This window comes from Myotis yumanensis, unplaced genomic scaffold, assembly GCF_028538775.1.
Source record: "Myotis yumanensis isolate MYYU_CA2020_CCGP unplaced genomic scaffold, mMyoYum1.0.hap1 SCAF_3, whole genome shotgun sequence".
NCBI classification, from domain to species: domain Eukaryota; kingdom Metazoa; phylum Chordata; class Mammalia; order Chiroptera; family Vespertilionidae; genus Myotis; species Myotis yumanensis.
In genome coordinates, this window is record NW_027223754.1 from 31,620,256 (window position 1) to 31,681,377 (window position 61,122).

General features: G+C 42.6%; 1 protein-coding gene across 2 annotated transcripts; it reads left to right on the top strand.

The window, feature by feature from the left end:
* The first annotated feature begins 31,307 nt into the window (after positions 1-31,307).
* On the top strand, positions 31,308-60,613 carry IRS2 (insulin receptor substrate 2). 2 transcript variants are annotated; one of them, XM_070408601.1, is made up of 3 exons: positions 31,308-35,810; positions 46,474-46,697; positions 58,151-60,613. In XM_070408601.1, the coding sequence occupies exons 1-2, from the start codon at positions 31,799-31,801 to the stop codon at positions 46,680-46,682; spliced, it is 4,221 nt and encodes a 1,406-aa protein (XP_070264702.1). In that variant the 5' UTR covers positions 31,308-31,798; the 3' UTR covers positions 46,683-46,697; positions 58,151-60,613. The 2 variants fall into 2 exon arrangements, with proteins under 2 accessions (XP_070264702.1, XP_070264703.1); XM_070408602.1 differs by lacking the exon at positions 46,474-46,697 and having other exon boundaries at positions 31,309-35,810.
* Positions 60,614-61,122: the final 509 nt, after the last annotated feature.

Consider the following 61,122-nt stretch of genomic DNA (forward strand, 5'->3'; position numbering starts at 1 on the left):
AGCCCTGGGAAACTTATACATCAGTGAGAGTCAGGATAAGACAGGAGGTGATGGAGGTTTCAGGAGAGAGGAGGGCAGGGGGAGTGGAAGGGACATTGGGTCATAGAGATGCTGATGACTGTCTAGCCATCCTGGGATCACTCTATGTTTGTGTTTGTGAATTTCACAGAAGACCAGCGTGGTCTTCTGGTACAGCTGCCCAGTGACAGAGAATTGCACTTAAGTTCAAGTGGGTGCATTACAGATGGGCAAGGTAGGGGCAGCTGAGGGTATTTCCAAGGGAGTGATAATAAATGGATCTTGGCAGAGAAAGAGATCTTTCTCATTCTTTTTAATTGTTGCACATGATACCCCCTAGCATGAATATGTTATAGTTGATTTAGTCACTTCTTTATTGATGGACATTTAGGTACTTTACAGGTTTCTGCTATTGTGATCTTACTTATGTTTTTAAAAATCTGAGAGTGGTTGCCTATTTTTTGTTATCTAAAATGTTTCAACATGTGTTTATATTTGACTTACTGAAATTTTTAAGTGAAATAAAAGTGTTTGCATGACAATAAAAAATGTAAGTTGATCTTGGAATTAAAGTTGGGTACAGAGGGAAGTAATGGCTTGAGAGAGGGGTGAGAAACCATGAAAAAGTAGGAGAAACAATGAATTCTGGATCCCACTGAAGTTAATTTTTATTTTGCATTTCCTGGCATAGTACCTCACATATAATTCTATCCAATACATTGGCTAATTGAAATAGTAAAGCTCAATAGCTGTGTTACTTACAAAATTAGATTTCTGGATTTAAACACTATAGAAAAAATGTAATATTTTAGAACAGGAAGGAGCCTTAGCAAGCATCTAGACAGATACCCACATGTTATTAGATGAGGAAATATTTAGGGTAAGTGCACAATTACATAGCTATTAAATCATAGAAGCAGAAGCAGAATTCAAGTTGTTGGTGGCTGTCTAGTGTTGCTGCCACTTCTATAAATTACTTGACTTAAAAGTCCCTCAAGTCACCCGTGCTGGAAACAACTTTGAAACGTAGTTCTTTTAATGTGTCTGTTAATGGCCATTTAGGACAGTTTTACAAAACACATTTTAAAAATCAAGTAATATTAGAATAGAGAGTAACCAATTATTTATCTATGTTCTATGTTAACCTATTTGCTTTTGCTACTGAGTTAGAGCATAAAAGAGAAAGTGTTACAGTTACCTTTTCTTTTAGTTATGTAAGCAAATGCAGAGTTACTAGGCGATTGCTGGAGGAGGGGAGGGGGTTATGGTGAAAAGGAATTGTATTCCCATGTAGTCATTTGCATTAAAATGTATACCAGATGCTTGATGATAATTTATGGACAATGCCTTCCCTTGCATTCCCTTGGCTGTCACACACTGAAAGAAAAATATTAGTCATATGTGGGGAAATCTGTGCCAGTGGCCATACCTAATTTTGTGTTTCAATATCTACTTTGGAGTGCTCTGGAATTTCCAGCATTGCTGAGCATGTTGGTTATTGCCTTCAATACACTGTTCCTTTGAGCAATTTACCTATTTTGAAAATGTTAACATAGCCTCAGTACTTTCATTTCCCTCCACTCAGCATCTCACAGCTATACACACCAAGGAACAAACACTAGAGAGGAGATGGGACCTCAATTCCGTTCCATTGAAGATGGCAGCAAAGTGTACTTTTACTTCCAGTCTTTTCTGAAGTTGAATCAAAGAGCCTTTTGTGGTTCTTCCACAGACTGATCCTACAGTACGTCGGCTGGTGCCTGACTCTCCAGTTCATTGTGCTTGCAGTGGACACATGTTATTTCATTGACCCCACACTTCTCTTTCCACCTGAGAACATTCCTTCACTCATCCCATGTGACTCTGGCTAGATGATTAAGTCTGGGACCAACTGTCCCCACCCACAGAAAGGGGATGAGACGGAGTCTGGTGAATCCTGGTACCTCACTTACCCTCTGCAGGGATGGGTTCAAGGGGTAGTGACAAACCCCAAGCAGGACCAGAGTTCTTCTGTGGCCACTGGGAGAAAAAGATTCCTTCTCCCCTCAGATCACAAGCCATGAAGTCGAAGGGGGAGGTGGCCAACAGCCATCTTCCCTACCACGTGAAGGTAATAGGGCCAGCAAGAAAAAGGAAACAGAAATAAGTTGAGAAGGTGAAGGAGAGAAACACACACACACACACACACACACACACACACACACACAAGAGAGAGAGAGAGAGAGAGAGAGAGAGAGAGAGAGAGAGAGATTATAGTACACCATTTAAACTCCAGATCCAAACGTGCAGTCCATTCAACTGCTGAACTTGGTGCTGTAGGCCAGTAAGTCTTTTCTAGTTAAGCTAGTGCAACCAGTAGGCACCATTAACTTCAAACACTTTCTACATGTCCCCCCTCTCTGCCTCCTAAATATACCTTAAACCAATCCATAACTTTTCTGGTCACCCTTGGTTATTGGAACGTTCCCATTCTCAGACAGTAAAAATCCCACTCTGATCGACACAAAACCTTCCCCTCTCTTCCTGTTCAGACATCCCCGCCTGAAAGCTCAGGGATTCCCTGAAACCCTGGAACCGGCGATGAAGAGAGGGCTGGCATCTGTCCTCCCACGCCTGGTGTTCCGGCTCTCGGCTCACTACTCTGGCTTCTCCAGAGGGACGGGAGAGTGTTCCTTAAACATATTTCATAATCTAGCTGTTTATTCCTGCTGTTTGCAAATGTCGACACGCCGGGTGTTTCTATATTCTGGATTCAGGAGCCCCACCCTCAGCTGAGGACTGTTCCCGGGCACTTGGCTTTCCCTGCAGCCCTTTGGGGAGAAGTCCTTGAGCTGGGCTCCAGCTCAGTGACCTTTCCTGGTATCCATCTGGTCAACGGGAAATCTTGGCAGCCTTGGCCCCCCCCCCCCCCCCACACACACACACACACCACCCCACCCAGTTTGGAAAGAGCGTGTTTCTCCCACTGCAGCGCTCTCTGCCCTTCGGTCCTGTCACTGTGGGCGGCCACAGCTTTCCTGCCTGACTGCTTCCCCAGGTAACAGTCAGCAGTCTCTTTGTTCAAATGTGCCCACCATTTCCAGGGGGTGCCTCTCAGTGCCCCTCTCCCCCACCCAGAGCTCCTGTCCTGACTGCACACTTCTTGACCCAATGCAGGACTGGTGAGACTTTACATGTCAGGAAGTCTCTTCTTCTTGAAAGCATGTCCTTGTTGCTCAAAGATTCTCATGAGCATCCATTAGTTGACTTGGGAATGCAAGTGACAGGAAATCCAAACTAGACCTTTGAGGAAAGCCAGCTCAATAATTAGTCTCCTTGAACTCGCCTCTTCTTTTACATTGGCCAGTGGTGAGTAATTGGCGAAGGATTTCAGAAAGAACTTTCTGCAACACCTATGGTTTTTCCCACGGATGCAGGCAATCCTGCTCCATTGTCCCGAATCTCTAAGGCACTGAGAGGTTCAATTGAATATTCCACTACAATGATTTTCAGCTTAAGTTGTGTCAGTTACACACGAAGGAGTCCTGACATGTATACCTCCTTTTCTCATTCATTTCAGAGGCCTTGGGGTACTGTTTACTATCTTCTCCCCTGAAAGGCCCCTGTAAATGCCAGGTTTATTACCGCTGTGTTTCAATTCCCTACCTCTACTTGGCATCCCCTAGGAATTGCCCTCTGCTTACATAGAGGTCCTGAATAGTCTCTTTCCCACTCCTTGGCAACAAGTGCTTGATGAATGCATAAATAGACAAGTCAGCACAGGAACCCATGCACTGCTATCATCCTGATGTACTCTGGCCAGTAATTTTCCATGTGCGAGTTCATGACCAATTTTCACTACTACCAATAGTCAGACCATTTTCCCAATCCACACAGAAAAGTGTGCATCTGTCTCGATAAAGACACATTCAACATAGAAGTAAACTTTATCAAATAATCAAAAAGACGATGAAGACTCTTAAAGAAAGGGCAATGAGTTGCTACCAGCTTGAAAACAATAAGAAAATAGGAGCATTCTTTGGGACAAGCTCATAAAACACAGATACCGTAGTATATTGCAAATGTGGAGGTTAATGAATTGTTACAAAGCCATTGTGTTTGTAACAGCTACTAGGTCAACAAATTGAACTAAGTCAGTCTTCTCAGAAGCCCCGCATGAGTCCTTACCCCAGTTACAAGCTCTTGCCCCCTTCAAAGTCACGGCTATTGGCACTTTTATACTAATCATTTCTTTGCATTTTTTATTGCTGTACTTAAACTTGATATGATCTTAAATTTATACATCCCCCAATCCCATTCATTTTCTTAAGAATGTGGGCTATTTCTTTTCCTTACAGTTCATTTGTTGAATAATCTAGGTCAATTATCCTGTTGTGTTTCCAGAACTTGCTGATTGCCAGTTGCATACAGCAATAATTCTGTGTCACTGTAAGCAGCTGAATTCAGAGGTGTGATCTGATTCGGGTCTGATTCCTTTGGCAAGACTAGTGGTGGCATTGTGCTCCATCATCAGGAGAAACTTCATGTTTGGTTTTCATTCCCTTTCAATGGTAGCAGCTACTAGTACTCAGTGCTTCAATCCATAGATTCAGTGGAGATTGGAAAATAGTTATTTTTTAATTTTACCATTTTGTTTTCATTTATTAGCTAGCATAAATCTATGAGACCTTTAACCTCATCTAATATTTAGTTAGGAGTATATAGTTGCTATAGGATAAACAAAATAAGGGCTTGATTCTTTCCACTTATTCACTGAGGTTTCCAGATAATGGACTCATTACATACTCTCCTCAAAAAAGTGACCAATTTGGTTTTTAAAAATATTATAATCACAAGGATTTAATCCTATATGATATATGTCAATCTTTGCCATTTCTACCCTTATTGAAATTCAAATTGCACCATTTTGGTCAGTGGGAATTTGTCAAGCTGGCTCTTTAGTTCTTTTAAAATAAGCCCAGTAGTCTTTTTTATTTTTTAAATATATTTTTATTGATTTCAGAGAGGAAGGGAAAGGAAGAGAGAGATAGAAACATCAATGAGAGAGAATCACTGATCAGCTACCTCCTACACGCCCCCTACTGGGGATTAAGCCTGTGCAGCCCGGGCATGACCAGGAATTGAACCATGCCTTCCTGGTTCATAAGTTGCTACTCAACCACTGAGCAACACCAGTCGGGTAAGCCCAGTAGTTTTTTTATTGCTTCTTCTTTTTATTTTTTTAAAAATATATTTTATTGATTTTTTTACAGAGAGGAAGGGAGAGGGATAGAGAGTTAGAAACATCGATGAGAGAGAAACATCGATCAGCTGCCTCCTGCACACTCCCTACTGAGTATGTGCCCACAACCAAGGTACATGCCCTTGACCGGAATCGAACCTGGGACCCTGAGTCCGCAGGCTGATGCTCTATCCACTGAGCCAAACCAGTTAGGGCTTATTGCTTCTTAATTATCTGACATTTCAAAAATGGTTTAGGCTAATTGTAATAGTTTCCTAGGGATTCTATAGCAAATGACCACAAACTGATAGTTTAATGCAACAGAAATTTATTCTCCAAGTCTGGAGACCAGGAGTCTGAAATCAAGGTATTGGTAGGACCATGCTCTGTTCCATATCTTTCACTTCACTTCTGTTGCTAACAATCCTTGGTTTCTTGGCTTGTAGACACATCACTCCAATCCTGGTCTCTAACGTCATGTGGTTTTCCCTTGTGTGTCTTCACATTGTCTTCCCTCTGCATGTGCCTGTCTCTGTGTCACAAGTCATGTTGGATGAGCCCACATAATATACCATCTCCTAGGTCAGTGATGGCGAACCTTTTGAGCTCGGCATGTCAGCATTTTGAAAAACCCTAACTTAACTCTGGTGCCGTGTCACATATAGAAATTTTTGATATTTGCAACCATAGTAAAACAAAGACTTATATTTTTGAAATTTATTTTATATATTTAAATGCCATTTAACAAAGAAAAATCAACCAAAAAAATGAGTTCGCGTGTCACCTCTGACACGCGTGTCATAGGTTCACCATCACTGTTAGGTTGTGGTATGAAAGAGAGACACACGTGTCCATCTGCTCCCCCCTCCATTGTTTGAGAGTTCTGTATGGTATGCTAAGTCCCCTGCACTTCCAGGAAGCGTATGCATGAGTGCTGAGAAGACATTGCCTTGCATCTTCAGTACCAGGAAAGCTCAGGGAAGATCAAGAGAGGGGTGCCTTGCGTTTGAGTTGAGGGGCTGTCAGCATGAGATAAGATGTAGCTTCATTGAACTGCCAGCCATCACTGTGGCCAGAATCCGAGATGAGGTTGAGAGAATTGGAGGTTTCATACAAACATCTTCAAAACAGGAGCCTTAGATGTGCTCCATATCAACCCAGATGTAGCTGGTGCAGAACTGGCAGGGCATTTCTTCCATTCTCAATGCAAATCTTTTACCCCCGAGTCCAAATGGTTCCAAAAGGTATAAAACAAGGGGGCTCATGTCCATTCCCTAGAAAGACCTGTCCTAAAAGTGTCACCCATCATATCCCATCATCTGGAACTCAATGACTGACATACATTGAGCTCCAAACAAGATTGGAGAGTCCTTAGCACATGCAGCCAAGTGGTTTTATGCTTCCTCAAAATTACCATAAAACGGAGAAGAATGGGAGAATGGATATCAGTAGATATGGATGCCAGGACCTACGGTGGAAGGAATGATGGCAGCAAACAAGAGTGACCCAGCACTCAGCAGAGGAGTGCTCCTGGAGTCCTGAGAAGGAGCAGTGACATTCAGGCTAAGACCAGGAGGGCCCCAAGGGACTGCCAAGGATTCAACATAGATGGAAACCCTTCCTTTCCATTAGTTAAATGTGGTTCCAATGCAAAGGAGTCGGTATCCTTTCTTTTCAATACTCAGCCCAACCTTTTGCTGGTTGATGCCCCTCCTTCCCTCTTGGCCGATACTCCTTTTGGGCTTTACTGGGATCTCACAATAACTTTTTCCCATTCCACCATATGTTCTGAGGCAAAATATATAACAGCTGTTCCAAAGATTTACAGACAAAGAACAATAGCTTAAAAACATTTCTATCTAGGCCAATTTTTCAAATAAATTTGCAGCCAGGTACTTCCAGGAACCCTCTTAGCCCGTCACACTGGCAGGCACCACACTGAGCCTAGTGCTTGGTGCCAGGGCACATTCAGTGATATATTGAGGTGGTTCAAGTCCACATTTGCAATCAGACTCAGGATACAGGAAAGGCTTCCCTGGAGCGCCTCTAACCAGGGGCTGACTGGAAGACAACAACCATCTGTGGATGAAGGTTCTGAGAAGTGGGCTAAGTTCCAGGTCTTCTGAGGATTCTGATTGTCACTCTGCCTGTTCAAGAATCTATTGGTCATTCCCCCAAAATCAGGGCACCCTGCAAATTCAGCTCCTTCAAGAATTTTAGAGGTACAGCTGGCCTCAGGTTGGCCAGTCACTGATCATTTCTGTCCCATCTCCTCCCCTCCTGATCTTCTCTGTCCAGAGCTGCTCTACTGGGAAGAGAGGGGGAAGCACAAACACAGGATGCTAATCTGGGTTCCTGGTTTATAATAAAAGTTTAATCAATGTAGTTATTACTATTTCATCTGTTTCCTATCCAATTTTATTAAAGGATCCCTGGATCCGAATTCATGTGGCATGCTTCATTGTCCCTCCCCTCCCCAACATTAGCACAGTACATTGCACACAGTAGGCCCAATAAGGTACTCTTTGCTTAGCTAATAATGAGAAAGTAGAAAAGCATGTTACTGGCAATATTCATTGACTACTGGATCCAAATCTGCCCCAGCGGCTGTGCGGATCACAAAACTTCGGGAGGGTGTCTCAGCATGGCCTTCAGAGCTCAACCTCCCAGCCCTGAATCTTCCCTCTGCTACTTACTGGCCATTTGATTTTAGGGTAAGTACCTCTCTGATCCTCAGTTTCATTGTCTATAAAATAAGAATAATGATATAGGCAACGTACTGAGACCAATCCCTGGTATATCTCCCATTTTCCTCACTCAATGTTGTGTCTTTGAGAGAAGGAGCCCTGTCCTCATTTCCCTTTGGGTCCTCAGGGGCCAGGGTTCCTGCATGTAGGATGAGTTTAACAGATGCTCAGTGAGCCAAACAAACCTGCACTTCCGATGTCAAGCGCCAGTGATGAACTTCCCAGCATCTGCGGAATCTGCAGCACCTTAGGGACACCAATGGTAGAGACTACTGTGCTCATGGGTATCTGGCTCCTTTCCTTCCAGCACCTGGAAGACTTCCCTTCCAACATGCCGAAGGGAATGGGGCTGTGGGACAAGTCCTAGGCCACAGGCAGTGAGAGGAAGTAATGTGTGAAGCAGGTACTGAGCCCACCACTCTCCTTTCTGTTGGCTGGGAAACAGGAGGCTACAAGTTTCAGGGGGCAGAACCTCCACAAATTTGACAGAGCTGAACCCACACCAATCTGCAAGGACACATACTATGAACTATAAACCTTGTTGGGTTCAGTCATCATGATTTAGTAGTTACCAGAGCATAGTCTAGTCTGATTAATATACCTAGAAAGAAACACACACACACACACACACACACACACACACACACTTTATGGATGAAAAAATTGAAATTGAGAAACAAATGATTCTGACTTGATCAAGGGCAGTGATTGATCTTGCAACAAGAATCTAGATTCTCTCAATCCCACACCCTTCCCCAAGGCTGCCCCCATCAGATCAATCTCTTTTCTGTCTCCCCACATATACTATACTCTCTCTTGGGTCTAGGCTTTGCACAAGTTGGTCTTTCTGCCTAAAATGCAATTCCCTACTTCTCCAGCTACTGTCATACTTGTCCTTTGATCTCAGCATAGGTAGCACTTCCCCTGGAAAGTACATTTAATCCTTCTGAGAGGCTTCTCCTCTACTACCCTACCCCTCCTCCTAAAAATAGAAAAGCCCACACTGATGTGTATTTACACATTAACTTCTCTATAATCCCAATTAGACTGAAAACTTTGCCCAGTCAGGTGCCATGCCCCTCTTTGCTCTCTGTGGCATCTTCTGGTCCTAAAACTGCACCTGTATACAGTGGACCCTCCATGGATGTTTGTTGAATGACTATATGAAATATTATAGCTACCATTTACTAGGTGTTTATCAAGGGCCATGTTCTATGCCTGCCTCCTCACATAAAGGATCTCAATTTTTAAAACAATCATACAAGGTAGATATTGCCATGCCATCTTTAAATTCAGGAAAACATCTTTAAATCCATAGAGACTTAAGATCTATGATTTAAGATACTCCACCAGAAATGAGCTGATGCACTTGGGCTCATTAACACATCAGGTAATGAGGAGCTGCCAGCACAGGAAGAGCCCCCCCACACACACACACTTTGGAGGACAGTTGGTCAGGGCCATCTCAGGACACCTGACTCTTATAATGAGGAGCCTGAGGCCACTATGGATGCCAATGAGGGTGGGGCAGGTGCTGGCCCATGCCTGCCTGTGGTGGCCCCTGGGGTCTCTGGTAATCCCACTGAGAACCATCAGGTGCTATGCAGCTGAGGCCCTGCAGTGCATTTAGCGACATATTGTTACCTTGAGGGCACAGACATGTCTACCCACAGGGGCTTCTGTACAACCCTCCGAGGTCAGTAAAGGACACTGGAAATTGGATTCAAATATTTTAACTTTCACATGTTCCATTCAATGCACATCTACTTAATACTAACCAGCAAGAGAGACTGCTATTGCATACACCTTACCAAGAGTTTGACATTTTTACCACCCATTGGCCACGTGTTAGCTTCTGGTGTGTCTGCTGGCCATGGAGATAGGGAGTCCCAGCTGGACCTCAGCACAGTGATGGCACACTGGGGGGGGCGGGGAGCAGGAGGGGGACTCTTCATGTCTGTGTGCTAGCACCTTCCAGCATGTCACTAGGAGTCCCACATGGATTCTATCAGGCTCAAACTGCTGGTAAATGTCCAGATAGTAAATATTCTACGCTCTGTGGACCACATGGTTTTGACAAAACCATCAAGAGATGGGTTGCAGCCAGGATTCTAAGTCAAGTTTATCTGAATCTGAAGGCCCTGAGATTTCCCCTGAGGTTACCCTGAAAGCATAGCTATTGCTTACACTTATATGCCTCTGTATGTCAGACAGTTTTAGCACTCTTCAAAAATTAGCTTATGTGATCCCCATATGTCAAAAATATAATTTATTTGCTTCTACCTGTGAAGTAAGAATGACCTTTATCTGCATTTTAGAAATGAGCAAACTGAGGCTCAGAGGGTGCTAGTAACTTGCCTGGGTCACACAGCTGACTGTGGCAGTGCTGGGATTTAAACGCAGGCAGGCTGCCTGGAGAATCTGTCTCCTAACCAGTATGCTAAAACACAGGTGAACCAAGCATCCATAATAAAAGGTGTGTGATTTAATGCTAAATTGGCTGATAAAGTTTAGAGGGAAAGTGCATGTAGAACAGAGCTGTCAAAACAGTCCTGAGTGAGGCGGGAAAGAAGGGAGGGATTCTAGTCAGGAAGAGCAACGTGTCAATGGCACCAGGGGACAGCGCTGGGCTCCCTGGAATGGAGTTATCTGGTCCTTGTCCAGACACGTTGTATCCACCCATAACTAAAACCTATCAGGCACTTATGGTTCAATGTGCCTTACCCCATTAAGCACTTTCATTGCCCTAAAAGAGCAATTAATCTGTTTTACTGCATAGACAGTCGGAGACTATGAAAACTAAACATGGCTTTAAAAACCATGTGCCAGCTGCCCTCCTGCAGGAGAGTCTGGCTCAGCACCGCTGGCACTGACACCTGACCAATGGCTTTGCGTGCGGCACGACCATCTCTGGAGAGGTGTGTCAGGGAGGGCTTTTCCTTCTTCGGATGGCAGGCCATACACTTCAAACATGGCCTCAGCCAAAAATCGGAGTTTTATTGACTGCAGACCACAAGGTCCAGAGCCGTTCCCTCAAAGCAGAGTCAGCTGCCTCATGAAGTGGGAGTAGGGGCAGGTGTCCTGAAAGCAATGTATGTCCTTCCATTCAATCGTCCTGGACTGGCCCTCATCCTTGACCCTCTCTCATGTCCTCATCACCTTTACTCAAAATACCTTAAAGGATTGATACATTGAATGTAAAATACTTAAAACTGAGTTGTCAACTGTCTTTCCTCTCCCCCCTCCATTTCCTACTATCTCCTCTTTACCTGTGCCACCCCATCCCCACTGCAGGCGAGTCCTTCTGTCCTGGCTCAGACATCAGAGGGCCCCTGGGTTAAGGATCCCAGGGGCTGGGAGGATGTGCCCATGAGAGCCTCAATCTCTCCCCTTTTAGAACATGTTCCAAAGATCCTGGACTTGCCTGCCAAATGCAGCAAAGGGCTAGACATTCTTCTTTGGCAGGTGGGAAAATTTAAAGCAAGATGAAAGGTAGTTTCTGTTCTTGTGATCCTATCTTTAACTTCATGATGTGCTGAGTTAAAGAAATGTTATAGGTACCCCAAAAAGAAAGATAGAGTGGAAAAAATAACACTGCCTAACTCGCTGTGAGATTAAAAGAGAGTGGAACAGTAGGAAAATAGGAAGAGCGAACTTTTTTTTTCTGGTGCCCTTGGCTTGAATCCGACGGTTTGTATGACTTTATTATGTAATGTTAAATTCTTTATGAAGTTGAATGAGTGGCTAATATCCAACGGAATTTTTTAAAATATATATTTCTATTGATTTCAGAGAGGAAGAGAGAGATAGAAACATCAATGATGAGAGAGAATCACTGATAGGCTACCTCCTGCACATCCCCAACCAGGGATTGAGCCTGCAACCTGGGCAGATGCCCTGACTGGGAATTGAACCATGACCTCCTGGTTCATAGGTCAATGCTCATCTGCTGAGCCACATAGGTCGGGCTGAAATCCAACAGAATTTGTACCAACTTTGTAAGTTCTCTCAAAGATGCACACAGAGGTAATAATAACATTTATAGAGTAATTTCATGCACGCTATCCTGTTTGTTCATTGCATCAACCCTACCATCATGATTCTCATTTCATAAGTGCATAACTAAATGCTCAAGTATGTCATCTGCTACAAGACCAGGCCACCATTCTGCACAAAGCCAGGGACCACCATACTTCATAGTGTACAATGACCCTGAAGTAGTGTGTGGCTGTATGTGGTAGTCCCGACCAACCAGAAGTGATGGTAACAAGTGTGCTCAAAACTAGGTCTTTGTCAGCTCATTCCAGGTACATGTTACTTAAATCTGTGAGTAAGGGAAGGAAGATTTCTGCCCTGCCTTTTGTCTTCCCTTATTACAAAATATAATGTATATTGTAAAAAAGTTTCCATTCACATATAACTTACTGAGAAAATTAGTCATCCTATTAGACTCAATATCTTTAGAATTGTAAGTAACTTTGTTCAAATATATTTTACTTAATATTGCTATCTGTTGGTGTGATATAGTATTCACATCACATGTTATTAAAAGCACATGTATGAAAATAGTTATACATTTTTTAAGTGTAAAAATGAAGGTTTCTAGATTGAATTTGGATATTTTAAATCAGTGGTCCTCAAACTTTTTAAACAGGGGGCCAGTTCACTGTCCCTCAAGACCGTTGGAGGGCTGGGCTATAGTTTTAAAAAAAACTATGAACAAATTCCTTTGCACACTGCACCTATCTTATTTTGAAGTAAAAAAAAAACAAATGTTTTCGGCAGGCCGCATGTGGCCCGCGGGCCGTAGTTTGAGGACCCCTGTTTTAAATACTCTAGTTTTCCCTTTCCAGCAAACTTATAAATTTGGCATCCTGAAAAATGTCTGTTATAAAGTACTTGTAAGTTATAAAATGAAATAAAAGTCTGAATCTTTTTAAGTTCACATGATCTTGAAAGAACATAAGAAAAATCCCCAGGGGACAAAACCAAATGGGGCAGGAGGATAGTGGTGAACCAGTGCAATGAATAATGGTTTGCCAATTTCCTGAAACTTTGTGCTTTGGGTTTAAAATCAACAAAGAAGCAGAAGAAAATTCTTAGATATCTTGGAAGTGGAGAATCTAACTGGACCTTCTCATGCAGCTAGAAACTCCAAGATCCGCTCAGTGAGAGGATAGACACAAAAATGTATCCATCCTCCAAAGAGAGAGAAGGTAACTTAAACATTTAGGCACAAAGATTGACAGTCAGCAAACAACCAACAAACAAACGATGATGCTTCAGACACAAAACCAGATGTGAGACTTAACAGACACCCTGAACTTATCTTAAGGTCTGTTTTCATGGGAACCCAAAGCTAAAAATTGACTAGGTTAGATTTACTCTAGAAATGCAAATTTGACTTAACATTTGAAAATCAATCAATGTAGTTTGCCATACTACTAAATTAAACTAGAAAATCCTAAGGCCATCTCAGTGGGTGCTGAAAATATTTGATAAATGTTTACATCCCTTCAGCTTAAAACTATCAGCATAAAATTTGAATCAACTAAAATCTTAGAGCAAACATTGTACAAATGGTAGAATTTAAAACATTCCTTTTCAAAAATCATTAAGACAAGGTTGTTCTTACACCATGAACTGGTGGCTATAGACAGTTTAGTAAGATGAAGAAAATAATAAAATAAGAGTTTGAAAGGAAGACACTAAAATTCCACTGTTTGTATATTATCTATAAAGACATTCCCTTCAAACATCTTCAAATTACTCTTATTAATAATGAGGTTTAACAAAATTTCTAGGTATAAGATAAAGTAAAAATCAGGTTGATTTCTATAACCAAGCAACAAAGAGTAAATATAACTTTTATACAGGTGCTATTTACAATAGCAACAAAATAGAAAAGGTGCTAGGAATAAATCTAACAAAATATGTTTAAGAGCTCTGTGGGGAAAATGATAAAACTTTATTAAAATATATTTTGAAATCCCTTAATTAGATTGGAAAATGTGCCATATTAATGGGTAGAGGAACCCTATATTTTACAGGTGTCCAATCTCCCCAAACGTATTTTAACAAGGTGGTTCATTAAACTTGTTCAGCTGATTCTAAAACTTATAAGAAATAGGATTACGAATATTCAAGATGCTCCTGAAGAAGAAGGTGAAGGAAATGTTTTACCAGACAGTGAGATTTGTTAAAAACAAAACAAAACAAAAAACCAACAGCCCTGCCAGCATGGCTTAGTGGTGTTGACCTATGAACCAGGAGGACTCAGTTCGATTCCCAGTCGGGGCACATGGCCGGGTTGTGGGCTTGATCCCAGTGTGGGGTGTGCAGGAGGCAGCCAATCAATGAATCTCTCTCATCACTGATGTTTCTATCTCTCTCTCCCTCTCTCTTCCTCTCTGGACCGCCCCCCCCCCCCCCCCAGCACCACCCCCCGGCACACACACACACACAATAAAATAAACACTGCAGTAATTTACATCGTGTGGTACTGGCATAGCAATAAGCAATGACAGTGGGGAAAAAGAGAGAGCACACTATTTACCAGTACAAACATGGAGACTTGTAATTCAGACTCATGGAGAAAAGCCAAATATCCAAAACACGCTTCAGAAAAAAGAAGAAAAAAAATGAAACCGAGCCCTTATTGTACACCATACACAAACATAAAATGCAGGTTATTTAAACCCAAGAAGAAAAAGTAAAAGAAAGAAAGAAAATATAGAAATATGTATATGATTGTGACTTTAAGGGTAGAAAATATATTTTAATGAAACAAACAAGCAAAAAAAAAAGTACAAAACCCAAAGGGCAAGTTTGATAAATGTGAATCCATTAAAATTTAGAATTGCTTCTCATTCAAAAGACAACATAAAGAAAATGAGGAGACAATGACAAGTCAGGGAAGTACATTTTTATAAGTATCAATATGCAGAATATATAAATAATTCCTACAAATCAGTGAGAAAAGACCAACAACCCAGTAATGAAATGGGCAAAAACTTGATATTCACTTCACAGAAGAGGAACTGCAAATGGCCAAGAAACCCATGAAAAGGTGCTCACTCTCTTTAGTAACTGCAGGAAATAAAAGTTAAAACCACAATGAGATATTATTTTACAAACATATAAACAGGAAAATTTAAAAGTCGATTACGCCCTTCTGGTAGAATTTTAAATTTGTATACTCACTTTAAAAATATTTTTAAAATATGCACTAAAGTTAAAGGTGGGCAGAATTAAGATAGTCCATTCCATTCCTGTGTCCAAAACATTGTGCATTAGAACATATATGTATGTACAAATATATGATAAAATAGTGCTTAAATTGTTAAAAATTAATTGTTAAATATATATTTTTACAAGTGAGGTTAAAATAAAAATTTTAAAAGTAAAACAACTACAAATAACCTAAATTTCCATTGGCAGAAGTGAAAAATTGTTATATATTCATTACGGTTTGAATGAATGAACTGAAGCTACATGAATAGAGGCACACAGTGGATTAGTGGTCAACAGGATTGGGGAGAGCAGAGTCAGGAGTGAATTGCTAATGGGTATAAGGGGTTTTTTTTGGAGTAATAAAAATATTCCAGATTTAGACAGTAGTGATGATTTAACAACTCTGTTAGTATGCTAAAACCACTGACTTACACCTCTTTATGGTATACAAATTGTATCTCAATAAAATATATAATGTTTAGTAAATAAAGCAAGTTGCAGAATAATACAAATAGTATGATAATGCTTAAATATAAGCATAATGCAGAAATATATTATTTTATTTACATACATATGTGATAAAATCTTAAAGACAATCAAAGAATAGTAAAACAACATTCAGGATAGTGATAAGTCCAGGCAATGGGCTTCAAAATATTGGTGATATTCTATTTTCCAGGTGTACAGATAAGTATAGTGATTTAAAATTATTTAAAATTGATATAAATGTTAAATATAACTATGTTGCAAAATGCAAAAAATTTTAAAGTAAACAAAAAAAAATCCCATTAAATACGTGAGAGAAAAGTTGGAAGAGGATACATGACATCTGCCTCTTAGAGAGTGAGATATAAAAGAGATAACAAGTTCCTAGTATATTACTTGACCAGTAAGAAACTCAAAAATATTAAGACAAGGTGTTGATACAGGGGTAGGAATAGTGGGAAGAAGCGAATAGGCTTGTGAGATAATTTGGATGGTTTGGGATTGGGAGTGATAACCATAGCAAGAACGACTAGCAGGTTTTTAACTTGCACAACTAAATGTCTGATGACTTACTTACCAAAATACAGCAGTGGGCAAAAGTAGGTTTACAGTTGTTCATATGGAAAATAATACAATAATTAATAATATTACAAGAATAAACTCTGTGTTTGTCATACTCATAATGGTAAACCTACTTTTGCCCCCACCTCTACTGTTTAGTCAGTTCAGTTTAGTTTTTTTTTAAGTTTTTAAAAATGTTTAATAATAAGAAATTAGCAATAACAAAACATGGGCAAGTATGAGAGTGGTTAAATGAGTCATGGTACAATTGCATGGAGGAATGAGTGTGTAGCCATACAAAATCATGTTTTAAGAAACTGATGACATTCAAAAATATAAAACCAGACTAATATCTGCATATGTAGTAGAGTTTCCATTTTGCATAATAATGTATATGCATCTTATGCCCAAAAGTCCTCCAAGGGCTAACAATGGTTGTCTCTGGGTGATATAAAATTGTAATTAATTTTTATTTATATGACTTTAATTTTATAACTAATTTTTAAATTATTACTAAGTTTAATATTCTATTCACTTTTTCATAGTCTAAAATTTTTCTACAAAAAGCAATTAGTTATTGAGATTATTTATTTTTTAGAGCGGGAGGAAGGGAGAGAGAGAAAGCGAGAAAGAGAGAGAGAAACATCCATGTGTGAGAGATACATCAATCCATTGCCTCCACATGCACCCCATCCGGGATCAAACCAGCAACCTAGGTATGTGTCCTGACTGGGGATTGAAGCTGCAACCTTCTGGTGCACTAACTGAGCCACACCGGCCAGGGCAGCACTTATTTCTGCAATGATCAGAATATAGTGTATGTGGTATGTTACATTATGGCTGAAATCATTGCCAGTGTCTTCAAGTGTATATTAAGACACTGAAGTTGTACAGTAGGTTGCAAAGCCACACATGAAACTATGTGTGTGCTGCAAAATAGTGTGGGAAATCAATTGGAAAGAGAAATGTATGTTTGTTGTGACATAATCATGTAGTTGAGGTTTAAAAGCCTCTTTCGGCAATCAAATTATAGCTTTCACTCAGACATTTCTAACGCATGATCATAACGCCTTCTCTTCAAGTGCATCCCAGGTGATCCAAAGTGAGTATTCAGCACGGCACCTTCTTGCACAAAACCACCTTAGGAAAGAAAGCTTGTTAATTTATCAGAGACATTTTTAAAAAATCTGGTGGGACTACAGGCACTACATGGTTTTTCTCTTCTCCTTAATTTGGGGATGTCAGGGCTTTGCATGTTTATCCTGGCCTTGCCAGTTTTTCTCTACCCTTTTTTTTCTAGTGTCCTTCCCTTCCTTCTTTTGAAAGAACATATTTTGGAATAAATGTTATGTTTATCTAGTTATTACAGTAGGGAAACCATGGTGTTACTTGAACCTTCTCTTAGAGGTGATGTGCTTTAATCATGGCAGATTTTTTTAAAAGTGAAATTCACATTATATAAAATAACTATGTTAAATTATAACACACAGTGACATCTAGTACTTCCTCGTGGTAATTTTTTTTTTTTACATTTTAAGTGTTTATTTTTTTAAGAGCAATTTTAGGTTCACAACAAAATTGAGAGGGATGTACAGAGATTTCCCCCTGGCCCACACATGCACAGCCTCCCCCCTTATTAACATCACTCACCAGGATGGTAGAGTTTTTGTTTGTTTGTTTGTTTGTTTGTTTTACCAAGGATGAACCTATATTACTCCTCCCTACCCCACACTAAGAACCCCATGGCTGGAACCCCTCTACTCAACCGTGACAGCTTTGCTGCACCTACCATGAATGCCAACACAAGCAACACACAGAAAGTGGGTCTTGAGTGCCCCGCCCCACACACCCCCGACGCCAGGCTTCACTTTCTGGCTACAGCTTAATTAGTATCTTCACAGACACTGTTAAAACGCAACCTGCCAGGCATCACACTTCTGCCCACAGCAGGAGCCCCTCCAGCCATCCACTTGCTCCCATGGGTTATCCTGACTGGTCCTTGCCTTTCAGCAAGCCCAATTTCCCTCCTGTATCCCCAGTAGGTTCTTTCAAGGGTCCATTCCACTATAAACCTGGGTCTTGTCTGAAGCCCGGTTCCATGTGGGGGGCCCCAAATGCCATTTGCTCCCTGAGGATGCTGCTAGTCCCTACCCTACCTTTCTTTGGAATTCAGTGCCTTTCTTGGTCCCCACTTTTCCTGTCATCTCAGGACTTTCAGCCCATAATGGAAAGTACTTCCCTCATTAAGTGTCATCTCCAGAAACCTGGACATCTTTTGTGCCTTCTCTGGGCTGCATTCCAGCCTCCCCATCTCCACGAACACCTCACAGGAGGAAATTGAGTGCGTCTAGGTCAACGGCGGCTTCCAGGAGGCCAGACCCACCTGCTGGACCACTCAGCTTCATTGTCCACGGCCCGCTGATCCCTCCACCTCACTCCCTTCTGCTCATCCCGGGATTCCTCACCTGCTAGTTTTCTCCTGCTTCAAGGAAGGCTTCTTCCAGAATGTTTTCCTTGGGGCCCTCTTCCTCTCCCTGACTTTATTTTTTAAATAAACTTTTTATTGTTGATAGTATTACAGATATCTCACCTCCCCGCCTTTGCTCCCATCCTCCCAGCCCCTACCCATGTCTTCACTACCCTATTGCTCCTGTCCATGGGCTATGTCTGTAAGTACGTAAGTTCTTTGGTTTATTTCTTCTCCTTTCCTCCACCCCACATCGAGGTATGTTCGCCTGTTCCATGCCTCCACGCTTCAGGTCTTATTTTGTTGGTAAATTCATTCATTTTGTTGGTAAAGTCAGGGACTCATTAGATTCCCTGACTTTAGAATGTTAACGTGGTCTGGGCACAATCCTGGTGGTCTTCTCTATCTCATCTCTCGAATAAGATTTTTGCTAATCCTGCAAACTCAAAGGCAGCTGTATGCCCCTGACTCCCAAACTGATACCTCCCATCCAAACCTTTCCAATGGTCTACCTGATATCTCCTCTCGGATTGCGATATTTATGTTAAGCTTCCGGTGTCTAGAAGCACTCTCTCAGTTCCCCCTCTGGACCCTCTCTCCTCGGCCAGTCTCCCCTCCCACATCAAGGGCACTGCTGTGTGCACAGTTACTGTGCACATCTTTCAGGAGCCATTCCTGATTCTTCCCTTCTTCCTCATACTCAAACTCTCACCAAGGCCTACTGACCTTTTAACAATTAAAACACATCTTTGAAGATTTAATAGATTTAATAGATTCTTGCATTACAAAATTCAGAAAATCGAAAAAGTAACTTGGTGAAATGTGAGTCCTTCCCTGTCTCCATCCCCTGCCCCTCCCGGGTCTACAGGGTTGCCAGCTTTGTGAGTATGCTTCCAAGGTGTATATGTACAGGCACACTGCTTTTTTTAAAAATAAAAATGTATCACTCTACTATGCACACCGTTTTGTGATTTATATTCTCACCTTACACTGTATCCTCAAATATTATGAGTCAGCATAAATAAAGCTATCTCATTCATGTTATACTTGCACAATATTCTGGTATGAATATATACATAGATAGATAAATAGATAAATAGATAGATAAAGAGGTATAGATAGATATGTAGATATAGAAATATATATAGATATGTAGAGATAGAGATATATAGATATAGATCTACATCTATCTATCATCTATCTATCTATCTATCTATCTATCTATCTATTTATCATCTATCTACCTGTCTATCTATCATCTATCTAAAATTTGACCACTTCTAATTGTTGGCATTCAACTTGCTTCCAATTTTTTGCTACTCTAGACAAAACTGTAATGAAGATATTTCAATAATATTATTTCACACATGTGCATGAGTTTTTATTCTAAACAATAATTAAATAAATATTAATGTAAAGAAACCATCTCATATATGCACTAGTAATTTCTAGAAGTTAAATTGTGGGCCAAGGAATGTCAGCATTTGTCATTTTGATAGATATAGTCCAATAGTTCTGCATAGGTGCTGTGTCGGTCTGTATCACCAGCAACTCCGTGTGGAAACCTTTCCCAACATTCTGGCAAATGAGCTGTGTTATCAAACTTCTCGATCTGTGCCCATCTGATAGGTGAACGATTGTGGCATTCTGTGGTTTAAATCTGCATTTATCTTATGAGAGAGGTTAAACAAACTTTCATTTGTTTAATACTTTCTTGCATTTATTTTCATTATTGTGAACTTTGTCTTTAGATCCTTCACCTACTTTTATATGTCGTTTTGGCCTCTTTATTATTCTCTTACAGGAGCTTTTTAACATACATCCTTCCATTCAACAGACATCTGCCCACAGCAGAAGCTATCTCAAGCCAACCACCTGCTCCCACCGGGCTGTCCTAACTGGCCCTTGCCTTTATTTTATGTTTAATTAAATTTTGTTTTTTTTAAGTTTTCAATTGCAGTTGACATTCAATATATTAGTTTCAGGTGTACAATATAGTGATTAGACATTTATATACCTTACAAAGTATTCACCCCAAATAAGTCTAGTACCCATCTAACACCATGTATAGTTACTACAATATTATTGACTATATTCCCTAAGCTGTACTTTACATCCTGTGACTATTTTCATACCTGCCAATTTGTACTTATTAGTCCCTTTTACCTTTTTCACCCATTCCCCCAGCCTCCCTTCCATCTCACACCATCAATTTGTTCTCTGTATCTATGGGTTAGTTTCTGTTTTCTTTGTTTATTTTTACTTTGTTTTTTAGGTTTCACACATAAGCAAAATCATATGGTATCGTCTTATTCTATTCTGACAATTTTCAACAACACAATGGACCTAGAAAGTATTATGCTTTTTCCTCCTTTATTTCCCAAACACTTCCAATAGGTTCTTTCACGTGTCCATTTCACTGCAAAACTTTTCAATACATACATACATACATGTATACATACATACATATATACACACATACATAATTAGCACTTCATCTGTGACACTAGCTGCAATTTCTTCCCAGTTTACTATCTATACTTTGACTTTGTTTTTACTGTCTTTCTTCACAGAATTCTTTTTCAAAAAGTCGCATCTTTCAATAGTTCTTTCATTTTCTTCTAAATTTTATGGTTTCATGTTTTAATATTTAAAACTTTGATTCATCTGACATTTTAGTGGAAAACCAGGGACTCAACTTTAATGTGTCTTCAGACTTATTTTCCAGTATGCCAAACCCATGATCTATCTTCTCCCCAATGAAATAAAATTTATAATACACAAATCTCCCCTATGCAGTTGGACCTATTTCTGAACTTCGCACAATTAGCCCTTTGAATTGGCTATCTGCCTATAGGTTCTTTCTTTCCCAGGGTACTGGGAACTTCCTGAGGGTACTGTGGGGTCTGAGATTTCATTTCACATTTTTTTTTTATTGTCTAAAGTTTTACATATGTCTTCTTTTTTCCCCAATTGACCCCCACCCTCACCCCAGCCATTCCCATCCCGGGCAAGCCCCCACCGCCCGTGTCTGTGTCCATTGGTTATGCTAATATGCATGCATACAAGTCCTTTGGTTGCTCTCTAACAAATGAGGGTGGGGGCGGGGGGCGCGTCATTTCACATTTTTTTACAAACTGATGGGTCAGCCTGCTGCTATGACAGGCATGCTGGCGGAGGACATGAGCTTCTCAGATCCAATATTTTTGGCCAGAAACTTGCTTCTGTTCCTCTTGCTCTGCTCTCCCCAAGCATGACGAAGGTGACATGGAGAGGCTCGATGGACACTACCCCTGCAGGGGCATTTTCACAGCCGACACACTGGGCTTGAGGCATCCACCTCTTTTGTAGCAGGAAATTAGTAAGCCAGCTGTTTGTCCTGGAGGGAGCCATTATTTTATGGGCTAAGGCGATTGGCTGCAAAGCAATCCCTAGAGATGGCTTGAATAAAGGGAGGTCAGGGACATGCAAATTTCACTTGCCCAGCAAAAGGTTTGGGAAATGGAAGACTTCCCTACCAGCTGATACAGGTGGAAGGGCTGTTGTAGGTTTGCATTTTGGTGTCCACAGGACCACACACATGGTGTTTAACACAAAGTAGATGCTTGAAACATATTGACACATTTAAAAGAATTCAGTATTTCATGGGGTTAGTATGAATTTACCAGACTATGTAATTGGGAACCTCACTGTTATTCCATACTAAGCAGATAATTCCTTGTACTCTAGACCTAGGCAGAATCAATAGTATAAAACATTAGCTTTAAAAAAAATTAACCTAAAAATAGACTAAATAGAATTACTGATGTTTGACTAATTAAAACTAATTTCCATGAAACGAAATTTAGAGACTTTATTTACAATTTCATTCCCTGCCAAGTACTCAGCTGATAACCTTGAAAGCACGCACTGAGTGTAAGTGCCCTTAATAGCTTTTAAATGGATATGTCTTATTTATAAAACGGGCACTTGGTTATAACCATTAGAATGTTGCAATTACGCATTATTATGTTTGAAACTGTAATCCAATCATGATTGGGGATACTATCCAGAAAACAAACTCAGGGAGACTAAAAAGGGTTTTCCCCTCCTATAAAATTAGTTAGGATGCAAACACCATTTAGAAGTGAGAAAAGTGAACTTGTTTAAGAACTTTTTAAAAAAGAACCAATGGCAAATTAACAGTGAGACACCAATAGCAAATAGTTTCATTATATTTAAGGAGCATTTGGAAGTGAGTGGCAGGGACTTCAGTATAGTTACAAATGGAGTTGTTACTCTTTAACTGAACACTGAATAATGGGGCAGCCAGGGTGATGCGTCTGTGGGGCACACTGAAGATGCCTAACAGCAAGGTGGCTGTGGGAGACACCACAGGAAGCTGCAGGATTGGATCGCTTGCAAACCAATGAGGATATTACCTGCTCAATACCTAACATCAATCAAATAAAATAACCTTTAAAATAACATGAATTTTAAAGTTGTCCCACTTTACCTTTTACTTTATTCCCTTTCTTTTAAGTGCAAACAAAATTTTAATTAAAATTTAGTTCTATTTAGTCAAAATGAAGTCCAGTTCTTCTTTTCTTAGTATATTTTCATGTCACCTTTTCCTAGAATTTTTCTGAATATGATGTGACATATGATACTTTGTGAAACTTCCTGGGGTCAAGATAAAAACCATTTTATCTACCATGCAGTATTAGTACGAAGAGGCTAATATAGCAACATTAGGAATTAAAATAAAGCATTAAGGAAATGAAGAAAAATGCCAGATGATGGTTTTAATAACATATAACAATTTTTGTTTCCAAATTATGTAACACTATTTAACAAAGGTACAAGAAGAAGAAATCAATAGTATAAAACATTAGCTTTTTAAAAATTAACCTAAAAATAGATTAAATAGAATTATTGATGTTTGACTCATTAAAACTAATTTCCATGAAACGAAATTTAGAGACTTTATTTACAATTTCATTCCCTGCAAAATATTCAGCTGATAACTTTGAAAGCACCCTCTGAGTTTAAACACCCTTAGAAGCTTTTAAATGGATGTGTCTTATTTAGAAAATGAACGACAAGGACTTCAATATCGTTAAACATGTAGTTGTTACTCAAACATAAATAATTTAAGAAAAATAGTGCCTTATTATTTAGATAGAAAATGCAAGGGGCAAAGACCTGTTTTAGATAATTCCTTAAAATATGCTTGATACTTAACAAATACTTAACACATGTTTAGTAATTCAATGTTTGCTGTTTTTTTTATATTTTGACTTGAGAAAGATATAAATCCACCTGCATAATAAATGATAATCCTACTTTTTAATTATTGTATAACTGGAAAGTAATGAGGGTCAATGACAATCTGCATATTAATTTCCCTTTAATTTATACTGTCAAGGATTTGGGTGCAACTTTGAAATTGGGATACATTTTTAGTTTGTACAAGTTTTAAAACCAGGTACACATTTATCAAAATAAAAACAGAAAAATCTCATGTCTCAAAATATTCATATATTTTATTTTCTGTGTGCTGCTTTTCAGGATGGATAACATGACTTTTTAATTCATATTCTTTACTATCTAAAAAGACATTCCTGCAATATAAAACGTAATTTTAAGAAAAATTTAATGTAATTTTTATTTTTTCTCTCATTTAGTAAGACAATAAGCTGACATCTTATTTAAGAAGTAGCAAACTCGAAATACAGGCTGATGCTTACACTTCCAGTAGTAATTCTTAGAATGTGTTTATCTAAACTGAAATCTCTATTTAACATTTAACAGTCCCCGGGAAATGGCAAAAGGTGGCATCTGTTTTAATTTCACAAGTTGTTGCTTTATCTATTTTCTTGTGAACCTCACTAATCCGTATTTCTTCAAGTCACTTTAGTTAATATCATTTGTGTTGTAATTGTTCTAAACAAGGCAAAAAACATAAGGCATATGTAAACAGCTAATCATGCTTCTTAAACATGTATGTACACTCACAGGACAGGTTAGAAAAGATTACCCAGTAGAGGAATTTAAAGATCTAGGCTCCATGCTCAGTTGTGTTAGAATCATATATTTATCATATATTTATAATACTGGCATTATGGGAAGATAATATATTTTTTATTTATCCCATAGACTGGTAAGAATCAAATGGCTTAACTTACATAAATGCACTGGTAAACTACTCTCACTAGTTATTATTATTTTTATTATTGCTATTTTATATACAAGCTTTTTTTTCACCCACAAATAAAGGTACCTGAAGAACATGTTTGATAGCAAATAAATTGTCTTCTGATCCCCTCACTCTATTTAGATAACTTAGCTCTAAATACCATCACTAACTTGAATATCTCTATCATTTGCATTGTCTAACGACTGAGACTAAAGCAATTAAGATAAAAGATGTAATTTATACATTTAGAGTTGACAAATAAGTCCTGAGTACATAAGTCCAAATTATTTTAATCAAAAAGATAGCTACATTTGACATATTAACTGCTATTTGTCATTTAAAGTTTTAAAATGTTTCCGTTATTTATAGTTTTCAAATGTATTTTATTTCCCATCCATACTTTTTTCAAATTTTGCTTTTTAATAGGACCTGGCTTACTCTTAAAAAAATGAAAAATGAGATTGATAGGCCAATTTAGGGGAGAAATATAATTAAATGTTTACCTACAAGAAAAGCAAATCTTGATTGTAACTCTTAGGATTGCTCTAGCAAATATTCCAAAACAATCATGAGTGTAGGTTCTTGTTTGTTTTTATTTTGTTGGCTAGATAGTTTTCTAAAATCTTACAAACTGGCACAGTAAATATGCAAATTGGTAAGTAAATATGCAAATTGAAATATAAAACGTATTAGAAAATGTGAACACATTAGCTTAACACTTACTCAACCATAAAAATAAGTTGGTAAACTTACTAATGTATCCATTCCTTATTTGTCATCTGATATCCTTCTTAGTCACTCATTGTCAATATTTCTTTGTTTTATTTCAAATTGTTTCTATCAATTTATTTAAAGATTTGTACCCCCCCAAAAAATGTGTGTTAGGTTGTAACCAGTTTTCAAAAAAAGCAGCCACCACTCTGGCTGTGACAACTGGCAGGAGAGCCGGTTTCTGCCTTGGGAAGAAACATTGCCAGTTGGTGGCAGCATTCACAAGAGCGGGTCACATTTCCTCTGTTATCTTTGGGTTGGATTTCAAAACAACTCAAGAAAACAGACTCAAAGGCAAGCCTGGAAACAGCACGTGAACGGCAGAAAAGTGGAAGATTTCTGATTAAAATTCAGTTCCACAAAAACAGTAGAGCATCTGGCGGAAAAGGTAGCTCGTGTCCTATTTACCTCCTGAGCAGTTTTAGAAAAACAGGTGAAAGCTAACTCTTAGAACAAACAGTGGGATCAATGACCAGGGGGCTGGTCTTTCCCCTTCCTAACATTTGCTCTCGGTTCAAGGACACTACCAGCCATCCTCACTGCTCATCCCCCCTCCCTCTCCTAGAAAATAGCTTTGTCATTTTAGAGACTTTTTCTTCTGTCACCTGCTCATGAGCTACAGATTGGGAAGCAGGCAATTTTGTTCTGTTCTAATAGAAAACAACAACAACAAACAAACGTTTTTAACTCAGGAGCTAGAACACGAACAGCCATCACCACACCAGGCATCAATTTAGTCATGCAAAATGTGAGTGATTAGGTTACAGGGACAGCATTCCCAGGAAGAGGAGTGTTCTAAGAAGAAACCTTTTGCTCTTTTTATGATTCAGTAATGTCATACGGTCAATAATGTAAAATTATTATTTCAATCATGGGTAGTCTTTGAGAGATTTTTTTAAAAATCTAGAAATACATTTTCAACATTCAAACATAGCAAAATCCAGTGGTGAATTAATAAGAATTTTAAGTTACTAACTGTAGTCACTTTGTAATTGGTCGTTTATATGTTTAAATTTCTTCAACATAATTATATTTAAAACAAAAATGTTTTTAATATTCGGTTAGCTGTTCCTGTGCCTACTGAATGAGTATTCTTCAAAACAGGATTAATTGTTATCGGTGAAAGTGGGTTATCTATAGTAGTTTGCTCTGTTTATATGCACATGAAATATTCCTTTATTATGGAAAATCCTTCCTCTCTAAATGAATATTTAAGAAAAAGACTATTGGAAATATATCAGTATTTTTTTAAATATATTTTTATTGATTCTTAAAGAGGAAGGAAGTGGAAGAGATAGAAACACCATCCATCCACTGCCTCCTGCACGCCCCCTACTGGAGATTGAGCCTACAACCCGGGAATGTGCACTGACCAGGAATCAAATTATTGACCTCTTGATTCCTGGGTCGACCTTCAACCACTGAGCCATATCAGCTGGACTATATCAGTATTTTTAATGATCAAAATAAATACTAAAGTGGAAAGTCTTTACAATTTCCAAGGAACTGATATGATCTATTAACAAATCCTGATCCTTTAGACCAGTAGTTCTCAACCTTCCTAATGCCGCGACCCTTTAATATAGTTCCTCATGTTGTGGTGACCCCCAACCATAAAATTATTTTCGTTGCTACTTCATAACTGTAATTTTGCTACTGTTATGAATCGTAAATATCTGATATGCAGGATGTATTTTCATTGTTACAAATTGAACATAATTAAAGCATAGTGATTAATCACAAAAACAATATGTAATTATACATGTGTTTTCCGATGGTCTTAGGCGACCCCTGTGAAAGGGTCGTTCGACCCCCAAAGGGGTCGCGACCCACAGGTTGAGAACCGCTGCTTTAGACATTTGGAATGCCATACATTAGATAACAAGTGATCTGAACAACAGTTTACATTCTTTCATATAAAGCACTGCTGCTCAGAATTAGCATGTTACAAAACTCTTGCGAAATTTCAGTTGAAACATATTAGCAAATATGTTTGTGAAGGAAAAAAAACCTAGCCACTATAATGTAGAAAGTCCCCTTATGAATCCTAGATGAGGAAAACTCTGTCTTTGCATGGCTCATTCATCAGAGAAAGGGAAACTTATTAAATGAGTTACTGAAGTACTTTATTTATAAAGCAAAATGTGATGAAATGTTGCCATTCTTTTAAAATACAAATATATCCTGTGACATAAACCTCTGAAGTTAAAATCTATACCTCCTAAAGTACATTTTAATTTAAAGCTATTTTAACTGGTCATATAGTATTCCACTTAATGATCTCCCTAGTAAATTTTCAGGTAGAGTTAATCTAGATAGAAAATACTGTCAAGCAGTTACAGTGTTATGAACTAAAAAGAAAAAAAAACCTAAGCACTGAAATGTTATCTACTTTTCTCCTCCTAACATGCCCTTTCTATATGAAACAGAGAAAGTATAAATGATGCTTGCTATTATAAGTAGTATAGATTTTTATACATTTTAACATCTATATTTTAATGAATGGACTATTTTCTGAAAGGCAATTAAATTATCCCAGGAAAGACTTTTTTTTAAAATAAAAAGAGTCAATGCATACAATTTTATGAAAAAAAAAACCACACAGACACACACACACACACAACAAAAACACTCCTTGCTAAGAGATATGGCCATTTTGTTATCCATGAAAGGAAAGAGGACTTCCAATGAAAGATCCCGGACCATGAGAAAAAATGTCATCCAGGCTGCTTGCTGGCAACAGGCCACACAAGCAGTACCCAGCCTGCATGGAGAGCAGGTTGGCAGATGTTGTTAGCTGACTTTTGCTGAAAGAGTATGGGAGAACAGTTGGAAAATCACAAGGTGTCGAACAAGCTTTAAGGAAATAAATAGCTTATCTGGCAATAGAAAGGGAGAAAGACAACGAGTTCCTTCGTGGAGGAGGAAGACTGGGATACTTCCAATTACAGAGTTTCATGAACTGACTTCTTAATAAGAATAGAATTTGTATTTAGAGGTTCTAAGATGTCGGAAAGACAAGTAGTTTGCAGTTTTGCTGTAGATTTGTGATCTTCTATGAGAACACCACTGATACAGGTGATAATTCCTCCCCCTCCCCTCTTCTGCCCCGAACTGGTGACTGAGGCAGTACATGGGGGAAAGTGCAAACAGCCAACTTAGAGCCCCTGACACCTTAACCTGAATACTGGCATTTGACACTAGAATCGTCCTAAGGGAAAAAACAGATGACGCTGTGAACACCTGATGGGCACAGCAAGTAAATATTCAATAAATATGTGAAAATCTAATGTATTAAAGTCTGAATCAAAAAGAAAACATGAAACAATTGCTAAGGGTACTTTGCAGAAGAAAGCATTATTGCATGATGCTGAAAAGAGGCTGCCCCATGATAATTGTCTGCTAGTTAGCATCACTGAACATACAGGCAGGCCTGTTAACATCCCTTATAGTGGGATGTAAATCATCACAAAGCCAATAAAACGGAACCACATTTTCTTCAAGCCCTAAGATAAGAATCCTTTCATCTGAGTAGACATATTGCTAGGCAACATTTGTTAACATAGAAAGAGCAACAGGGTCTAAAAGAATAAAAAAGCCAGAGTACAATGTCCATAAAGGTGGGTCCCCCAGCATACACACAATTATACATGTATAGATATACATATACATACCCATACAGACACACATCACATACACACATGCCTACATGCACACCTATATATACATATGTACACAAATGCATACACACACACACACACACACACTTACAAATGGCATTCCTAGCCGTATTTTTTAAAGCATGGTTTCAAATGGAGGTGCAACTTCAAATATACTTCTTTGAGCAAATTCTATTATGTTTGCCTCACTTATTATTCTTCCTAAATTCATGCTTCTCATAAGTGTATGCTTGCTATAAATGCTATGATCTTCATGTAAGTAGGGTTCTCTTTACACATGTTAGCCAGCAGAATCTTTGCCACATTCTTACACATATGTTACATTATAATATGTTATAATATAACACGTTTTCAAAAATTACAATCTTTACTTATTTTCCTTAGATTTAAGATTTCATTACATCTTTAAAAAATAAAGGCTGCTATAGACTACAGAGGACATTCAAAGGCAGGGCTTAATAAAAAAATAGCCACATTATTGTTTCAAATTATTTCATGAAGACACTTTTATTTTTAAGTAGACAGGGGTTTGTTTTACTAGCTTTCTTAGTTTCTGCAAGCCCCTGAGCCTGATAGGATCTCAACCCAGGAACTCCCACCCTCACCGGTAGCCCTCACTTCTGTCATTTTCGAGAAGCCATTGTATGGGTCCTTATTTGTAATCCACTTTGAAAGTCAAAAGCGGCGCAGATATAAAAATAAAAGCACTTATTCAAGGGCATCTTCAACGCAGCAGTTGCTGCCTGGTAAGGACGTACAGGTCTGGAGCCGCCCATTCCCAGCGCCTCTGTGCAGGCAGTCCAGGGTCGGTGCGGGGAGGGAGGGGTACCCCGGGGGGGGGGAGGGGTTACCCCGCCATGGGCACCAGGATCACGAAGCTGTTTTCTCGCTGGAGCCCACCCTCTTCCCGGCACGATGGAAACAGCATTTTTTTTTAACGTCCTCTTTCTATTGCATCCCTAACAGAGAATTTCAACTTCTCAAGACAAGTGAATGGTGCTGATGACGCCCGGGAAAAAGCCCTAGACCCGGTGCGGGGGAAGGGCACCCCTGGAGGGTGGGGCCCTGGGAGCCACCCGCGACCAGTGTGGCGGGGAGTTGGGGGCCCCACGGCCCCTCCCGCACCCCGGCTCTCCTTCCAGGAAGGGGCACGAAGCTGATATCGATCTAGAGCTCACCGGTGACTAATGTGATGATCGTAAACAAGCCGCCGGCGGGGCACCAAGGAACCACCCAGGCGCAAACCCGCTGCGGCGGGCGGGCGCGCGCCCACCCTGAGTCTGGGCGCAGGATCCGCTCGCCGAAGTGTGTGTTGGTAGGAGGGGATTACGAGAGGGCAGTCAAGTTCATTACCCTTTCTTGCCCGCCGCGAGTGTGGCGGTGGCGGGGCAATGAAGGGCCAAAGTGGGGTGTTACCCCATTCCCTGCGCCCAGAGCCGAGGGCGGTATCGGGCCTGGATCGTCACCGGCCCCCGTCCCCTGCAGTGTCTTCTCCTCCGATCTCCTCCCAGGCGGACGTTCTGAGCCCAATTAATTGAGTAAAAGCGAGAGGGAAGGACCCTCCGCCCGGCGGCTGGCCCCCGCCCCTTCTGCGCGCCCCTTTTCCCGCCCTGGGTGGCATCTCCTCCGCCTGCATCCACAAGGAGCCTCTGATTAATGAGGTTTGGGCCGGCCCCCACCCCGCCCCGGCCCCAGCCTCCGCGGGAGAGGGCGGGGACGGCGGGAAACGCAGCCGGGGAGAAAGGGGGGCGGGGCGGGGGCGCGCGGTCCACCCCCCCGCGCCTCACGCCCATTGGCCGCCCGTGCCATCCGTCGGGAGGCGCGGCGCCAATGCAGGCGGCGGGGCGGGGCGGCCGCGCAGTGTGTGCCTGCGTAACGCCGAGTCACATGTTGTTTTGCTCTTCTTAGTTCAGTCACTCGGTGCGCGATGTGTTACTCACAGTGCGGCGGGGACCGCGAAGAGCCCTGGTCGCCGTTGGCAGCAGCAGCAGCAGCAGCAGCAGTCCCGGCAGCAGCGCGGACCCGGCGTGCCCAGGCGCAACCCGGCACCCCGAGCGCGGTGCGGCGGCGGGACTAGTGCGGCCGCGCGAGCCTTAGGCTCGGCCCCTCGACTAGGGGACCCCGACTCTCCGCCCAGCCAGCGAGTCCCCAGGCGCCGCCCGAGAGCCCAGGAGGCAGCGGCCACGGGCAGCCGGGCCAGGCGGCGGCCACCGCCGGCGCTGGGCATCCTCTGGGGCTCCGGATCGCGGAGGGTGCTGCGCCACCGCTCGGTGTCGGCCCCCGCGGGCCTCCCCGAACCTTCCCCACCTCCTGGGCCCAAGGGACGTGGGCTCGAGCGGGCGAGCAGGGGTGAGGGAGCAGCCCCCGCCTGCGCCCCCTCTGCTCCCCCCGAGCCCCTTGACACTGGGCTGGGCATCGCGGCCTGAAGTGCCCGGGATGGCGAGCCCGCCGCTGCACGGGCCCCCGGCGCCGGCGGGCGGCGATGGCCCCAACCTCAACAACAACAACAACAACAACAACCACAGCGTGCGCAAGTGCGGCTACCTGCGCAAGCAGAAGCACGGTCACAAGCGCTTTTTCGTGCTGCGCGGGCCCGGCGCGAGCAGCGACGAGGCGACAGCGGGCGGGGGTCCGGCGCCGCAGCCTCCGCGGCTCGAGTACTATGAGAGCGAGAAGAAGTGGCGGAGCAAGGCGGGCGCCCCGAAGCGGGTCATCTCGCTGGACTGCTGCCTGAACATCAACAAGCGCGCGGACGCCAAGCACAAGTACCTGATCGCCCTCTACACCAAGGACGAGTACTTCGCCGTGGCAGCCGAGAACGAGCAGGAGCAGGAGGGCTGGTACCGCGCGCTCACCGACCTGGTCAGTGAGGGCCGCGCGGGTGCCGGCGACTCGGCCCCCACCGCGATCCACGCCGGGTCCTGCAGCGCCTCCTTGCCCGGCACCCTGGGCGGCTCTGCCGGCTCCGATGACAGCTACGGGCTGGTGGCGCCCGCCACGGCCGCCTACCGCGAGGTGTGGCAGGTGAACCTGAAGCCCAAGGGCCTGGGCCAGAGCAAGAACCTGACAGGCGTGTACCGCCTGTGCCTGTCTGCGCGCACCATCGGCTTCGTGAAGCTGAACTGCGAGCAGCCGTCGGTGACGCTGCAGCTCATGAACATCCGCCGCTGCGGCCACTCCGACAGCTTTTTCTTTATCGAGGTGGGTCGCTCGGCTGTCACCGGCCCCGGAGAACTGTGGATGCAGGCTGACGACTCAGTGGTGGCCCAGAACATCCATGAGACCATCCTGGAGGCCATGAAGGCGCTCAAGGAGCTCTTCGAGTTCCGGCCGCGCAGCAAGAGCCAGTCGTCTGGCTCCTCTGCCACTCACCCCATCAGCGTCCCCGGCGCGCGCCGCCACCACCACCTGGTTAACCTGCCTCCCAGCCAGACGGGCCTGGTGCGCCGCACGCGCACCGACAGCCTGGCTGCCACCCCGCCGGCCACCAAGTGCAACTCATGCCGGGTGCGCACGGCCAGCGAGGGCGACGGCGGCGCGGCGGCCGGGACCGGGGCGGCGGGCGGCAGGCCGGTGTCGGTGGCCGGGAGCCCCTTGAGCCCGGGGCCGGTGCGTACACCTCTGAGCCGCTCACACACCCTGAGCGCCGGCTGCGGCAACCGCGCGAGCAAGGTGACGCTGGCGCCGGCAGGGGGCGCCCTGCAACACAGCCGCTCCATGTCCATGCCCGTGGCGCACTCGCCCCCAGCAGCTACCAGCCCAGGCAGCCTGTCGTCCAGCAGCGGGCATGGCTCAGGCTCCTACCCGCTGCCTCCGGGCCCGCACCCGCACCTGCAGCATCCCCTGCACCACCACGCGGGCCAGCGTCCCTCCAGTGGCAGCGCTTCAGCCTCTGGCTCCCCCAGCGATCCCGGCTTCATGTCCCTGGATGAGTACGGCTCCAGCCCTGGGGACGTGAGAGCCTTCTGCAGCCACAGGAGCAACACGCCTGAGTCCATCGCCGAGACACCGCCTGCCAAAGATGGGAGTGGGAGCGAGCTATACGGGTACATGACCATGGACAGGCCCCTGAGCCACTGTGGCCGCCCCTACCGTCGAGTCTCAGGGGATGGAGCCCAGGACTTGGACAGAGGGTTGAGGAAGAGGACTTACTCCCTGACCACACCTGCCCGGCAGCGGGCGGTGCCCCAGCCCTCCTCTGCGTCCCTGGATGAATACACCCTGATGCGGGCCACCTTCTCTGGCAGCTCTGGCCGCCTCTGCCCATCCTGCCCCACGTCTTCTCCCAGAGTGGCCTATCACCCTTATCCTGAGGACTATGGTGACATTGAGATTGGGTCCCATAGGAGCTCCAGCAGCAACCTGGGCACGGATGATGGTTACATGCCCATGACCCCTGGAGCGGCCCTCATGGGTGGTGGCAGTGGCAGCTGCAAGAGTGACGACTACATGCCCATGAGCCCCACCAGCGTGTCTGCCCCGAAGCAGATCGTGCACCCACGGGTTGCTGCTGCAGCTCTGCCCCCCACCGGCCCCGCAGCGCTGGCACCCACCAATGTGGCCGGCAGGGCCTTTCCGGTGAACAGGGCCAGCTACAAGGCTAGCTCCCCGGCGGAAAGCTCTCCTGAGGACAGTGGCTACATGCGCATGTGGTGTGGCACCAAGCTGCCTACGGAGAGCACTGACAGCAAGCAGCTTCCCAACGGGGACTACCTCAACATGTCCCCCAGCGACGCGGGCACCGCGGGAACCCCACCCGACTTCTTCACCGCAGCCTTGCAGGGCGCTGGAGAGATGCTCAGGAGCGTCCCTGGCTACTGCTACAGCTCCTTACCCCGCTCCTACAAGGCTCCCTACACCTGCAATGGGGACAACGACCAGTATGTGCTCATGAGCTCCCCCGTGGGGCGCATCCTGGAAGAGGAGAGGCTGGAGCCTCAGGCCAGCGTGGGGACCACGCACCCGGCCAGCAGCGTGGTGGCTGGGGTCGGTGGGGGCAGCCACGCTCAGCCTCCTCACTCCGTAGTGCCTTCTGCAGGGAGGCAGAGTGGCAGTGGCAGTGGCAGTGGCCGCCCCGAGGGCTTCCTGAGCCAGCGCTGCCGGGCAGTGAGACCCACGCGCCTGTCCCTGGAGGGGCTCCAGACCCTGCCCAGCATGCACGAGTGCCCCCTACCGCCCGAGCCCAAGAGCCCGGGCGAGTACATCAACATTGACTTTGGCGAGGCTGGAGCGCGCTTGTCGCCCCCGGCCCCTCCGATGATGCTGGCTTCGGCGGCCTCGTCCTCCTCGCTGCTGTCTGCCAGCAGCCCGGCCTCGTCCCTGGGCTCTGGCACCCCGGGCACGAGCAGTGACAGCCGGCAGCGCTCCCCGCTCTCTGACTACATGAACCTGGACTTCAATTCCCCCAAGTCACCCAAGGCAGATACCCAGAGCGGGGACCCCGTGGGCTCCTTGGATGGCCTCCTATCCCCTGAGGCCTCCTCCGGGTACCCGCCGCTGCCCCCGCGCCCTGCCGCCCCCTCCTCTAGTTCGCAGCTGCAGCCACCTCCGCCACCCCCTCCAGGGGAGCTGTACCGCCTGCCTCCTGCACCCACATCCCAGGGCCCCAGTGCTGCCTCCTCTTCGTCCTCGGAGACTGGGGACAATGGTGACTACACCGAGATGGCCTTTGGCGTGGCTGCCACCCCGCCACAACCCATCGTGGCCCCCCCCAAGCCAGATGGTGCCCGCGTGACCAGCCCCACGTCCGGCATGAAGAGGCTGAGTCTCATGGATCACGTGTCTGGGGTCGAGGCCTTCCTGCAGGCTGGCCAGCCCCCAGACCCCCACCGGGGGGCCAAGGTCATCCGTGCAGACCCACAGGGGGGCCGCCGCCGCCACAGCTCTGAGACCTTCTCCTCCACCACCACTGTGACTCCCGTGTCGCCGTCCTTTGCTCACAACCCGAAGCGCCACAACTCGGCCTCCGTGGAAAATGTCTCTCTCAGGAAAAGCAGCGAAGGGAGTGGCAGCGGCGTCCTTGGTGGGGGTGACGAGCCCCCTGCGTCCCCTCGGCAGCCGCAGCCACCACTCCCCCAGCAGGCGCGGCCATGGACACCAAGTCAGCCTGGGGGCCTGGTTGGCTGCCCCGGGGGCAGCGGCTCTCCCATGCGCAGGGAGACCTCAGCTGGCTTCCAGAATGGTCTCAACTACATTGCCATCGATGTAAGGGATGAGCCGGGGCTATTGCCGTCTCCACAGCAGCACCCACACCTGCATCCGCATCCGCAGCCAGGCGACAAGAGTGCCTGGGGCCGGACCCGTAGCCTCGGGGGTCTCATCAGCACTGTGGGGGCTGGCAGCACCGGTGGGGTGTGTGGAGGGCCAGGCCCTGGAGCGCTGCCCTCCAACACCTATGCCAGCATTGACTTCTTGTCCCATCACCTGAAGGAGGCCACCATTGTGAAAGGTGAGGCCATTCACCTTGTGGCGGTGGGAGGAAGGGTGGGAAAGTGGGTGAGCGTTGGTGGGTTCACTCCTCTTCCCTCTTTTGGTACCTTGACCTAAATGCCAAAATATTGGCCCCGGCTTCTTGTTTTGTTTTACTTTAGGCTCCTGTGTCCTCCTCTTTCCCCAAAGACTTTGCCAAGAACAGTCAAAGCATCTTTTGAGTTGAATGTGAAGCTTCCGATTCAGGGAACTACTATTTGTTGTTGTTGTTTTGGCCCCAAACGTTTCTTCTTTCTCACAGTCCTCTTCCCACCTATTAACACTGGACATGCTCTCCAGGTCCCCACCTGAAACCCGTCTTCTTGATCTGAGAGTGGGAAAGTTCTGCTAGGAAGGGCCCTGAAGTTCTGACTTCTCCCAGGCTTGTAACCTTCATTTTTCTCTCTGTTTTCCTGGAGCAGGGCCCCAGCTGATTCTTGCTGAGCCTCAAAGTTTATAAAAACAGGCTCGAAAGTCACTTAGGAAATGAGCACCCATTTTTGTGGCCGCTAAAGGGAACAGTGAAGCATTTACAGTTTACACTAAACTATAGGGGCTTTTCCATTAGAGACGTTCCTTTTCTCCTAAGGGGCTGAAATAGAAATGCCGCTTAAACACAGCTTAAAAGCAGTGGTTCTCAAACCTGAGGATACCTGGGAGTCACCTGGAGAGGCTGCTGAGACCAGGATGGCTGGGCTGTACAAAGTCCCAGGGATTCTGATGCAGTAGGTCTGGGGTGTGGCCCAGAATTCGCATTTCTAAGAGAGTCTCCAGGTTGTGCTGCTGCTGCTGTCCTTTGAGAACCCTGTCCCAGGTCAGACCCACCCGAGGAGGTATGAGAAATAACCTATGGGGCTTCACACCAGACACTCAAATAAAACATCCAATGGGCAGAGTGGAGGCAGGAGCATTTTTCAGTTGCCCAGGTGATAATATGCCGCCAGGATTTAGAATCAGTGCTTTAGAGAAAACAAGTGAAGACAACATCATGGGGCTTTTCAAGAACAATCGGATAGGCTGGTACCCTGTATTGTTCTTCACATTCTCATCAAATATCCATGAGGAGAGAGAGACTGCTTGCTTTGCAGCTGGCGGTGCATTCTGACTGTCCCAAACTTTGAATGATGTGGGGGAGAGAGAGAAATAAAAGGGTGAGGGATGTTCAAGGGTTTCTTCTTTAATTGTGTAGCTGATTCTCTGCAGGGTTGCTAGTAACATAGAGGCACTGTGGGAACCACAGAACACATAGTATGGTTGCTGTTCTAAGGTCAACAGTTTGCAGGGGTTACAACAAGGTGATGATCAAGGTGGCTTGGGGATCCATATGCCGTTTTCTTTTTCTTTTTTTTTCTTAGAGTAAACAGATCAGTTTAATGCTGTCTAAATGCAGCATGTGTTTGATAATATCCATGGGATTTAAAATTATAGCTGTAGGGTAAGTGCCCTGTTATTGTAATATAACAGAGGAAAAGCTATTTACGTTTTTATTAAAACCATAGAATAAAAGATGAAAAGAGTCACAGAATTGTAAGGAATGTGGTGCTTCAGTATCTAATTAAATCAATTGGAAGTTGTCAGAATGTTTCCCTTAAATGGTGACTCTCAGCTGAAGGTCATTTTCCTTGGAGTTACAATAAGCACTACAGGTACTTCGGAAAAATTGCTAGTGTGTCATGGAGTTAAGGATTAGCTGCCTTTCAAGACATAAACCATATAAACACACCGTATAACTGGAATCAAGTGGTGGTGGTGGGGGTGGGGTGTACACACACACATTTATTTGGTATGCCCAAATGGGTATATGCCACAGTGAACATGAAAGTACATTCTGCTGAAATCTGATTCTAATCAGAAAAACAGTCTGAGAACATAACACCTTTTACTGTTTTTGGTGGAGTAGGCGGTAAAAACCTGGACTGGATTCAGGAGGGCCCCAGGAGTGGGTTCTTGTAGTAACAGGAGGAGTGAGCTGGAGTGTGCATGCGACTGCAGGCCTAAAAGGAGTCGAGGCCTTTTTGATAAAGTAGATACATTGAGAAACGTGATTCGTGTATGATATAATGCCCTTTTCAGACTAGGGAAAATTTTAAACGGCAAGAGATAAGTTTAGCTAGAGACCCTGTTTAGCTTGTTTTGTTTAAGATTTCCCACCAGTATAAAATTCCTTTCAACCTATAGGATTCAGGATTCTGAAATCAAAACAGCAGTTTGTATGTTTCATGGTGGCTGAACAAAGATGAGAGATCGTTTTGGTTGCTGTTTTTCCAAATTCTGTGTGGTAAACACCATTTTAAGAAGGAAAAGGGTTCTTTTTAAACAAAATTGATAATTGCAATTGATCCATTGTGCCAAAACCACATTAAAAAAAAAAAAGGATCACATGCCAAAATGGGTTTCTAGTAAACTCATTTGAACACAGAGAACAGTAGAACAGGAAAGAGGAGGGTGTCATCTTAATTAATGTGCAGGCTAAACTGTGGTCTGTGAAGCCAGGCGAACATTTAGAAACTCAGAACGAGCATCCACTTGTATTTAACTCATGTATTCCCGTAGACATTTGTTTGGGGTGCTCATAAATAAAAAGCTCACAGGAGATTAATAATTTAATCCTTGGAGAGAATAATTTCTAGAAGGAAGACGTGCAAAGCATTTCTTTGAAGATGAACTAGAAAAAGAACTTCCTGGGTTATTGCGTGCACTGCTCTGGCTCTCAGAAGTGGCATATATTTGTTTCCACATCGAGCGTCTCGGGTTCTGCATGGGAAAACTGCACTGGTTATACTGAAGCAGAATCATTTGGGGGCCCTGGGTAGTGTTTGATATTTGCATAAGTGGTGACCAAAACTAAGGTTCCAGCAATCTTTGATAGTTGTTTACAATATAATTGAGAGTGGGGGTGAGGTTTCAATGCTCAAGCCAATTAAAAGTTAGTACACTTGAGATAGATGTACATAATGTAGACATATTAGTCCAGAGAAAATAAAAATTTAAGTCTAAAGTTTGCATCTCATTTGTAAGTAGGGGAGGTTATTTACCGTGTATTTTATCTGTGTGCATGTAGAAAAATCCAACCAATCTGTTAGCCTGTAGTTGTTGGGGAAGTTGGAAGTATGTTACTGAATTTACTATGCTTTAAAACTACTTCTAAAAATTAACTCTTACATATTTTTGTATTTTGATTATAGATTGGTACATACCAAAAATAAGGTATTTTAATGTTCGTTTTTAGTGGGATTTTTATTCTAAAATTGTTTTTTCTATGTGTACAAGGCAGATTAGGTAAGAATTGCCACTGGAAGCATCTGTATTTAAATTCTGTTTGAGTAGAAGGGTCTGTTTATTCATAGCCTATGGTAAAGGAATCATGGAATAAGGAATGTTTCCACAGGAACAGTGCAGTCAGGATGTATGTTTAAAAGTATTGCCTATTGAAGTCTTAAAGCAAAGAACTTGAACACTTTCAGAACGCCAGTGAGATTGCTTGACAAACAATACCCCTTATTTTTTCTGTTGTGCATGTTTTTCTGCTTTAGCTGGATAGCTTTGTCATAATAGGATAATAATGTGCCCTGCTCCTACCCCATTCGTAGTTGTCTAACGAAGATGCTAATGAAAACACAGAGGCTTTCGTGAATGAAAGTCACATGACTTGTTCTATTTCCTTTATTGAAAGAGAAACCTTTACAAAAATAGTACTTCGTAGAAGGAAGCATACATAGTATGTGGAACACTAAACCAGAAATCAGGAAACCAGGTTTCCAGTTGCTGATCTTAATTAGTCTTTGTGTGACCAGAGGGAAGCCATTTAATCCCTCTTTCTCACTTTCTCCGTCTGTAAAATGGGATCATTATAAGCCTCTCCCTTCAGTGTCACAGGGCCACTGGGAGGGCCAGGAGATAGTAAATATTAAGAGTGGTGAAGCTCTTCTAAAGAAATGTGCTAACACATCTAATGACGCTATTGACACTTGTTACCTTGAAACTGTGAGAATATACAGGAAAGATGCTTTTGTAAATGGGTGTTCTCTTAGGAAAAGACAAAAACTCATAGTTGTCTGAGTGGAGCCAATCAATACCTATTGAAGAAATGTTTGCCTTTTCTGTTTGATTGCTAGTTCCACCTCAGTCTCCAGGAACCATTGTTTTTTCCCCTCTTTTCTTTTTTAACTTTTTTTTGTTTGTTGTTGTTTTTTTTTTCATAGATAATTATCAATTGTAAGGAAAGAGTGTCTTAAATTACATAATAAAATAACAATTAAGGAAAATAGTGCCCTAATCCTGAAACTATACTAAGACCATACTTTTGATTACCTTTTTTAAAAAAATTTGTTTACATATTAAGAGATGTCGTCAAATGGTGTCAAGATGAAAATGTATAATTAGAATATACATTTATTTAAATTGACAGTTTTGGTTCTTCATGCTGGCTGCAGTGAAAGGCAAACACACCTCTTAAACTTTCATTAGTTGAATCATCCATTGTTCAACCCCGGAGTTTCACTCTTTGGGGTTGATTTAATTAGAATGGTCACCCTTGCGCTGTTTTAATTTGTTTGGTTGTCAAACATTAGGAAAAACTTGTAGTGTATGGTACTTCTGTAGTTCCACAGACCCCCCCCCCCCAAAAGGAATTTTATTAGATAGTTAAGGTGTTATATCCTTTAGAACTATTAGTATTTAAATGAATGTCTTTCTGAAGAGAAGAACTTGCAGAAGTTTTAGTAACAGCTCAGGTATAATGGGTTTTCTGTTAAAATTCCCACTAATGCATTTTCTGTAGAAGCATAGTTCCAAGAGCTAGTTAACTTTTGGTATCAGATTTGGCAAGTGGAGAGGTTTCTTTGTTTTGTTTTTTTTGGGTAGCACAGAATCAAGTGTTCCCATTTCACCTTAGAAACTTAAGGGAAAATGTAACTTTACTCTTTTATCGGCACTGCCAAGTAGAGTGGGGGAAATACTCGGAGGGAAGCAAAGCGCTAGGCCCTGCCCCAAAGCCAGCCCTTCCCTGGGGCTGCTATAATGGGGACTTCTCTGCAGACTGTACTGCAGACAGGCAGAACGTGTGTCTCTATACAAGTCAGGCAAGGCATTTTCATGTTGCCGTTTTAGTAGACAAATGGAAAAAAAATTTCCGGACCTCCGTAATAATCAGTTCATGCTATTTGTCAGTGGCAGGTTTTGTGAAAACAGAGCTATCCAAATTTAAATGGGAACATTCTTTCTGCGTTAACTCGGTTGGTTTGAATGTGTTCTCAGGGATTGCAGTGGTTATTTTGAATCATTCACGGTAGATTATTATAGACAGTTGAGTGGTAGGTTTTTTGTGAACTGGTGAAGTTATCACTCAAGGTGGAGGAAATGCTGAGATTGATCATTGCTACTGATTATTCGATTTCTTTCTTGATAGCTACAGAGACTTACATTAACTATGCACTAAAATAAAAGGCACAGAAGAAAGTTTGACGAGAGAGAGTTAGAGTTTATGTTGCATATTGTTTTGTGGGCACAAGGAATACAGTATACTTCTCTGCATGGTATTGGAACTGAATTCATTTAATTTTGCTGAAATAGAATCTGGTTAAAACTTTTAGGCTCCCGATAACATAGTCAGTTTAGGGATTCTGATTTCTTTTGAGCTAGAAAAATATTAAATTTGCAGAAAGTCACTTCTACATGTCCAGAAACTTTATAAAACTTGAGCAAGCAAATGTATCTTTAAACTTGGACTGTATTTGTGAATGTGACATAGTGCTTTTTCTATGCAAATTGAAAAGTAGTTACTTAAATCAGTCTATCTTTTGCCTCCAAATTCTAAGTATAACTAACAACACCAAAAGTTGGTGGGCAATGAATGATTTTGAAAGGACGCTATTGAAATTGGAGATGACAAAAATGTAACTATTATTCTGATCAATATTTTTTTATTCTCATCAATATTGAAAAATAAGTGCAAGCCCCTCTCCCCTTTGTATCAGAATATTTGCCTAAAATTCAAAAAGGTGTTTTTCTTTACTTCATAGTGTTAAGACATTTTCATATGTATAGTATCACATAACATCCAAAAACCTTAATGACATAGACAGGGCCACTTGGAGCCCCAATTTTTAAAATAAGGAACCTGCAGCTTCAAGAGGGCTAGTGATTTACCCAAGATTCTCAAGCCAAAGGGAATAGTGTTGGACTTCATACAAAGATGCTGTTTCACCAGCATTTTCCTATAACATTTTGTTTTTTATTTCACTTGGGTGATAATTTCTCTGTGCATTATTCATTGGAGTAAAATGGAGACAGTTAAGCAGAAAGACCGGACATTGAAGGAAAGTCCCCTCTGAAGATTTTAGGATTTGATACTACTTTCAGGGCTCTCATATTGTCAGGGGATTTTAGGGTCAAATCAAGTTGGTTGGTTGGTCATCTGTTCAGGGTGTGTTTTTTTTTTTTAGTCTCGCTTCCAGGACTTCTAGTGGTCTGCAAGGTGGAAAACTTACATTCCTTCTGCTGTTTTTGTTTCAGAAAAGCAAACTATATATATATTATACTTGATAAGATACCTCCCCATCACTACCACCACCAAATACATTAAAACTCTTTCCACACAGTGTAGTGACAACCAGGGAAAAATACAAGGTCGTTTTGAGGGAAAAGGGTAGGGGAACCATTGGTATAATGTAACTTATTTTTAAGGTTGTGAAAACAGAGCCCAAGGGAGGTCAGGAGTCTTTTCCAAGGTCACTGATTTAATTAGTTGGTAGGGATGTTTGTAAATATTATCAAGAAAGAATAGGGAATTCTCTGTCTCTGTAAGTCTTTGTGTACCGATGAATAACTTTCTCCCAGGATATGGCCTGTTCCCTCTAGAACAGTTTAGTATTTGGGGAAGTGGTATCCATCTTTTTACTCTGGAACATTTCAGTAAATTCTTTCATGCATAGACAAGGTATGCTAGTGGGCAGAAATAGAGAATGCAGAGGTGTTCCTAAATCAGGAGTATGTTTTAATCAGGGAACCAGGGCTGCTCCTGACTATGTGAGTCGTGTCACTGATGAGGCAGAAGAGTGAAGTTTTGCTAAACACTCTCATGTGCTTGTGAAATAAAAAGGAAAAGAAATAAAATTTTGTGGATAATTCAGATCAAAAGGCCTCTATTTGGGAAAATGTAAGTTCTTGCTCTTTGTAGATTGGTTCACCCTGGGCCACTAAGGGGTCATTTAGTGTTTCGGTTGCTACTTGAGGTGTCTTTAAGATGCATTTACTCTATAAGTAGTATATCATATACTCCTCATTATGAATAAGTCCATTAACAGGTTCCTAAGAAATGAGTCATTAACCTATTTAATGATGAGTTTATTTGAAAACTAACTAATTTAGAATTTGCCTAAGAACCCATAAGTAAGTCATCAGTTGTTGCAAGGTATTCTGCGGAGTGAATTCTTTTACCAGTGTCTTTTTTAAAGGCGCCCCCCCCCCCCTTTTTCCTAATGAAAACATGTAATTGAGTTTTTATATGAAGTGAAATGTTTTTCCCAAAGGTGCTACCTTTCTGCTAATGTGACTATAATATAACCCCACATGCAAAAGAATAAAGAAGACCTAAGCAAACATAAAAAGTCATAAGCTACCCATATTTTTCAGAAATGTAATTGGGCACCCATGGCCTCGTCGTGCTCGTGCGGTGACTCAGGGTTTTGTTTACATTCGCTGTCAGCCTCTGCAGCATCCTAGGAGAGAGTACTTCCTTCCTAGCAGATGGCAGCCTCAGGGCCATGCGCCTGCCGTTATAAGCAATGTGTACAAGTGCTCTACCCAGCATCTCTGTTGACAAGAGGCATGGGATTGGAGACTGTCTGTCACACAGGATCAGCAAAATAGGGCAAGGCTTTCTCCTTCCATTGGGGATGAATGGCGTGATGAAGCTACTCTTCAGGTTATGAAGAAAGCAAAGTTCAGAATATCCTTGCGGTAGGTTATCTGTTGATCACTTAGCAAGTCAGGCAGAAAAGGTGACAGGGTGGAGATTCTGATGTGCTCTCTAGGGAATCCTCACATTTAAGCCCAGCAGGCTTTCCCTGCGTGAGGTTTGGAGCTGTCTGTGAAATCTCTCTTTCCGCTGAGGGCCTGGGAATTGAGCGCTGATTACGTTGCCCAGTGCTGGTGGTAGAAAGTCACTGAAAGTAGGGACTGAAGTAAGTGGCCGTCTGATGCCGATGAGTTCCCAGGTCTGTTGCAGAGGCCACCCCCAAGCCCATCATGTGAGATTCACCACCAGCCACTCCCCTGCCAGGCCCACTTCACACCCAGCAGGGCCTCCTGCATCCCTTGCCTTGTTCCTGGCTTCCAGAGCCCCTGGTGGATGGATGAGTTGGAGGGAAATTGTGAAGTAGGGGGAAAAGTTTGCAAATAGCACAAAAATGAAGCAAATAATGCTGGAGGAACTCTGGACAGTAAGGCATAGATTAGAATGTGATGAGCAGCTTGGTTTTGTTTGAAGATCAGAAATGGATGTACTAGCATTCTGGTACACTGTGGACATCACTGGGTTCTGAACTTACAAGACAACAGAAATTCTTAGAAAGGAAGGTAATAGTGGCCAGTTTCTTATACCACCCCCTGGATGCATTTAAAAAAAGATTACTGAAGTGATCTTTGGCCATGTTGTGCTTCTGTTTTGTTCTTATATGATCATAGGGGTTTTATTTTATTGTTTTCCAACAGAAAAGTGACATAAAATAACACTTTTCATATGCAAAGGGAACAAAACAAATCCATAAGCTATATCTATGCTCTTCCAGTTCTATATATCAAATAAATTTGGTGAAACCTCTACTTCACCAAGTAGACTTCTAAAAAATGCACAATTCAGTTGAAAATATTCAGCTGTGCTTTAGTAAAATATGTTAGTTGCAAAACTGCAAGATCTAATATTTTTCTTCTTTAGGATCATATAAATTCAGGAGTGTAAATTTATTGTATAGTCAGTTTTAGAAAACTGACTTGAACTAGTTGAGTAAACAGATTTAAAACTTTTAATAATGAATGGTGTGGATATATTAAACAGCAAAGCCTGACAAACTTATACACATGAATGACTTTATAGAAATTCTTTAAAATTTTACTTATTTTGGCAAAGTTTTGGAGTGAGCATTTTCTTCTCAAGTTTAACATTTCTGTAGCTTCCAAATGACATTTTTGTCTTTAGGGTCCTATCAAAATTATAAAGATGCCACAGAACTGACTCACCTTAATTCTGTTTTGCCTCTTATCATTATTTGCAGTTTAGCTTATCAGTAATGCTGGTTTATTAGTAGTCTCAGTTCCAAGTGAAATAACCGCAGCAGTAAAATATCCACGTTTCCCCGGCATGGAGCATTTAATTAAGTTCCTAGAATAACTCCGGGCGATAAGCATTCATCTTCACAGCTCCGGGGTCCCTGCAGTTCAGTTGGAACGTTCCGAAGTCAGGGGGTGTGCAGCCATTTCCTAAAGCTAGGAGATGGTTGATGTTGAAGCCAGTCGGTTTATTGAGAATTCATTGTGTACCAACACGGGAGTAGATGTTCTGGGAGATACAGGCAAGTCTGAAACAAGCCTCTGTCCCCTCAGCGCCTTTACAGTCCACTTGGACAGCACCCGACTCCAGCTGCTTTCTGGGCAGCCACTGTGAGCCCTACGTTAGGTGTCCACTCTTCAGGCATTCTTGGCCAAAGACAAAGAATGGGACGTCCCTGCTGGAGCTGTGGGTGCCCTTGCTCAAAAGTTCTGAAGGAACCAGACGTTGAGCCCCCTCCCTACACAGACTTGGGGTGCATTCGAGGAGGCTGCATTTCTGGATCAGTTTTCTTCTCTGAGAAACCATAGGTTTGATTTTGCTGGGGTCCTAGCTCCTAGGTGTCAGCCTGCTCTAAGCTTTTGGCAGTCTTGCCTCCTCACAATTCCAGTGTTTCTCTTTGTGCCCAGTCTTTGTTGGCAGTGGTAGTATTCCAGAAACTTCCCAGGGCTGGTTTATTGGTCTCCCTTTCCTGTGCCTGCTGATTCTTCTCTGGCTCGCCTTTAAGTATTGCTTTAAAAAGACACTCCCTCTTTAATGTGTGATAGGAATTCTTCCTGTGAATTCCCTAGACATTCACAGCTGCACCCACGAGAGAGCTCACATTGAAAATGGGGTTCATGCCCTAGCTGGCTTGGCTTTGTGGATACAGCGTCGACCTGAGGACTGAAGGGTCCCGGGTTCGATTACAGTCAAGGACACATGCCCAGGCTGCGTGCTCAATCTCCAGTGAGGGGCGTGCGGGAGGCAGCCCATGAATGATTCTCTTTCATCATTGATGTTTCTGTCTCTCCCCTCTCCCTGACTCTCAATAAAAACATATTTTTTAAAAAAGAAAAGAAAATGGGGTTCATACTGCTGGTTGCACACAACTGGGCCTTTCCACAGAAAGTAAACATTTTTAGTTATTGTTTTTCTCAGAAAGAATCCACACACATTTAATATGGTCTTAGTTCTTTTTATATTTTATGTTTCAGAATTGCTTAATTTTTAATCATCCTAATAACTTCCCAATAGGATTGCGTTTTCTTACGAAGCACCTGGCACCTGGGTGGCTCTGATGCCTTTTGTAAAAGTGTGTATCCCGTCGTTTTTGCAGACATCCATGATCTATCCAGGAGAGCCCCCTTCTCCTCCTGTGCGGAGGAGGCCTCCTGGCCAGCAGCAGCCCCCTCCACCCATAGTGCCTCCTGCTCTGAAAGCCTGCTGCTGCTGGACCCCCTGCCTTCCACCACAGTGGCCACTGTAGTCGGAGTAGGGCAGGCCCATTTGGTTGGGCAGCTCTGTGTTACCAACCCATCAGGCTGATGGAGTCAGCTCCAGGTGAGTTTCCTGTCATTCTTACCTTTTCCCACTTTTTATCTGTTCTTTCCAGAAAAAACAAACAAACAAAAACGACAGGAACTTCACTTAAGGGCTGCTGGGGAGGGTAGAAGGCTGGGCTTTGGGGCAGGAGGGACAGAGGCAGAAAGGGTTAGATCTCCCTTCACCTTTCAAATTTAACCAAACTATTACGCTTCCATATTTTTTTCATTACAAAGAGGCCAGTTGTTACATGCTAAATGCTTTTTTAAATATTTCACTCCTTTGAAATATGTTAAAGTACAGGCTACAAGAAAGGTGTTTGGTTTCTAAGCTATAAAGAAAAAAGAAAAGCAGAAGGTACTGAGTCTTCAAGTCTACCTTTGAAACCTAGGAAATAAACTTAATTTTGAAATGTGTTCAGAATATGAAGTATTATAGGTGGTGATAAATGGTCTAAATACAGTGGTTGGCAAACTGTGGCTCGCGAGCCACATGCGGCTCTTTGGCCCCTTGAGTGTGGCTCTTCCACAAAATACCAACTTCTGTGCATGGGCCACGAAGTTTCAATCACACTGTACATGCGCGCCTGCATGTGGTATTTTGTGGAAGAGCCACACTCAAAGGGCCAAAGAGCCGCATGTGGCTCGAGAGCCGCAGTTTGCCGACCATGGGTCTAGAAAATAAAGTGGGAGAAGGAGAGAAGGAGAAGGTGACAACTTCAAGGCGGTGAAGAAGCAAGTCTTGTGGGTATTTAGAGGGAGAATCCATAGAGGCAAAGGGAATGAGTAGCCATGCAAAGGCCCTGGGGCTGAAGATTGCAAGTATGTTCCAGGATAAAAGTCCACCTGTGTGGCTGAGATAGAGGGAGCTGGGTGAGAGTCAGTGACGTGAAAGAGGTAACAACAGGCCATGGAGAATCTGGTCAGCCGTCGATCGTAAGGATGTTTGTTCATATTTAACTGTGAAAGGGAGCTATAGTCTCTTTGGAACAGAATGTAGTATTTTGAAACTTTTCTAGTGAAGTCACCTCCTTTTGTCATCGTGTCTTCTTCCTTAGTGAGGTTATGTCTAGTCTTCCATTTCTCAAAAGTAGTACATAAGATGTGAAGAACCCTAAAAGTTTTCTAGTGTATTAAAGGTGTAATTGAAGTGGGGAAGGCAGCCAGAAATTTGCACAAGATAAACTACGAAATCAAAGTGCCAGTGTTTAGTCATAGAATTGCATACTTGATTACACAAACATACTTGTAAAGCACCTTATAATTTATAAAACATTTTCAAATGGTATTTAATCCTCAGAACCTCCTTGGAGGGCAGGTCTTGTTATTACTCTTATTTTTTTAAGGAAAAACCCCAGGATGGAAAGTTCCTCCCACCGGCATGCCACGGCCATGCTGGAGAGCCTTTCCTGGCCTAGAGGGAGGCACTGTTCGGGGAGGCCTTCTGCTATCTGGTTCTCTGTCTTCTAGGCAACACGGTGCCTTTGTCTGTAAAAAAAAAATCCTGGGGCCTGGCCGGCATGGCTCAGTGATTGAGCGTCGACCTATGAAACCAGGAGGTCACTGTTCAATTCCCGGTCAGGGCACGTGCCCGGGTTGCAGGCTCGATCCCCAGTGTGGGGCGTGCAGGAGGCAGTGGATCAGTGATTTTTCCTCTCATCATTGATGTTTCTATCTCTCTCTCCCTCTCTCCCTCCCTCTCTGAAATCAATGAAAATTTATTTTAAAAATTCCTGGGGTACACCTTGGACAAATAGATCTCTTGGAGCTACGTCAGTGCCGTGTGCAGCCTCACTTCTAGCTCTCCCTGACCCAGGGTCTCCCGGATATTCTGCTTTCCTGTGAGGGGTGCTAAATTCAGGCTGTTGAACAAACTGACTTAATTCTTCAGCTGATTTGGAAACTGAAATCAGTGTAGGTATTTCATAGAATTTCCACCTTAAGAAAGCACTGTGGAATGAGTTTGGAGCGGAGGGTGTGAAGCTTGAGAAGTGCTGGTGAGCTGCGTGTGAAAGACACACACACATTCCCCCCCCCCCCCCCCCCTTTAGCCTGTGTGTGAGGAGCATGCACACTGAATCGGTGGACTTGGGTCAGCTCCGTCTCTTATCTGCACCAGAGGAATTTAAATGTCCATCTCTATTTTGGTGCATCTTTGTATAGAAGCCAGAGAAAACAGAAAGGCAATGCCCTATGGCCCCAACTAATCAGAGCCCAGCTAGTTGATAACCCATCGTGCAGGCTGGGCACAGGCGACACGAAGAGCAATTTGTGCATTCTCCCTGGGTGCAGCTGCCTACCCAGGGACACATGGAGCCCCTCTTTGGGCGTTTTGTCCCATCCACGGGGCGTGAAGAAAGCAGCTAGGCAAGGCGCCCTGTGCAGCGTTTGAGAACTGTTAGCTTTACATGACCTAGAGTTACCCCCAGAAAAACAATTCTACTTCTGTTCTGCTTCTCTCCCATTAAAACAAGTTTATTCATTTTATTCCGGGAGCTATTTGCCATTGTTTTTGTGTATTCATCAGTTGTTTGTGTGCTGCTGAATTTGCAATTGTTCGTGATGTCATTCATGGATATAATTTTGAATGAAGAAAAAGCTGTGATGGCCAATGTACTCAGATACCACGGCTGTGGCTCCACAAATTAGCCCAAAGAGCAGGGTGGGAGGAGCAGGCTTTCCTTGGCAGCAAAGGGCTGCCCAGGCTTAAGAAGTCTTTGTAGTTCAAAACAAAACATGTGGTTACATGTGTACATCATTTAAAGGTGCACGAAGAAAGCAAAAGGATCAACCACAAGATGCAAGTCATGCCAGTAGCATGTGCTTCGCCGCATAGGAAAATATACATATATATATGTTATTTATAATATATGTTATTTATAATACCATTTGTGTTATTTATAAATTGTATACGTAGAATTTCATTTAGTAGTTTCACGATGACCCAGTGAAAAATTCAGGGCAGGAGGATAATGTCCCTATTAACAGGCTGGTGTGGTGGGTCCTGAGCCCCAGGACCCTAAGTCTGGTGGGGCCAGTGGCTTTCCACACCCACGTCTGCTTGAGCCATGGGACTGGCATGTGGTTTTAAGGTGTGGGAACAGCTTGCCCTGAGTCATTCCTAAGTTCCCAGGAATGCTTTTGTGGTAACTGATGATGGAATGAGTACTCTGACCTGTGCCGGGTAGAGACTATGCACTTCAATTCCTGAGTAGAGTTTGACCTTCAGCCTTGACCTTACTGGTAGATCTGAAAGAGTGCCCATTTTCACAAGGGCTGTTAAATTAGATACAGTTTTCCTCCCAAGAGGCAAAGCTGACATCCTGTGTTATGCAGATGTTACACACCATAGTCTGGGAGGAATTTACCTACAGTTTAGAAGCAGATGCTGCTGAGGCCACTACATTTGTGCCCAGTGGGAGCTCAGTACCTAGAGCAGTGGTTCTCAACCTTCCTAATGCCGCGACCCTTTAATACAGTTCCTCATGTTGTGGTGACCCCCAACCATAAAATTATTTTCGTTGCTACTTCATAACTGTAATTTTGCTACTGTAAATATCTGATATGCAGGGTGTATTTAGGCGACCCCTGTGAAAGGTTTGTTCGGCCCCCAAAGGGGTCGCGACCCATAGGTTGAGAACCGCTGATCTAGAGGGAGGATTGGCCCTCTCAGTGGCCTAGTGGGGTGGGGAAAAGGGGAGGCAGTGGATCACAGTTTTTCCCTTTTTTATTTAATCTTTTTTTTTCCCCTGTAGTGAAAGACAAGCACTTCAGTATACCTATTTTTTTAAAATATATTTTATTGATTTTTTACAGAGAGGAAGGGAGAGGAATAGAGAGTTAGAAACATCGATGAGAGAGAAGCATCGATCAGCTGCCTCCTGCACACCCCCCACTGGGGATGCGCCCGCAACCAAGGTACATGCCCCTGACCGGAATCGAACCTGGGACCCTGAGTCTGCAGGCCGATGCTCCATCCAGTGAGCCAAACCGGCCAGGGCGGGTATACCTATTTTTAATACATTTTCAAATTAGTGCATTTTTGTTAAATATGAAAAACATTATATTTTAGAATCCCAAGGATATACCTATTTAGGTGTCTCATAAGTTTGTCACATTTAGTGATATTATAGAAGGTATTTGAGCTGCATTGGGCATAATTTCAGGCTTCAGAAAATGCGTATTTCAATTTCAATGGTAAAAACAAAAAAAGAAGTTAATCATGAAATTAAAAAAAGCAAAAAATGTAGTAGCCACTCTTAAATATTTAAACATTTGAAAGAAAGGTTCATTTGTAACAACAAGCTAATGGGGATGGATATAGTTTGAATATATTGTTATTCTATATTACCTAATTTCATAGGAAAAGCATTTAGGTTTGAGAACTTCAGATATAAGCAATATAAACATTTTTATAGTGTAAATAAAATACACATTTTTTACATCAGTATAAAATCATAACTATAATGTGTTAAATTTGAGGAAAGAATTACACCATACATAGGCTATTTGCAACTTTTAGGCAAGTTATCATTTAGTCCAAATATTCTTATCATTTTGTAGGGCAGAAACATAATGCTTATATTCACATTTTCCAGTGACCTAAGGAAGAGAAAAGATTTGGCCCTTTTGCATCACAGATCTGATGTGTATAACTTTACCTCTGTTAAAGTTGAGAGAGTGGTAGTGTGGGATATATTTAGTAATAATCAGAGTTATTCAGTATTTTTGTGCTATGCATGAGAAACCACATAGAAGAACCATAGGTAAGGAAAATTAATTCCAAAAGGGTGCCAGCTTCATAAATGGTTTCATAACTTGCTTCCTTATTTTCAGCAGGGTCCGTAATCGGATAGCATGGTTTTTAGTAGATAGTATTGCATTTCTAAACTATGTAAACTGGCAGATAATTTTCAAAGGGGGTATCAGTTAGTTCCCAGGTGTAATATACAGATGGAAATATACAGTATTATTTTGACAAATTAGTCCTTCTTTCTCCTCATTGTCTTCCTTATGTCGTGGGGCATGCAGTCTCTCTAACAAATACTCAACTCTGCTATTAAAGTGTGAAAGCAGTCATAATGCAGATGAATGAGTGTGGCTGTGTTCCAATAAAACTTTATTTGCAGAAACAGGCAACAGGCCAGATTTGGCCATACTTCGCTGACCTCTGTCTTAGAATGCCACTCTCATTCTTTTAAGGTCTTTTCTCTTGGGCCTCAGACAGTTCTAAAGTTTTGTTCTCCTTAAAAAAAAAAAAATGTTTAGCCTTTCTGCCTATGAGAAATGGCATAAACCACATGGGTTTTTGTTTCAATTTAATTCAACAAAGCTTTGTAAGGACCAAACAAGTACTGTGCCAGATGCTGGGGACAGGCATGGTCCAACTCTTCGCCTAGCAGGGGAGACAGATGCACAGAGCAGAGATTCATTGTCTGCGCAGTGTTTTGTATCACTGGGAAGAGTTGTGTAAAGAGCTCATGGTACTGTGTAAATGTCTAAACTCTGGGTCCCCAAGTGAAAATTCCAGGCCTCCTCCTCAGCCTCACTCCCTTTTCATCATTTTCAGAAATTGGCATTGATGGCCCCAAGAGGAGTAGTGAGGAAAGTTCTGGGAGAAGTTAAGGACTCTCCTCCCTGCTGACCAGCTGTGAGGTTTTGGGCAAATCACTGATGCTCCCTCACCTGGATTTTACCTAGAAAGGTCTAACATTTTATAATTGAACAGAAGGGTCCACCGGCAATTTAGAGGCATTGTTGCCTCTTGGGCATTTGTGCTGAAAAATAACAATATTTCTCCTATGACGTTGGACACTGCTGCTGCAGGTGTGGTGGGAAAACCTTGCCATAGAAGAGTAGCTTATAGGATGCACACATCAGTCCTTTTAATAACAAGTACAGAAAAGAAACGAAAACTTAGGTATTCTGATATAAAGTTGGCTGAAGCTATGCAATATAAAATTAATACAGTGGCTGTGGGTGAACGCTTGACTATGTGGAGGACATTGGAAGTGTGTAGCTAACAGTCCAGGAGGCCTGGTTACTCTAGTCATTGGGGATTAAGACAAAGTCGTATGTGAAGGATTAAACAGGAGCTAAAAAAGGAGAGATACCTTTTATTAACCCAAGCCTTATATGAAAACTAGATTTTCTCATTGTCTCATCCTGTTTCATATTGTGTCATTAACATCAAGTTACAACTTGATGCTAGGAAATTTCTTTAATAACAAGCATTCAGAATGAAATGGTTTTGTCAGTGGAAGTGATGAGCTCATGTAACGTTTTAACTCTTTCACAAGTAGGGCTGGTAAAGTAATTTACTACCCCAATTTATCCAGGGAAACTTGTTCTTCCATATTTTCCTTTTAAGTGATTTTTTTTTCCAATTTAAAAGAAAAGTTCTAGTAACCGTTTTTCTTAGAATCTCTGGCTTGTTCGTTATCACACCCAACCTTAACTTTTTTTTTTTTTTTTGCTTGTATATTCTAAGAGTGTTTTGCTTTCAGTAAAGTATGGAGATACTGAACTATCAGGTTTATTTTTCTAGGAATTTCTCATTCCTAGAAAAAGTTTATTTTTCCCTCCATAATTCTATGTTTTACACAAAAGGTCTGAATGGGCCTGAAGGACAGGTGTGGGCTCACCAGAGAGTTCATTTCTTAATCATAGTTGCTACCAAAATATAAATTTTTATTTTAAGTATATTTTTTCATTTTGTCATGCAAATCATGTCTGTAGAACTCTTAATTCGGATATGCCTGAAAATGTTACCTACTAAATGGATTTGTACTCTGTTTGGTCCAGTGTTGCTTACTGTGAGGCCAGTGAGGCCCTGTTCCCTGCAGCAGTGCCGTGGAGCCCTCCATGGGACTGTCTACATAGGCTGCACATGAAACTCTGCACTTAGCTTCATATGGGCCTACATGGAGCCTTACATGGGACTATATGTGGAGCCCTACATGGAGCTGTATATGGATCTCTACACGGAGTTGTATATGGAGCCCTACATAGAACTGTGTATGGAGCCCTCCATGGAGCTGTGTATGGAGCCCTCCATGGAGCTGTGTATGGAGCCCTCCATGGAGGTGTTGAGGAGCCCTACATGGAGTTGTATCATGGAGCTATATATGGAGCCTTCCACAGAGCTCTACATTCTAGACCTGATGTTTCACTGTATGTTCCACTAATGTGACTGGAATCATGGAGCCCAGCAGACAAGTGGCGTGGAATGTTAGTACTTTAACATTTGTCCCACCTAGGGAAAGGGAGCTTTCCCACTTGTTTTAATGGCAAAGTTTTTCAGTTATCTGTCTATCTATCTATCTATCTATCTATCTATCTATCAATCTTGTAAAATAGAGCAGATTGAAGGTTTGGTCTTTACCGGACCCCACCTTTACTCTTGTCATTTGCATTCTGATTGCTCTTCAATATTTTAGAAGTGGGGTGGAATTATTAGTAGTCTCCAGGGAATTAACTGGAACCTGGGACTGTACTCATATGAACATCATTTGTCATATGTGACAGAGCAGAAAAATAAAATATGGGGACTAGCTAGCCTGCATGACCTGTCATATGGAACAACTTTAATCTTTTTGCTGAAAGTTGTGTTTTAAATCAAGTAACTCTAGATCAATGCTCCTGTGAATGGGATTCTGGACAGAGCAATGTCTAAGCTGCAGAATAGTACAGTGTGTAATTATATGACAGATTCAATGAGTATCAATAAGTTTATTTTTAGCTGCATTGCCTCTAGGAGCAGAATCGGTGCAGGTTGTTCAGTAATTGCATTCATGACCAACACATGCTTCTTGCTATATTCTCTTTTGTTTTGCTGCTGCTCCTAATGTGTTCAAAGAATGCCTCCCCTCTTAATGAATATTCAGTGTGCAGTGATCCTAAAATTAATCATTTGTTCTTTGCTTCTACTAGAATTAATATAGATAATCAAATAAATAAAATTTTGCTGAATCTCATCATTAGGAACCCCTCCATGGAAGTTAATTTATCAGGACAGTAGTAGTGTTAGGAGACATTTTATTTCCTTGTCTGGAAGAACCAGATTAATTTGCAAGGGGAGGGATAACTTAACTTACTTTAAATAAAAAGACCAAAAGTGTGCTCACATTCCTAGGTTCCAGCTCCTGCCTCTCTCCCCTTCTTCCTGTGGGTGGGGGAGTGACCCTCAAGAAGGGTTTCCATGTGGCCTCCAGACCTGGTTTGATGCTAATGCTTTTAGCCCTGGCATCTTTCCTGAGGAGTTCCCATGCCACCTTTTCCTTTGGCTGATTCCCTCCTGTGTTCCTAGGTCAGAGCCCTTGCTGGCACGTGCACCAGAGATTTACATCCCACCCATATTGGAAAAGGGTGTTTTAGATCTCAGTTGAGACACTTACCTTCTATCTCCGGCTTTCTTTCCATAACATTAACAAGTTGTAGTTAGGTTTCTAAAACAGACCCCTTTTTCCTCTGTGCATTCTTCGTATTTACCTTCCATAGATTTTGTCAGAATCCTTTTGCTCAGCAAGTAATAGTCATCTCACTCCGATTTGGAGGTATCCACAGCCTTTTCTTCTTTTATATCTCAGCAAGGATTGCCTTTGATGGCTAGCTCTATTTATGTTTGCTGTGGGTACTTCCTGTGGGGGAGGATGTCCAGGGAGTTGGTGGTAAGCTACAGATGTTTCAGTGGAGGCTGCTGGGTGGCACGGACTGAGGTTCCATGAGCCATGAGGAGACCCACCAGTCTCAGTTCTCTCCCTTTGCAGTGATAGGAGGTGTTCAGGGAAAGCAGTTGTTCTGTATCCTAAGAGGAGACAGGTTGCATCCGTGTAGTCTTTGCTCTATTGCACATCTCTATATTCAAAAATGTCTTTGAAGCACTGCACACCTCATGTCCACGCAACTGCCTCTGAGCTGGTGGCCGTCCTCCTTCTGGCCCCCCTGGCCTGAGCCTGCTCGCTCCTGTCTCAGGTGCCATGAGCAGATTCCTCCTCCTGCGACAGTACGCGCACGCGTGTGCCTGCACCTCAGTCATCAGTGGCTCTCCCTGCCCCTTCCTTTCCTTAGAGGCCTAGTGCAGCTCGCCCTCCTGGGAAATTGGGTTCCTTACTGTCCCGACATTAAATTGCATCACTGGGTTGCTGACAGCCCTCGCTTCTGCTGTGCTTTTGGAATAGCTTTCTCCTTTGCTGGTAACTGCAGCCTGGCAATCCTCTACAGTCTAGGCATTTCCAGAGTGCTGCACATGTTTCAAAGGCCTGCTTTCACTCCCTCCCAAGAGAAGGGCTGCCGTGGGACTCCCGTTCTGATAGGAACTCTCTCACTCATGCATATCCCATATGCCTTAGAGAGGCCCTGCGCCAAACTAGAATTTTTTTGTAAAGGTTATTTTATGAATAAAAGCATGAATGAATGATTTCCTTGCCATTATCAACTCTTTTCTTTCATAATGGTAATGCATAGAAATTAAGGTCATGATACTTGTATCGTACTTCAGAAAATAAAAGTATGTGTTCAAATTGATGAGAGCTCACGGACATCTAGTGATAGGACTTGTTTCATAGCAACAAAGCATCCTTGAAAAATGGAGTGACAGTGGCCATGGCCCTCTGACTTCGTAGATGAGAATGGAAAGTAAATTTCCAGCAATCATGAGCCCCCCATTTATATGATTATGTGTTTTAAATTGGGGGAAAATAAAGAACTTGTTTAGCTGTTTTCAAGAAATGGGTATGGAGTTAACAGGAGACAGTTTCGCCACATTTAGCTAATCATTAGTGTAAAAATAAACTGTGAATAGAAATCTTTTGTTAAGTGGATCTGTGGGGTCTGGATTGACTACTCTGGGGTGGTCTGTGGATTCGTCTCACAATCACGGCTTGAGTGACAAAATGCAGTCATTTTAGAGTGAGGCAAATTCAGGTACATTTTAGCAAGTGCCTGCTTTTAAGGTGTGCGAACCTTAAAATGTTCATATTCTCAGTGCAGCCTCTCTTAGACCCGGAAGTCACAATAATAATGAGTGAAATAGCTGGAGGACACCTCTTTCCTTCAAAGGACAGTTTGGGTCCTGTTTTCCGTTAGGTTTCGTTCGTAGAACAGTTTGCCTATTATATTTTTTGAAGGACTTAAGTGACGCTTTTTAAAAAGGATAAGACACACTTAGCACTGCCTCCTTGCAGGGACATTTTAAAAACAGTCATGAAAAGAACCAGTATTTCCTTCGCAGGTTGACAGCACCCAGTCTGCGCAGGCTTTTGTTTTTTTCTGGCCACACGATGCAGTCGGTGCTTTCAGTTTGAACCAGGGAACTGCCTGCCTGGCGTGCAGAGCCTGGGAGGTGTCACACACTCACTCCCTTGTGGGACACACTGGAAATTTCTCTCTTGCTGGGATCGGTCCTCTGAACTCAAGATGAACAGCGGAGAACGAGATTTACAAAGAATTAAACCAGAGGGTGGTGGGTGTCTAGGATCAGAATTCTAAATGATCAGAAGTGCAGGTTATGGAAATACAACTGCAAGGAAGAACAAGGGCAGGGCGTGACCAGCAGTGCTCACCAGTAATCTAGTAGCTGGAGTTATGGAGAGCGGGGAGATGAACAACTTGGCATGTTTGTGGAAGAGCCTAAGCTTTTTTGAAAAGGTACTATGCTATGAAATGTCAGAGTCTGTCCCTTAAAGAAGGAACAAGTCCGGTAAGAATATGCTGTAAATGTTGGAAACTGGAAAACAGTTAAAGTCTTTAGTCTGGAAGGGCAGTAGCAACGATGGCTGGTTGGGGTTCAATGCCATGCCCCCTCCACGCTCAGCAAGGAAGTAAATTAACCTGGAACATGGAGACTTGGATAGATGAAGAGTATGTAACAAGTGCATCATTGCAGGAGCTTTTGAAATCTTGGGTTGTTTTAGGAATAGGGTAGATGATCCAAATTCCTGAGAGCAGGACTCATTACTTCTCCCTCTTTCTTACTATAATATACATTTTGGGCAGTCGGTGTAGTTTACAATGTACTTTAACGTGTGCCATGTTTTCTCGTCTTCTCAGCAGCCCTGTCAGGAGGGCAGTGGGTTTTCCCCCTCAAAGAATCGAGAAGGGCAGTTAGAGGGGCCCTTGCCAGGTCACACAGCCCCTCTCTTTAAAGGGTAGAGTTATGCTTCTATGTCTCATTCAATGGAATGACTCACAACAGCACATGTGAATAGTTTTCTTCAATTGAAAATGTGAGCTTCACTCTGGACCTCACAACTCACTCTAAACTTAGTAGTTCTGCCTCCAGGGAAACCGAATAGGACTGTACCCATCAAACTTGTTTCTGGAAGAGGGGATTGAATAAATGTTTGCTTCCCAAAGTGCATCATTTTATGAAAGTCACAGATTAGAAAGGCAGGTTAAGAAGGGTTTTTCTCTCACTCAGGATCGTCATGTTCTCCTGACAATCACTACTGACTGACTTCTTGTCTTTTTCAGAGTGAAGACCTGCCTGGCTTCATTCCCACAACATCACACATCAGAGAATCACATGGAAAAGAAGAGGCTCAGCATCTTATAAACATTTGAAGCTGCTTACAGTTGTTCTTTTGGATCTGAGCAATTACTTTGTTTTAAACATCTGCGGCTGTACTAGACATGAAACCAACAAGGCAAGAACGGCCGCCTCCCTCATTGGTTCCCATAGGGGGCATTCATCCTTGTGCTGTTTGTGTTGTGTTTTGTTTCGTTGTTTTAACACAATTTGCCGAAGAAGTAATTCTCAAGAAGATGGGATGTTTTCATTGGCCTTTTAAGTTGTGGCCAGTGTCTTAATTTCTTCTTACGTTCATTTTGGCAAAGCCAATTTGTCCCTCGGCATGCTAGGAGATTCTACCAATACCCATTAAAGTGGTAAAATCTGGTATTTACTGGCATACACTCAAAACTATCACAGTCCTACCTCAGTTCCAGGTGAAGCCGGATTTGCGGGGTTGGGGGCCGGCAGGACCTCCGTGTATCTCTGCTGAATGTGGCGCCAGTGTGGTCATCAGCCTTATTCAACTGGTCCCAGTACACAGCTGCTTGTTGGACTCCAATCCAGGTTCCTGCGTGTTTACTCACAGACAGAGCCCAGTGTGGGGCTGACGTTTCTCTATGGGAATGAAATTTGTGATTGGACGTTGAAGATGGATTAATAAATAATAATTATATGTAACTAAAGCAGCCTACTTTTGGAAATCATCAACTGTATTGGGTATTGGGGGTGGGAGGGGAGGTGTTGGGGCAGGGGCTGAATATCTCTTTTTAACAGAGTTGTTTAATCTTCTCTATGTAGATGTTTATGTAGGTACTTCAAATTGCGAAAGCCTTTGATCCTATTTACAAGCTCAAATGTCTCTGCTGTCCTTAATCTTGAGCTTGCATTTCTTTAACCAAAAACTCACCTAGGCATGCCAGCAATTCAAGGGTGGTCACCGGTTTAGCAGAGTTTTTAAAAATGTATTTATTATCTTAACTATAATGCTATGGTGTGGGCCAACGAGGCTTCCCTGAACAACAGTACAACAAAACAAGGGAGGGGGGTGGAGGAAAGAAACTGATAAAAGAGGCATTTCGGGCCCTGCGTTGTTAATGGAAAAAGAAAAAAGAAGGAAAACAATCTCACAGTACATGTCACGTGTTGGCAAACTCCTGACCAGACTACGCTTACGTTTTCAGTGTTCTGAAAATACCAGTGTTGTGTCGATTCTCACAGGTGTCACCTAAAACTGCTGCCCTTGACCAGCAGAACGTCATGTCATCTCACTGCTCCCTTGACACGTGATGGAGGGCTCCAGACCTTTTTCTCCCATGGGTGCATCCCCAGTGCCTATCTTCTCTGATAGTCCTGAAGAGGTTACACTAGTTCATTGGAGGTGTGAACTTGTTATTTTCTTTCTTTTTTTTTTTTTGGAGAAAAAATTATATATAAATATATAGATATATATCGCTATAGAATAATGCATTACTAAAAATGAGGCTTTTTTTAGAGGAAGACCAAAAAATTCAATGTCTTAAGAATATATTTAATGGCAATGCAAACGTCTTCCTGCTTCCATGCTGAACTCTTAGAACAGAGGATTGTATTGCAAGACAAAGTTGAATGTAAAGTGATCCCCCTGGACGTTTTTTAAAAGTTTTACTTTTCTAAAATTACACATCACAGCAGTGCATAGAGCGTACGACGTTAGTTTGAAGGTCAATTTCAGTGTATAATAGACATACTTTATAAAAATGTATAAAATGTCCTAAAGTGTTGATTTAGTCTTGGGACTAGGACTCGGGCGGTATTTGCTATGTGACTCCCCCAGGTACGTAGGACTGAATATGGGCCCTGCTGAATACAGTGTATGACGGTATTTAAGTAGCTCTCTATACTTAGAGTAGTCATGCCTCTATACCAATGGTTCATGTTCATACTGCAACTTCAAACTAGCAAATGAAAAGTCGGTAATATGCTAAATGTTCCTCTATCCTGTACATTTCAAAAAAGGCATATGCAATATTTACAGTTTTAATTTAGTTTACAGAATGGAACCAAAATGTATAAATGTTATGTTTGCTAAAACTTCACAATGTATATTGGGGACTTTGTACATTTTGCCTGACTTACCTTAAATTTAAAATATTTTTTGCTATATAAACTTTAACAGTTATTAAACAGTGTTTTCTTTTTTGGGTACGTATTGTTTCTGAATATCAAGATGTTAAATATATTTCTTGCTATTGTGATATGACAAAAGACTTAACTAATCTTGCTCTGTCTTCCACTGTACACGCTGTATATAAGGGTCAATGTGATGCTGCTGGAGACAAGAATAAATGGAACTAGAATAGTGCATTGTATTTAGTCTGTATTGATCATGGATGCTCTCCTTAATAGCCATATGCAATAAAATAAAATACATTATTTATGAAATGAATAAAGCCTTGAGGATATTTGTTTCAAGGTGGATTCTGGATTTAACATGAAGCCACTCCTGGTGTTTTGGAGTAAACAGTAAACACTTGGCTCCTACAAAAACATTTGATGCCTCTCAATGTTAATACGTTCTGGGAACCAGAAAATCCCCAAATCACAAAATTTTTTAAAAGAAAATGTGTTAAGTAAACAAAAAAAGACTTTTACTTTACAAAACAGAATCCTTGCAAGATGCTGGATGCTGCTCTAAATGCTATATAAATATTAAATTCTTTATAGCTCACAACAACCTCAGGTATTAAGAATCGCCCCATCTTATAGATGAAGAGACTGAGGCACAAAGAGGTTAAATGAGTTGTTGGAGGACACATAGCTCATGAACAGCAGGACCGGGGGTCAAACCCAGAACTGCAGTCCCAGAATCTGTGCACCAGTGCACTCTGCCATGCAGCCTCCCAGAGATGCACACAGGATTAAACGCATGCGTACGTACATGGAGAACACGTAG

Excerpts from the sequence above, each read along its gene's own strand:
- IRS2 (XM_070408601.1), top strand. The coding sequence starts at position 31,799 with ATGGCGAGCCCGCCGCTGCACGGGCCCCCGGCGCCGGCGGGCGGCGAT. Across the intron at positions 35,811-46,473 it reads GGAGGCCACCATTGTGAAAG|ACATCCATGATCTATCCAGG; the intron begins GTGAGGCCATTC and ends TCGTTTTTGCAG.